Source organism: Megascapheus bottae, chromosome X, assembly GCF_031878675.1.
Source record: "Megascapheus bottae isolate mThoBot1 chromosome X, mThoBot2.hap1, whole genome shotgun sequence".
NCBI classification, from domain to species: Eukaryota; Metazoa; Chordata; class Mammalia; order Rodentia; family Geomyidae; genus Megascapheus; species Megascapheus bottae.
This window is the reverse complement of record NC_143547.1, coordinates 106,095,187-106,167,275: the sequence shown is the minus strand read 5'-3', so window position 1 is coordinate 106,167,275 and position 72,089 is coordinate 106,095,187. Positions and strand designations below refer to the sequence as shown.

General features: G+C 43.0%; 1 protein-coding gene and 1 pseudogene across 2 annotated transcripts; both read left to right on the top strand.

Annotated features, from left to right (window-relative positions):
• The first annotated feature begins 13,186 nt into the window (after nt 1-13,186).
• Nucleotides 13,187-45,056, top strand: LOC150041790 (protein inturned-like; annotated as a pseudogene). Its single transcript, XR_016533902.1, has 13 exons — nt 13,187-13,554; nt 15,504-16,042; nt 20,935-21,016; nt 24,116-24,319; nt 28,051-28,169; nt 31,026-31,115; nt 32,128-32,205; nt 33,316-33,505; nt 35,135-35,188; nt 39,523-39,584; nt 40,819-41,040; nt 42,355-42,837; nt 45,027-45,056. The product of XR_016533902.1 is annotated as a protein inturned-like (transcript).
• Nucleotides 45,057-45,350: 294 nt separating this feature from the next.
• On the top strand, nt 45,351-56,183 carry LOC150041789 (ADP/ATP translocase 4-like). The gene is made up of 6 exons (XM_090327198.1): nt 45,351-45,357; nt 46,990-47,114; nt 51,992-52,109; nt 52,694-52,848; nt 54,878-55,003; nt 55,983-56,183. Exons 1-6 carry the CDS (start codon nt 45,351-45,353, stop codon nt 56,181-56,183), a joined length of 732 nt encoding a protein of 243 aa, XP_090183324.1.
• Nucleotides 56,184-72,089: the final 15,906 nt, after the last annotated feature.

Below are 72,089 nucleotides of genomic sequence, written 5' to 3'. Positions count from 1 at the left end.
TTCACTGTCTTTGAGCCTTTGTTCTCAAGGCTAGCACTCTACACTGGAGCCACAGCACCACTTATAGCTTCTTCTGAGTAGTTTATTGGAGATAAAGTGTCTCACTGGGACTTTTCTGCCTGGGCTGGCTTTGATCCGTGATCCTCAGATCTCAGCCTCCTGAGTAGGTAAGATTGCAGGCATGAGCCACAGGCACACAGCTGAGCAAATCTTAACATAGGAACACAGCAGGTATGAAAAGACATGACACCTCAAAAAAGTCAACAGTCACACACAAAGGATCAGAATCACAGTGAAGTAGAGGAGGACCGAATCACTGAGCTGAAGTGATGATAGAATGAGCAATGAGAATTGATCATTCTCAATGGCATCAGAGAATACTGCCCATCTGAACCTTCTCTCCTCCTCCATCTCCCCTCCCCTCAGCTGCCCCTCCTCCCTCTTCTTCCTCACTCCCTCACTCTCTTCTTCTCCCCTTACCTTTCCTCTACCTCCTACAATTTCTCTCTGGCTTCCACCCTCTTTAGATAAGCAGACAGGAGCCACTGCTTAGAGAAGTATCTTACATGGCACATTGTATTTCTGGAGACAGTATGCAGGGACAGTGTGAAGGAGGGCAAGTCCAGGCACACTGGTTCCTGTGCATGTATGAAAAGAGAGTAAGGAAGCCTGCTATTGTTTAAAATGAGGGAGGGCATAAGAAAAGGAATAAAAGAGGTAAATCTGACCCAACTATATTAAGTATGGTAATGCCATAATGACACCTTTTTTTTTTGCCAATCCTGGATTTCTCAGGGCCTGAGCACTGTCCTTGGACTGTCTCAAGTCTCTACCACTTGAGCCTCAGCACTATTTCTGGCTTTATTCTAAGTATGTGGTACCAAGGAATCGAACCTGGGTCTTTGTGCATGCTAGTCAAGCACTCTACCACTAGGCCAAACTCCCGGCCCCAATGACACCTTTTTGTACAATGAAAATACACTAATAAAAAGGTAGACATGGCTGGGCATGTGGCTCACGCCTATAATACTAGCTATTCAGGAGGCTGAGATCTGAGGACCAAGGTTCAAAGCCAGCCCGGGCACAAAAGGACCTGACACTCAAGGGGGTGGTAGCCTTGAGCTGAAGAGCTTTGAGATAACACCCAGGCCAAGTTCAAGCCCTATGACCTAGGGGGAGAAAAAGGTTAAAATGAGAAGATAATAAATTAACTCATTATTTATTAATATTTGTCTTGAATATTCAGTTCTTTACAATGACTTCGAGGATTTTTTTTTTCTTTTTCCAGTACTGGATCTTGAACTCAGGGCCTGGGCACTGTCCTTGGGCTTTCTAAAGACTAGCTCTCTACCACTTGAGCCACAGTGCCACTTCCAGCTTTTTCTGTGTATGGAACCCAGGGCTTCATGGATGCTAGGCAAGCACTCTACCACTAGGCCATGTGCCCAGCGTGACTTGAACTTTTAAAGGCCTTTCAGAAATTTCCAGAAAAAGAATCTTTTTCAGAAGATTCTGGGCCTACAGATATAATAGGAAAGGAAGTCAGGATTCTTCTGAGGCCCCACTTCAGAAAGGAAGCTGATCCCTCAGGGGACCAGCCCCTCCAGCAAATATTTTTCACATACCACACCTTCTGCCGCTCTTGAGAGATGATCCACGTAGAACCAGATCACCAAGTGTCTGGGTCACCCTGGCAGGCGCCATGCTTCTGTAGGGAAGAGTACAGGCTTTTAAACAGGATGACACAGTCCAGGGGAACCACAATTCGATCCCCACAGCTTCATCCTCACCTATCTAGCTTCTTTGTAGGTATATTTGCAACCTTGAGAATACAGATGGACTTTAGCCAAAGCTAGGACCCTTGTTTTGAACTTTAAATTGTGTGCTTAGACAACGGTCTTCAAAACTAGGCTTTGCCGTCAGAGAACATGGACTTTTTGCATAATAAGCTGTATACATAGGATGAAGACAAAGGCAGCAGAGGGGAGGGGGAAGGACAAATCCTGGGGCACAAGACCGAAAGGAAGGCACGGGGAAGGGCCGAGCTAGTAATCCAAGGTTCCGGGAGGATCTTGAGAGCACTGCCAGACCCTCACTGCTATCCCACACCAAACCACAGGCACTCGCTGTGCCCTGGCTCTAACCTGGGTGCCCCCCCGACGTGCACCCTCATCCAACAGCTCACCGCCAGTCCTGTGGTGCAGGAATGTGCATACGGAGCACATTCCCCAACCAGCCACTCCAGAACACATCGCAGCACTCGAGCTCATCCCACCAGGGGAGTCCTCGCCCACTTCCTAACCCTTCACACCTCCTCAGTCCTTGTCCCCAACCTATCCTTTGTCCACCGTGTGCCCTGCGCCCTCCCCTGACCCGGGCCCCAGCCCCGACCTGGGCCTCAAGCACGGCTCACCGGCTCACCGTGACCCTAACCCGGACTCAGCCTCTAGCATCCACCTGCTCCGTGAGGCGAGGGACACACCCAACGCCCGCCCGCCTAGCCTGGTTCCACACCCTCACTGTTGGCACGCACGCACACCCAGCAGCCCCCCCCCCCCCCGCACCTAACCTGAACGGCCTGCCACGCCAGGCCGATTCCTCTCGGGTAGCCTGGACGTGGGCTGGGGGCGGTGAGGTAACTCCGCCCGAGGCCTGGCAGCCCGGCCTCGGCCCCGCCCCCCGGCCCACCCGGCCCCGCCTCCGGCCCCGCCCCGGCCCCGCCCCCTGCCTCGTCCATCCCCGGCCCCGCCCCCTGTCCTCGCCCACGCCCCATCTGCCCCCGGCCCCCCCCCCCCCCCCCCCCCCCCGGCCTCATCCAGCCCCTGCCCAGCCCCCCTGTCCTCGCCCACGCCCCATCCACCCCCGCCCCCGCCCGGCCCCGCCCTGGGCTAGTTCGTCCCTGGCCCCGCCCCAGGCCACGCCCCAGGCCCCGGCCAGCCCCCGGCCCCGGCCCATCCGGCCCCAGCCCCGCCCCGGCCCCGGCCGGCCCCGCCCCCGGCCCCGCCCCTCTCCCTCCCGGGGCAGCGAGTGTGACTGTCGCAGTCCGGCCGGTAGGCGTCCTGCCCCAGGCTCCCCGTCCACGGTCTCGGGTTTTAGCGGCGTTTCCATGCTCACCAGTGCCCGGCGTCTCGGCTTCCTCGCGGCCCGGGTCTGCAGCTCCGAGAGTCAGGCGGGCATGTTCCGGGCCGGCAGGGCCCGCACCCGCGAGGACGCGGGCGCGAGGACGCGGCCGAGGCTCAGGTCAGTGCCGGCCGGCGGGCGCCCGGCGACCGGAGGGGCAGGGCTGGGAGCCCGGCGGGGCCGGGGGCGGGGCCGGAGACGGGGACGGGGACGGGGACGGGGGACGGGGACGGGGACGGGGGCCGGGGCCGTGGGCGGGGCCGGGGACGGGGCCGGGGGCCTCCCCTCGGCCTCCCCCCCTCGTAGGCCTCAGGACACGGTGGTGAGAAGCTCCGTCTGTAAATGGTTTCAGGGGTTCCTTCAAAATCCTCTACCAAACCATCCGAGCCGTGGAAATCCTTTCTTGTTGGAAACAAGCGTAAAGAGAGAAAGACGCCGCGGCCAGCAGCGGGGGGAGTGCCCGCCTAGCGCGCGGGAGACCCGGGTTCGATTCCTGGGCTCCACACACACACAGAAAAGAGCCGGAAGTGGGGCTGAGGCTCGAGTGCTGGAGCTCGGCCTTGAGAAAGTCCAAGGACGGGGCTCGAGCCCAGGACGGGGGAAAAAGACCTTATGCAAAGTACAATTCGGTGGCTTCTGCTTGAGAACTGCCTTCTGAACCTTGCAGCTTCGACAGTTTTCCGTTTTGTTTTGTTGCTTTTTGGCAGCCGGGGGACTTGAACTCTGGGCCTGGTTGCTGTTCCCGAGCTCTTCAGCTCAATGGCACCGCCCTACCCCGTGAGCCCCAGCCCCAGTTGGGATTTTCTGGTGGTTGACTGAAGATACGAGTCTCACAGACTTTAGTCCCGGGCTGGCTTTGAGCTGTGATCTTCGGATTTCAGTCTTCTGAGTAGCTAGGATTACAGGCGTGAGCCTCCGCGCCCAGCTTCGTGATTTCTTTTTGTGTCAGCATTGCATCGTTTTGTGTTATTGACTTTGGTGTTTTCAAAAACACTTGTTTAAAACTTAAAACATCCATAGAAGTTTCTTGCATTTGATGAGGCTGTATATACATTCATATTCAAGAATATATCTTTTGCCTGCATACCTAAGGACTTAAATAGAAATTTGAGAACTTAACCTTAAATTTATACTCATCTATTTATACGTTTTCATAAACAATATCGGTTCATGGCATGTTGTTTAAAATGTTATCATTAAGTAGCTGTACAAACAACATATAATTCTGTAAGTCATATTATAAGTAAAATGCATCTTGGCAGGTGACAGCCTTTCCATTGTTCTCTGCCCTCAAGTTACATAGTTCACGTTATACATAAGGTTCATTGACTATGGCTCTACTTGTTCACCCTCCCTTCCTTGATTTGTGTGGCCCTCCTTTGCTGTCCTCTCCAACATGTTTCAGTTTCCTCATATTCATTCTGATAAATAGTTCATTAGATAGTTGCTCGGGAGAATTACATTTTTGGACTCTTCCACCTAGATATACCATCCTTTAGTCAGTTTGTGTGTATATACATAAAACATATGCCTATATGCATATGCTATCATGTATGTTTGTATTTTAGAACTACTTTTTATGTGAGCAAGCATATGTGATGTGCCAGGTGATGGTGGTTCATGCCTCTAATCCTAGCTACTCAGGAGACTGAGATCTGAGGATCATGGTTATTTGCATGACTCAATCATCCCTTGTAGGGCATCTGTGCTAGTTCTATACCTTGGCTATCTGTCATGAATAGTGACATAATGAACATGGATGTGCAAGTGCCTTTACTATATCCTGACTTGCAATGTTCAAGGTAGATGCCCAAAAGTGGTATTGTTAAGTCATAGAAAAGTTCTATATTTAGTTTGTTGAGGAATCTGCAAGCTGCCTTCCAGAGTGGATACACTAGTTTATATCCCCTACAAAAGTGCATCAGCATTCCTTTTTGCCACAGAATCACCATTAAGATTCTTACTATTTGTTTTCTCTATGCTGCCCAATCTGAGGTGAGATGAAATCTAAATATAGTTTTTTTATTAATTTTATTTTGTTGTAAAGGTGATGTACACATGGGTTACAGTTGTAATAACTATACAAGTAAAGTAATGAGTTCATTTCTTTTTTTCTTTTTCTTTTATTTCTTTTTTTTTTTTTTTGCCAGTCCTGGACCTTAAACCCAGGGCACTGTCTGTCCTTGGACACTTTTTGCTCAAGACTAGCACTCTGCCACTTGAGCTACAATGCCACTTCAGACTTTTTCTGTGCATATGGGACTAAGGAGTTGAACCTAGGGCTTTGTGCATGCTAGTTGAGCTCTCGGCTACTAGAGCACACTTCTAGCCATGAGTACATTTCTTATGGAAGAATGTTATTCCCTCCCTTGTTTCTCCCAATAAACATATTTTTGATGGATAGGAGTGGTGTGCATTTCCTCCTGTGTTAAGATGCCGGAATCAGCCGGCAGCAAACCGGGATTCTTGAAATAGGGGGCAGGGACTTGGAAAAGAAATAGACAAGAGACAAACAGATGGGGTTTGGGAGGACTACAGCCCAACTCAGCAGCCCAAGAAGGCTGTGAGCTTAAGACTGTAGCACCCTTTATTTCCAAATCAAGGCTTATATACTTTCTTGAAACCAGGGAACTGCCAGGGGTTACATTCTTACAAAGCAGTAAATCTCAGATCCGTTAAGCAGGACAAGGCCATAAAACAATAGAGTAATAAAGCAATAAATCAATAAGATCAGGGAGCTCACAATACAGACACTGTAGCTCAAAATTCCTAGGCATGGTGACATACATGACAGCTCATATCTTTGTGTGGTTATCTTACTGAGTTATGCAGATTCGGGGTCAGTCTGACTCCACACTCCGGCTCCCAACATTAAGAGGCCATTTTTTTTCCAGAAAAGTCTCTATTGATCCCCCTTTCCCATTTATTTTTGGGTTATTATGGGAGGGGGGTTAGTTTCTTTACCTAACTGCAAATTCTGGATATTAGGCCCTGTCAAAGGGTAAAGATCTCCTATGCTTTAGGCTGTCATTGTAGTTTAGTAACTACATTCTTTGCTGTGCAGAAACTTTTTTTTCATTGGTCATCAGTTGTGGGACTTGAACTCTGAGCCTGGGTGTTGTCCCTCAGCTCTTCAGCTCAAGGCTACCCCCCTACCCTTGAGCCACAGGGCTACTTCCAGCTTCTCTGGTGATTAATTGGAGATAAGAGTATCACAGACATGGTAGTGCCCAGGATAACTTTGAATCACAATCTTTGATCTCAGCCTCTTGAGTAGCTAGGATTACAGCTGTGAGCCACCACTCCCTGCTTGCAGAAACTTTTTTGATGCAATCCCATTTTTATATTTCATTGCCAAGTTGTTGGTCCCCTGGAAATCTGCTCAGAAAGTTCCTGTCACGGGTGTGTGTGTGTGTGTGTGTGTGTGTGTGTGTGTGTGTGTGTGTGTGTTGTGTACCAGTCCTAGGGCTTACATTTAAGTCCTAGGCACTGTCTCTGAGCTTTTCTGCCCAAGGCTAGCACTCTATCACTTGAACCACAGCTTCCCTTCCACCTTTTAGGTAGTTAATTGGACTTGAGTCTCATGGACTTTCCTGTTGGGACTGGCTTTGAACCCCAATCCTCAGACCCCAGTTTCCCAAGTAGCTAGGATTAAAGATGTGAGCCCCAGCATCCAGCTTTGTCATGACTTATTTTTTTAAAAATTAGCTTTCCAGGGCTAGAAATGTGGCTCAATCGTAGAGTGCTTGCCTAGCATTCATGAAGCCCTGGTTCAATTCCTCAATACTACATAAACAGAAAAGCCCAGAAGTGGCACTGTGGCTCAAGTAGTAGAGTGCTATCCTTGAGCAAAGGAAGCTCAGAGATGTACCAACGCCCTGAATTCAAGCCTCAGGACTGTCAAACAGATTAGTTTGCCAAAACTTTATGCTTTCCTTGTAAAACACACATTATAACTTGTCCACAAAATTTTTGCAAATGCATTAAAGAGACAAGTGGGCTAGAGAAAATAAATAGGAAAAAACATTAATGAGCATTCTATTTTGTTTTTACATTTTATTTATTTCTCTATTTATTTATTGCCAGTCCTGGCTTGAACTCAGGGTCTGAGCACTGTCCTTGGGATTTCTCAAGGCTAAATAGAGCTCTACCACTTGAGCCACAGCACCACTTCTGGCTTTTTCTATGTATGTGGTACTGAGTGTGGTACTCCTGGCCTCCGGTTCACATTTATAGTTTTAACTTTCTGAGTATTCATTTTTAAATACTTATATATTCTTCCTTGCAAATGTTTTTAAAATTATAAGGCATTAAATTACCATGCTTTTGAAAAAGATAAGCTGAATGAGGTTGATGCACAATTGCTAACTTTTCTGGACATACATTTTAACTTTAAAATTTCAGTCCTGTTGAGTGAGACAAGTCGAGACCTAAGGAACAAAAGGCGCATGGTATCCCTAATATGTGGCTATTAAATCCAAAGAGTACAAGAGCAAGGACTCAATAACTGCATACCCAAAGCTATGAACATGGTAATGGAAATATAAACATAACTATATAGACATAAAAACCTATGACTCTATAGACATAATGTTTTATTTCTTAAATTAATATGTTTCTATGACATACAAACCTTTAGCCTAATTGGGATTAAGTTCTAAAAACTAAGTCCCAGTGATTGTAAATAGAGATTCCCTCCTTGAACACTTGTTTGTTAAACTTGTCATTTAAAATATGATGTAAAAATCAACATTAATAAATTCTTGAAAAAAATTTCAATCCTGAAATGATTCTGTATCAGAAAAAAAAAGCCCTAAACAAATAAAAATTTGCTGAAGTTTGTTTCAGGCCAAAATTTCAGTATTGCATTTCTCAGTTACTTTTACTTATGTACATTAACCATTTGTGTCCTTTTAATTTCAAAAAGTTTTCAACTAATCATTGTAGCAAAAATATCTTTAAAGTTATACACAAAGTTAATGTAATCTTCCTTCTGAATCTTGTCTATGTAGCATATGACCCATATGACTTGGCACCATTTTTTTTCCAGTGCTAGGGCTTGAACTCAGGGCATGGGCACTGTACTTGAGCTTTCTCAAGGCTAGTGCTCTACCACTTGAGCCACAGCACCACCTCAGGCTTTTTTTTCTTTATATGTGGTACTAAGGAATGGAACCCAGGGCTTTGTGCATGCTAGGCAAGCACTCTACTACTTGGGCACATTCCCAGCCTCATTATTTTCAACTTCTGTACATTTACTTATTTTTTAAAAAAATATAATATATACCTCATATGGTAGGAATTCCAGTAATGGATGATATAGAAGTGTTTTCTATAAAACTATAGTTTAATTATAAGAGGTTTTTTTTTTTAACTATCCTGGATTGGAAGACTACAACAAAATACACTAGGATAGTGATATTAAGAAATGCTGATAAGACTCAATTGAGTGACTTTGTTGAAGGCCTAGTTGCTAATAAATAGCCCTAGTCCGGGACAAAGTGATAATTACAATTTTATTTTAGTTCTTTATTTTTGGTTGTGGGGCTTGAACTTGGGCCTGGGTGCTGTCCTTGAGCTTCAGCTCAAGACTAGCACCCTACCATTTGAGCCACAGTGCCACTACCAGTTTTCTGGTGGTTAATTGGACATAAGAATCTCACAGACTTTTCTTATTCGGGCTGGCATTGAACCATGGTCCTCGGATCTCAGCCACCTGAATAGCTAGGATTACAGTTGTGAACCACAGGCACCAGGCCATAATTATTTCTGACACCTAAATTTAATTCCTGTTTACTAGAAATAATTTGCTGAAAATGTATGATGATCTAAATTTCATTCTCTTGGGTCCAGGAGTGTGGCCTAGTGGTATAATGCTCCACCTAGCATGCACAAAGCCCTGAGATGGATTCCTCAGTCCCACAAACTCAGAAAAAGCCAGAAGTGGTGCTGTGGTTCAAGTGACAGTGTGCTAGCCTTGAGCAAAAAGTGTCCAAGGACAGTGCCCAAGGCCCTGAGTTCAAGCCCCAGGACTGGTAAAAAATTAAAAAATAATAATAAATTTAATTGTCTTGCCCACAGGACAATTAAACATCTTCTAATACCTTATCTAGAAATTTCAATAGCAAAAGTATTCCTGATTAGTAACATTATAGTTAATAGGAATAAACTCTAAAAGTAAAAGCAAAGATAAAAACAAAAACCTTTTGAAAATATAGCATCAAGTATGCATTGCCTTTATTTGGGGGGGTTATTTGTTGTTCTATTTTTAGTTGGAGCTGTAGGGCTCCAACTCAGGGCCTGGGGGCTTCTACTGCCTAAAGTGTAAGGTAGTAGATTCAAGAGTAATTGTATTTGCATTTTAGCAGCTCTATGTGGTGAGCAAAGAGGTTATTTCTTCTGCTTACAGCTGAGGAAAGTATGTGATTAGACATTGGTGCCCAAATTAGAGCACTCTGACCCTCTTGCTGGGGAATTTATTGTTCTTATGGATTATCAAGCATTATAACTATTATTATATGGTTTTACTGTGCTCAATTCTTGTGTTTGCATATTCTTCCTCACTTTCTTCTTTTTCCTGTTTTGGTGCCTTACCCTGGGGCTTACCTCTGGGATAGGGTGCTGTCTCTGACCTTCTTTTGATCAAGTGTGATGGGTTGCCAATTGAGCCACAGCTCCACTTCATGCTTAGGGCAGTTTATTGGAGAAAAGAGTGTCAGGGACTATCCTGCCCAAGATGGCTTCAAACCACAATCTTTAGATCTCAGCCACCTTAGTAACTAGGATTAAAGATATGAGCCACCAGCACGCCGCCTTGCCAGTCCTGGGCTTGGGCTCAGGGCCTGAGCACTGTCCTTGGACTTTCTCAAGGCTAGAGCTCTAGCTCTACCACTTGAACCTCAGCACCAATTCCAGCTTTTTTCTATTTATGTGGTACCGAGGAATCGAACCCGGGTCTTCATGCATGCTAGGCAAGCACTTTAACCACTAGGCCAAACTCCCGGCCCCCTTGCTTTCATCTTTATCAGCACGGTAAGAGTCACTGGCAACAGTCTTAGGCTGTTATCTCTTGCTTTGAGGGAACATCTTTCCTCAGAACAACTAGTGGCGGTAGAATAAGTCACCAAATTTGTTATAAATTGAAAATGAAGAAATAGTACTAAATGAATTGAATTTAAGACGGGCTTTGAGCAATCTACTTATGTACATACAGTTTACAGAAGTGTATGCCCACTTAAGTATCTTCATCCATATTCTATTACTATTCAAATGTAAACTTTGTGGTTTTATAATAGTTAAGTCTCTTACATTTTAACCAATGATTCAATATTTATACATAAAAATTGGAATTTTAGGGCACTAATTGTATAAATTTATGACTATCATAAATTAGAAAAAGTATAAAGTTGCAGGTTGTGTATGTGTGTATATGTGTGTATATGTGTGTGTGTGTGTGTGTGTGTGTGTGTGTGTGTTTCCTATTCTGGGACTTGATCCCAGGGTGTGATCACTGTCCCTGACCTTTTGTGCTCAAGGCTAGCACTTGAGCAACAGCTTTATATTCAGCTTTTTTGGTAGTGTATTGAAGATAAAGGCTGTCACACACTTTTCTGTTCTGGCTAATTTTGAACCAGGATGCTTTGATCTTAGCTTCCTGAGTATCTGGGATCACAGGCATGAGACACTGGCAGCTGGCTTAAAATGTACTTTTAAAATTGTTTACAAAGATTTATTCACAATTTTTAAAAATTGCGGTTGCCATTATACTACATAGTTTATAAGGTATTGGTTCTGTGCTAAAACATTATAAACTAGAGTCTAATGAACCTGCATTTTATGAAGTTCTTTCCCTTGTGGTTTAAAACTTTAAAGGAATGCAACCTCCTGTGGCCCAGTTTTCATTTATTGCTTACCCCTGGCTTCTGTTACTACTAGAGGAAAGAGCTCTTGAACTTGCTACAGATGGTAAATATTTTATTATGTCTTATCTCTGGTATATTTTATGTCAGAATTCTATTGTTTCACTGAGATTATAATCTATGGAAATAAGGACCTCACATCTCTTCTGAGCTAAAGGGAAAAAAAAATATGGGCTGCAGAGGAAGGTGGGTCATTTGTGTAGTGAAAAATAGAAAATAAGAATATATCCAAAGGCTGGGAGTGTAGCCTAGGGGTAGAGTGCTTGCCTCGAATGCACACACGAAGCCCTGGGTTTGATTCCTAGCTACTACATACACATAAAAAGCCTGAAGTGGCACTGTGGCTCAAGTGGCAGAGTGCTTGTCTTTAGCAAAAAGTATCCAAGGACAGTGCCCAAGCCCTGAGTTCAAGGCTCTAAAATAGAATCTTATTCTTTACTTTTCTTCATTTTCTCCAATATATAAAAGATGGTTAAAAGTTTGAACAAGGGCCGGGAGTCTGGCCTAGTGGTAGAGTGCTTGCCTAGCATGCACGAAGACCCGGGTTCCTCGGTACCACATACATAGCAAAAAGCCAGAAGTGGTGCTGTGGCTCAAGTGGTAGAGCTCTAGCCCTGAGAAAATCCAGGGACAGTGCTCAGGCCCTGAGCCCAAGCCCAGGACTGGCAAAAAAAAAAAAAAGTTTGAACAAGGTATATTTTCAATAATTTATTATCTATAAGTAGTTGAGCAAAGGAATTACCTTTCAACCAGTTTATAATTGAAGGCACTTTTATATGGCTTCTTTTTTTGCATGAGTTCAATCTTGAAAAGGAGAATATTTTGCCATCTAGATATATCTTCAATAGATTGTCATATAGTGGAAAAGAGAGATATATTATTTCTAAGACAATTCGATATTACTTAGAACTTTATGAGGTACATATGTGAAAATGGAGAGAATGCATAGTGAGGGGCTGGGATTATGGCTTAGTAGTAGAGTGCTTGCCTAGCATGTATGAATCCATGGGCTTGATTCCTCAGTACCACATACACCAGAAGAGCCGGAAGTGGTGCTGTGGCTCAAATGGTAGAGTGGCTAGCCTTGAGAAAATTAGCTCAGGGACAGAACCCAGGCCCTGAGTTCAAGCCCCCAAAGTGGCAAAATATTTGAAAACAAGAATAAGAATACATGTTGTACCAGAACATAGAATACGTATTATAATACCTCCATAAAGCTGTTTATCTGAATTTAGAAGAATTACATTTCTAACTAGGTGCAAAAGTACATGACTGTAGTCTCAGCTACTCAAGAGCCTGAGGCAAGATTGTTTGAGTCTAGGAACTCAACGCCAGCCTGGGCTACAGAAGGTTGCCTAATGTGTAAGATACAGAGTTTATGCTTGGGTACATGATTTTTAAAAACTTACTGTTGAATGATGACAGGTTCGCTTCGTGGCTGGCTTTGTTGCCTAATAGCCATATAACCACTAACGAAAAGCATTGCCCAAATCTGTTTATTTTAACCTAGCGAAAAGATTTACATCGTTGTATATGAATTCTTAGCATGGTCAATGAATACAGAAAGTACATAATTTGAACAATGGCTGACTCGTGATCAGTGGTATCTTTTACCTTGAACTTACAAAAGCACCTAATGTCAACATTTACAAGGGAAAAATAAAAACTGCCTGTCTGCCCTTCCAAGACAGCTGCAGCTCATTACGTGGTTAGTAAATAAACATCTGGGAAGGGGAGTGTACAGCTGCAGACAGAACAGGGACCCGGCCCTGGGAGTGGAGGGCTGGGGGAGGGAGTGTGGGGGAGCCGCGGAGGGCGGGGCTGGAGGCGGTGCGGGGGGCGTGGCCGGGACCGGGTGGGGCTGGGACGCAGCAGGGGGTGAGGCCGGGGCGCTGCGGGGGGCGGGGTCAGGGGTGGGGTGGGGTGGGGCTGGGACGCAGCAGGGGGGCAGGGCCCAGGCTGGATCGCCGCGGAGGGCGGGGCTGGAGGCGGTGCGGGGGGCGGGGGCGGGGGCGGGGCCGGGACCGGGTGGGGCTGGGACAGGGCAGGGGGCGGGGCCGGGGACGCTGCGAGGGGCGGGGCTGGGACGGGGCTGGGACGGGGCTGGAAAGGGGCTGGGGCGCCGGGGCGTTGGGGAGGATGAGAGGATGGGGGAGGATCGGGAGAGCTGGAGCCGCGGTGGTTGTGGAGGCTCCAGCAGAGAGTGCGCAACAGAGAAGCAGAGAAGCGCGGAAGCCCCAGGGCGGGGACCAGGGACCGGGGACCGGGGACCGGGGACCGGGGACCGGGGACTAGGCGTTCTTTCGAGTCTCCATTTCCCGGTAACCTGGACGGCGAGCCAGCCCGCGTGGACCCTGGGAACATGGCGTCCGCGGCGGCGTGCGGCTATGGTCGGAGCCCGGCCGAGCCCTCCGCCACTGGCCACTGGCCCGGGTTCGGGTCAGGACGAGAATCGTGATTCTGAGGGTCGGGACCTTGACCCGGGCTCGGACGACTCCGCCGGCAGCGACTCCGCGTAAGGTTCTGGGGCCGGAAGGCCGGGCCTGTCCCCGCTCCGTGAGGCGGGCGTGGGCCTCTCCTCCCCCCTCGTGAGCCTCACCTCCCCCCTCGTGGGCCTCACCTCCCCCCTCGTGGGCCTCTCCTCCCCCCTCGTGGGCCTCTCCTCCCCCCTCGTGGGCTTCTCCTCCCCCCTCGTGGGCTTCTCCTCTCCTCCCCCCTCGTGGGCTTCTCCTCTCCTCCCCCCTCGTGGGCTTCTCCTCTCCCCCCCCTCGTGGGCCTCCTCTCCCCCACTCGTGGGCCTCTCCCCTCTCCCTCTCCGGTGGTTCCCCCCCTCCCCGCCATTCCCACCCCCCCCCCCTCGCAGGCGGGCTGGTTCTGTAAGGAGGCCTTGTGTTTATTTTTCTGCCTCTCTGGGGCTTGAACTCAGGGACTGGCACTGTCACCTCACCTCTTGAACCACACAGCTCTACTTCTGGATTTTTTTTTTGATGGTTAATTGGAGGTAAGAATCAGGAAATTTCCTGCACGGGTGGCTTGGAACCGCGGTCCTCGGCTCTCTTCCTCTTGAGTAGCTAGGCTATAAGCTTCAGCCAGCCGTGACAGCCACGGGGATGATTGGGCCCCTGGTTCAGGAGGGTCACCCAGTGTTGACCCAGGCCTTGCGGGCTGCCTCTGCCTCAGGCCCCCTCCTCCTGACCGCAGTCCCCTCCTGACCTAGGTCCTCTCCTGACCGCGGTCCCCTCCTGACTGAGTCCCCTCCTGACCTCTGTCCCCTCCTGACCTAGGTCCCCTCCTGACCACTGTCCCCTCCCAGCCACAGTCCCCTCCCAACTGAGGTCCCCTCCTGATACAGCTTGCTATTTTGACATATCATCTGTCCGTGTAATGAAAAATATTTATGAACTTGTCCCTGAAGTGATCCACTGATGAGGTTATCCATAACCTTTCCATAACACCATTAGTTGACTGGGACAGTGAGCCTTTGGGTGGGGGGGACTTTGTATTCAAACCATAGCAATGTATAGCCATACAATTTACATTGTGACAGTTTAAAATGATTCCTTTGTGAACGACTACCATGGGTACATAATTATTTAGACTCTTTAGAGTGAAACTACAGAATTATCAAATAGTAGTATCTGTGACTATAGAAGTAGTTGAATTAATGTGTGGCTAACGGCATGTGATAAGTAGTGTTACTCACCTAAGATGATGCTATGCACTGGAGTTAAGTAATACAAAGACATGTTACTTTTCATATTAAGCTTGTTGTGTATTTGTCATGCTAGTATATAGTAATTGTACAAAGAGGTTTTATTATGGTACTACCATACCTGCATATAACAGACTGATGAAAGTCACTCCCTCCTTCTTACACCTCTGCCTTCCTTCTTGACCCCTAGACTTGGAGCCTTGATGTCCTCAGAGACATAAACTTCAAGGATTGTGGAAGAGGTGGAATCTGAAGGGTTCAACCTGTAAACCGCCCTGTAGTCACCATTGGTTCACAGTACACAAGAAAGGGAAAGCATTTGCACAATCAGCCCTTCTGGTAGAGACTGACTCTATTAGAGGCGGACTAGACCCAGTGCTCGGAACATGAAGGCATAAATCTTTTGACAGCTGAGCCTCACCCACACTCTGTTGAACAGTTCCTGGAGGTTGTAGGTGGAAGGAATCTGTAAAATCCTGATAATTGGGAGGATCTGGGCTTTAGGGCCCCATACCTGCCTGGCAGCAAACATATGCTCTTCCCAAAGGCATATCTCCATTCTTCAGGATTCTACAAAAACCATTTTACAGAAAATAAATTAGAAATGAGAAAACTTTAAAAGAATACTATAACTTCCTCTCCCTTCTGCCTAATCTGTAATCCTGATCATAACTCCCTAGTAGGAAAATAGAACACCCTTTCTTACATTGGACTGATATTAAGATTATCTTTCTTTTTTTAATCTTTCATAGTGATCTAGAGCCTGAATGGCTGGACAGTGTGCAAAAAAGTGGTGAGCTGTTTTATTTGGAAATGAGTGAAGATGAAGAAGAAAGCGTTTTTCCTGAGACACAGATTGTGAACCATGTTAGGTTCAGTGAAAATGAGATTATTATTGAGGAGGAGGATTACAAGGAAAGAAAAAAGTATCAACCCAAACTCAAACAGTTTACTAAAATTTTAAAAGGTAAAAGACTTTTACCCAAGTGCCACAATAAGAAAAATAGCAATGATAATGGGCCAGTATCTATTCTAAAACATCAGTCCAGTCAGAAAACAGGTATCACTGTCCAACAGCGGTATAAAGAAGTGAATATTTATGTAAATCCCAAAAAAGTAACTGTCAGCAAAGCCAAAGAGCAGTTTAAACTTCTGGAAATACTGTTTGGAATTATCCATCAGACCAGGTGGAGCTGGAGAAGAACTGGAAAGCAGGGCATTGGAGAGAGGCTTGTGGTACACGGCCTCTTACCTGGAGGATCTGCTATGAAGAGTGGACAGATAGTAATTGGTAAGTTACCTCATGAACGTCAGTCCTTATTTGCAGAAAGACATAGTTAATGATGATTCCCTGTGAAGAATGTGATAAAAAGCAGAATTGTATGTGTTCTTTACATGTAAAGGACTGATAAATACCTGGTAGAGTAGTGAAATTAGGAGTAGAGTAGAGTAGTGAATCACAAAGCACAGCCTTCTTAAAATAGAACTTTAGGGCTGGGAGTTTGACCTAGTGGTAGAATGCTTGCCTAACATGCACCAAGACCTAGGTTCGATTCCTCAGTACCACATACATAGGGGGGAAAAAGCTGTAAGCAATGCTGTGGCTCCAGTGGTAGAGCTCTCTAGCCTTGAGAAAGCCCAGGGACAGTGCTCAGGCCCTGTGCTCAAGCCCAGGACTGGCAAAAAAAACCAAAAAAATAGAACTTTATATTGTTAGATACATATATGAATTGTCAGATCAGAGACCAGCTTAACTAATTTTGAATTGTACAGTTTTATTTCATCTTGGTTATATATTGTGACCAAAAGAGAGACAGTAGAGAGAGAAAGAGAAGTTGATTACATGGTGGTGATAATTTAGACTTCAATGATTATATCTAAAAATGATGCAAAAGTACATGAATAAGTATGCTTCTAAAGTGTCTGTATTTGAGTACACAAATTTAATGGAGTGGTTTTAAACACACATACCCATACACATAAATAATTATCAATTGAAACATGGCTGGAGGTATGGCTTAGTGGTAGGCCTTGATTTCAAACCTCACTCCTTCTACCCCCAAGAAAAAGAGAGATTAAAAAGAGGCCTGTAGTTTCCTCTGAGTGTTACAGTTTGCAGTTATAAAGGTCAGTACATCGTCAAATAATGATCCAAGTGCCATTTATTTAAAGAAAAAAACAAAACTGAGAGTTGGAAATGGGGATCAGTGGTACAGCACATGTATAACAGGGGTGAGATCTTGGGTTCAATTCTCAGTACTGCAATAAAAACAAAAAAAAGTGTTCAATATATTTGAATATGCTAGCCATATCAGTATTTCCTTTAAGAAAAACGCATCCTTTTTTTTTTTTCTTTTCCCCCCAATCCTGGGGATTTAACTCAGGGCCTGGGCACTGTCCTTAGGCTTTCTCAAGACTAGTGCACTACTACTTCTGGCTTTTTCTGTGTATTTGGTACTGAGGAACTGAACCCAGGGCTTTGTGCAAGCTGGGTAGACACTCTACCAGGTAGGCCACACTCCCAGCCCAAATACATCCATTTATGTATGACTTTTTTTGGTGCTGGTCCTGTAGCTTAAACTCAGAGCCTGGGCACTGTCCTTGAGTTTATTTTGCTCAGAGGGTTTGTACTGGGGAATATTTTCCATCTTCACTTTCCTAGTAGGTATTTATTTCAAACTAAAAGGACACTGAGAATTTCAGGATGTGTGTATAGGTGTGTAGGTGTTGTAGGTCCTGGAGCTTATACTTAGGGTCTGGGTGCTGTTCCTGAGGTTTTTTTGTTTGTTTTGTTGGTCATGGGACTTGAACTCTGGGCCTGGACGATGACTCTGAGCTCTACAGCTCAAGAATACCACCCTACCCCTTGAGCCACAGCACCACTTCTGGTTTTCTGGCGGTAAATTGGAGATGAGTCTCATGGACATTAGTGCTCGGGCTGGCTTTGAACCACGATCCTCAGATCTCAGCCTCCTGAGTAGCTAGGATTACAGGCTAGAGCCACCCTGCCTGGCTCAAAGATAGTGTTCTACCAAAGCTCCCCTTCTCGTGTATTGGTAGTTATAAGTCTCATAGACCTTCCTACCCAGGCTAGCTTTCACTATCCTCAAATCCAAATCTTACTTGCCTATCACATCATAAACGTAGTTTAAGATTATCATGAAGAAAATACTGCTTACCAGCTACCTTGTTTATGCTAGTAAAAATTTAATAATAAAATGTTATTTGAAGATTTCTTAAAAAAAGATATTAATAACATTAAAGACTAAGGAAGACATTAGGAAGCTGGGTGCAGTGGCTCAAGGAGTAGGGCAGTAGCCTTGAGCTGAAGTGCTCAGGGACAGTGCCTAGGCCCAGAGTTCAAGCCCACTCCCCCCCACCCCCCACAAAAATAGGTATTTTGAAGAATATGGAAGAAATAAGTTGGTGTAATCATTTGAATACTTCTTTTGTCTCAACAGTTAATGAGCATTATCTATAATAGGCATGATGCTAGGATTTCTTTAGCTATATCTGTCCAACTTGGAGTTTTGTGCTATCCTTCAAAGTCTTCATGGCTGGTGTGTTATTTTGAAAAATATTCCTCATTTTAGTTTGTATTTTAGGTTTTTCTTGGTGCTGGAAATCAGATCCAAGCCCTTGTGCATCCAAGAAAAGCTCTCTTCCACTGAGCTACACATAACCCTAAGGAAAATAATTCTCTCTCCTTTATTTAATGTCTAATGGGTATTGCAAGGAATTACAATTGGAGAATCCTGCTAACCCTTGGACAGTTTACAGGTTCTTTTTCTTTTTTTTTTTTTTGCCAGTCCTGGGGTTTGAACTTAGGGCCTGGGCACTGTGTACTTGGGCACTTTTTGCTCAAGGCCAGCGCTCTGCCAATTCCAGTTTTTTCTGTGTATGTGGTTCCAAGGAATGAAACATCCTAGGCAAGCACTCTACCTCTACGCTACGTTCCCAGCCCTTACAGGTTCTTTTAAGAAAAGTTCCTAATATATCTGGTATGTGGCTCAAGTTTTAAACTCCAGTACTGCTCCCCAAGCCCAGAAAGTGAGGAGAGAGAAAAGAGAGAACAACCGAGTGAAAGGAGGGAAAGAGGGAAGATGGAAAGGAAAGAGAGGAGGAGAATGGGTTCACATCTTACCTCAAGTCCTATAATAGTTGACCATGACCCAGTGTTCACATTTGGAGCTCTCAAAGGTTGAGCATCTATCAGCCTTTATAATACTTCACTGAATGGTCTGAGGAACTCAGCCCTTTTTCCACATAGTATCAGGAAGAGGAAGGAACAGCACAAGTTATCAGCATTTCCATCTGTTCACTACTCCTAAAGAGAGCAACAGAGCTGGGTGTGTGGCTCAAGTGGTAGAGTGCCTTCCTGGCAAGCACTAGGTCCTGAGTTCAAGCCCCGGTACTGCCAAAAACAGAACAAAAGAAAGAAGGAAAGAAAAAGCGAGCAAGAGACACTTAGAAGTTGTTTTTATTAAAGCTGAGGAACTTTGCACTTAGGGAATACTATGCTTTTAAACAATTATGAATAGTAAGATATTGAGCAAGACTTTGACCTTGTTTCATCCAAGGCTATTCACTTTACCAGCATCCCTGAAAAGAGAGCAGGTTTTCTGTTGCTTCTATTTGTAAGCTGTGCAGAAACATGGAAGATCATGAAGAATTGTGTGCTATACTATTTTACCTGTATAGATACTTATTACCCATCTTCTAAGATCTTTAAGTTTTATGAAAATAGAGTGTTTTTGTTCAATTACCGTACCTGAAATTCCTAGAATAATACTTGTCCTTGGGTATGTGTTTGAATGAATAGCAGCCTGTGATTGTTTAATTGACTGCTTAAATGGTACATTTTGGAATGATGAGAAAAATAACTTAGGTATGTTTGTATATCTTACTGGTGTTTTAATACAATATTTAATTTATGTTCTGAAAGTAAACATGTTTTTTGTTTTTTGTTTTTTGTTTTTTTTTTGCCAGTCCTGGGCTTGAGCTCAGGGCCTGAGCACTGTCCTTGGACTTTCTCAAGGCTAGAGCTCTACCTCTTGAGCCTCAGCACCACTTCTGGCTTTTTATCTATGTATGTGGTACCAAGGAATCGAACCCGGGTCTTCATGCATGCTAGGCAAGCACTTTAACCACTAGGCCAAACTCCTGGCCCCTAAACTTATGTTTTAACATCGATTTTTATTATCAAATCTGATAAACATGTACATTTAAGGAATAGTCATGGAAAAAGGGAATTTTTTTACTGAAACATGATACATATTTTGATATGTTTGGAACCTTTGAAGCAAATAGCTATAAATATAGACACAAATCAGTAATAGCAATAAGACCACAGCATATTGAGTTGTGATGTACCACATGCACTTAATTGGAATTTAAGCTGATTTTTCTGGGTTCAGTTTCATTAAATACTTCTGTTTATGCTCAAAAACTTCCCATTTGTTACTTGAGCTTCCATAGTTCTCCTAAATAAATCTTTTTGTTTTGTATACTTTTTTTTGCCAGTTGTGGGGCTTGAACTCAGGGCCTGAGCACTGTCCTTGGACTTTCTCAAGGCTAGAGCTCTACCACTTGAGCCTCAGCACCACTTCCGGCTTTTTTCTATGTATGTGGTACCGAGGAATCAAACCCGGGTCTTCATGCATGCTAGGCAAGCACTTTAACCACTAGGCCAAACTCCCGGCCCATCCTAAATAAATCTTGAATGAGAATATTTTCTTTTTTTTGCCAGTCCTGGGGCTGGAACTCAGGGCCTGAGCACTGTCTTTAGGCTTTCTCAAGGCTAGCTCTCTACCACTTGAGCAACAGCACCACTTCTGGCTTTTTCTGCATATGTGGTACTAAAGAATTGGACCCAGGAGTTCGTGTATGCTAAGCAAGCACATTAAGTCATAATCCCGGCCCAAGAATATTCACTTCTTGATATGTTCATAGGTTGTAGTTAGTTACAGTTGTATTAGGAGGTATTACAGAGTGGAAAGAATAGAGTTTAGTAGTTACATCTGTGTCACTAATGTGACATACTGCCTTGGATAAGTCCCTATATATCTGTGTCACATTTTCCATTGTACTTTAAGTCAGAGTAGATTTTTTTTAATGTTTCAATTCCAGATTTCCTTGGGGTTTGTATATTCCCACAACTATCTTTTATTATTCTGATTTTAGGTGATGTCCTTGTTGCTGTAAATGATGTTGCTGTGACCTCTGAAAACATAGAGTTCTGTCTTGAATTCCTGGACCCATGCAGGTCTGGACATTCTTTTGCTCCATTTTACAATGAGTTACATAGAATGCATACATTTTGTATGTATCCTTTTTTCAGAATCTTTTTAAGATTCTGAAAATTATCATTATAATATGTAAGTTACATTTATTTTGGGGCATTCAAAATACCTTTGGAGTATTCTTCTAAAAAGAAAAATAAAAAGCATTCTAAATGAAGCAGAAATAGCAATGATTGAAACATACATAATTGGGGCTGGGAGCATGGTCTAGTGGTAGAATGCTTCCCTAGCACACACGGAGACCGGGTTCAATTCCTTGGTACCACATACACAGAAAAAACCAGAAGTGGTGCTGTGGCTCAAGTGGTAAAGCACTATCCTTGAGTAATGCCCAAGGGCAGTGCTCAGGCCCTGAGTTCAAGCTCCAGGACTGGCAAAAAAAAAGAAGGAAAGAAAGAAAGCATACATAATTACCACCTTGCCTTTTTAACACCATTTCTACTGACTGATACCAGTCTAGTTCCTAGAAGTAATCTGCTTTCTGAGTTTTTTAAATGAGTCATGGTGGAAAAATGTTATTATTATTATTATTATTATTATTATTATTATTATTATTGCCAGTTCTGGCACTTGAATTCAGGGCCTGAGCACTGTCCTTGGGCTTTCTCAAGGCTAGCACTCTACCACGCTAGCCACAGCGCCACTTCTGGCTTTTTCTGTGTATGTGGTACCGAGGAATCAGACCTTGGTCTTTGTGCAAGCTAGGCAAGCACTCTATCACTAGGACAAACTCCCAGACCTGATTTGTTTAAAATCAAATTATACTATTTTGTTGATATTTGTGTTACTTAGGTAAGCTTTTATCCTGAACTGTTGTTTATTTTTTTTCAGTCCTTAGATATAAAAATAAATTTTTCTATAAGTCAATAATATTCTAAATATTGACGTTTTGTATCATTGATGAGATTTTGAGATACTTATTCTGTTCAACTTTCCTCTCTTTCTTGGAAGGTAGATATTATATGCTTTAAATATGTTAGAGGATCCCTTGGTCAGTTAAAGGATGAAGTAGTTTTTAGGTTCATTAACATGAATAAAATTCTTGGTATATCACAATCATGTTTCTGATTTGATGTTTATAATAAGATCCATGATGAAATGCATTGTTTTATTTATTTTTATTTTTTGCCAGTCCTAGGGCTTGTACTCAGGAACTGAGCACTGTCCTTGAGCTTTCTCTACCACTTGAGCCACACCACCACTTCCAGGTTTTTTTGGTTTTTTTTTTTCTGTGTATGTGGTACTGAGGAATCAAAGCCAGGACTTCATGCATGCTAGACAAGTACTCTTACTACTAGGCCACGCTCCCATTCTGAAATACCTTGTTTTGTTTTCTTCTCTTTTTTCTTTTTTTTTTTTTGTCCTGGGCCTTGAACTCAGGACCTAGGCACAGTCTCTAAGCTCTTCAGTGCAAAGCTATCGCCCTGCCATTTGAGCCACAGTGCCACTTCCAGTTTTCTGGTGGTTAATTGGGAGATAAGAGTTTCATGGACTTTAATGCCCAGGCTGGCTTTGAACTGCGGTCTTCAGATCTTAGCCTCCTGAGTAGCTAGGATTACAGGCATGAGCCACTGGAGCCCAGCTGAAATGCCTTGTTTTCTATAAAAAATAAGATTTCTTATTTTCACTATCTTTTCTTAAATACACCCATGCATATTTGTGCGTACTTTGGAAGGAACATGCATGCTTGAGTGTGTGTGCACACACACATATACATACACTCTAGCTTTAGTAATTTAAAATAAAACAATGGAATGACTCATACCTAGGAACAAGCAATGACTACAAATGGCTAGGAGGATATACAGGTAGAAACAGGGTGGTGGTTGAAATATTAACCATCAGAAACCAGTTTGCAATTATCCTATTTATCAACACTACTATTTGTTAATCAATCATTTTGTTTACTTTTAATCTGTATAAAACAGATAGAGTGCTTGCCTAGCATGCACAAAGACCCAGGTTCGATTTGGTACCACATACATAGAAAAAAGCCAGAAATGGTACTGTGGCTCAAATGGTAGAGCTCTAGCCTTGAGAAAACCCAAGGACAGAGCTTGAGTCCTAAGCCCAAGCCCAGGACTGGCAGACAGAAAAAAAAGAAAAGAAATAGAAATTACTATTGTTACTATAATATTTTGACAATATTTTGACATCTTCCTCCCAAAAGTAACATGTTACATTCAAACAACCTTATCTACTTTTAAACTTGACTAGGTTTCTTCATTCTTAGTCAATTATCAATCATGAACTTTTTTTTTTGCCAGTCCTGGGGTTTGAACTCAGGACCTGGGCACTGTCCTTGGACACTTTTTGCTCAAGGCTTAGCACTCTGCCACTGAAGCCACAGCACCACTTCAGCTTTTTCTGTGTATGTGGTTCTAGGAAATCAAACCCAGGATTTCGTGCTAGGCCCAAATTTTACTCTTCTTTGAAGAAGTTCTTAGACTACAATGCTTAAGTAAAACATTGTAGAGCCAGGCTCCAGTAGCTCATACCTAGCTACTTTTACTACTCAGGAGACTGAGATTGAGGATCACAGTTCAAAGCCAGCCTGGGAGCTAAAGTCCAGAGAATCTTATCTCCAATTAACCACAAGAAAACTGGAAGTGGCCCTGTGGCTCAACATAGTAGAGCAGTAGCCTTGAGCAGAAGAGCTCAGGGACAAGGCCCAGGCCCAGAGTTCAAGCCCCATGACCAAAAACAAAAAAGTAAAAACAAAAACTGATCTTGATCCTTCATTTCTTCCTTTTATCTTTTTAAGTTGAGTCAGTGATATCAATATCATAATGTAGAACTTGTACACCTTCTCAGGTCATATTAAATTCTGAACTGCTTATGGCATTTCTTGTTTTTATAGTTAATTATATTCCTCCTCAGTAAAGTTTTACATGTGCCAGCCATGTGCATTCATTTATACAATGAATGAAACATACAACTTCTCCCATCAGGGTCCTTTGCTCTAGATTGATTTATCCATACATGTACACCTGAGAATATATGCAAGCAAAGATTCTTCTTTGTGAAAAATGCAGCTAATTTTGCCTCATTTTAATTTTAAGGTAAAACTGACACTTGAAAATGCATATGCTGCGAAAAAGGAAACTATCTAACCAAGAAAGAAAAAGACACAGTCGAACACAAGTGATTTAGTGAAGCTTTTCTGGGGAGAGGAGGTTGAAAGCATCCATCAGAATAATCTAAATTCTCCACATATCATCATGTATCTCACATTACAACTTGACTCAGAAACATCGAAGGAAGAGGTGAGGGTGTGCTTAAAAGTGAAAAGTAAATAGAACCTTTTTGTAGTCTTTCTATGTAAGTGTTTTCTTTTGATAAAGGAAGAATTAAAAGTGAGGTACCTAATCTTACACTTACTCAAAAATGTATATTTTATTTGTATTTCACAATACAAATGTTTTTTAAACAAAAGTGAATTATTTTGTTGTTTTAAGCAATAGGAAAAAAGAGAAAGAAGATACTGTTGTATCTTCTAGCTTACAAGCTAAGCTCCTATTACCCTGTGCTCCTGTTACTCTGCACTCCTTTTTAAGTTAGTCTTATTGAGGTATTACTTTATATATTAAACTGTGTTAAATGAACAGTTTGTTGAGTTTTGACAAATAAGTACAAATATAGTTGTGTAAACTATGTCATGAAAAGTTCCATCAACTCATTTTGTAATGAGTATTTTTAATCCATTCATATCTCAGTGTTTATTAATCAAGTATGTCTGATAAAGTATTAGATTTTATGTCTTTTTTTCTTGGGTGGTGGGGGGAAATCCTGGGACTTGAACTCAGGGCCTGAGTGCTGTCCCTGAGCCTCTTTGTGTTGAAGGCTGGTGCTCTATCACTTGAGCCACAGCACTACTTCTGGCTAGTTTATTGGACTTTTGTGCCTGAACCGGCTTCTAACTGCAATCCTCAAATCTCAGCCTTCTGAGTAGCTAGAATTACAGATGTGAGCCACTGGTGCCTGGCTACATTTTATGTCTTTTTTGTCACAAATAGGAAGACAATCGCTGGGCACTTGTGGATCACACCTATAATCCTAGTTATTGGATTATAACTATGAGGTGAAAATCTGAAGATTGTGATTCAAAGCCAGTCTTGAGACTCTTATCTCCAATTAACACCCAGGAAAGCCTAAATAGAATCCTAAAGTTAGAGTAGAAACCAAATTTACAGAGCAATTTTGAGCTTAAAGAACAAAGCTAAGGGCCGGGAGTTTGGCCTAGTGGTAGAGTGCTTGCCTAGTATGCACGAAGACCTGGGTTCAATTCCTCGGTACCACATGCATAGGAAAAGCCAGAAATGGTGTTGTGGCTCAAGTGGCAGAGTGCTAGCCTTGAGGAAAAAGCCCAAGGAGTGCTCAGGCGCTGAGTTCAAGCCCCAGGACTGGCAAAAAAAAAAGCTAGATGCTACCTGAGTGTAAAACATAGCACAAATCTAAATATAACTAAAAACAACATGAGGTTGTCATAGAAATAGATACTTAGACCAAGAGAACAAAATAGTCCAGATCTATCCTTATATATTTTGGACATAGGAGACCAAAAAAATGAGAAAAGCACAATTTCTTCAGGAAATAGTGTTGGAAAAACCACATGTCCACATGAACTAGACCTTTATCCCTTACAAGTTATAAGTATCAATTCTAAAAGTTTTAAGCACATTTCTCAAATTTTGAAATAGTATTCCTTTGTCTTCTGAATTCCATCATTGTAGTCAGTCATTTTTATGTTTTTTTTTTAATGTCAGTACTGGGGCTTGAACTCAGTGCCTGGGCCCTGTCCCTGAGCTGTTTTTGCCCGAGGCTGGAACTCTACTACTTAGGCTGCAGAACTACTTCCAGCTTTTTCTTTGTGTGTGGTACCGAAAAATAGAACCCAGGGCTTCGTTTATGTTACATAAGCATTCTACCACCAGTCCTTGGGCTTTCTCAAGGCTAGGTTTCTACCACTTCAGTCACAGCACCACTTTGCAGCTTTTTCTGTGTATGTGGTACCAAGGAACTGAACCCTGGTCTTTGTGCATGCTAGACAAGCATTCTACCACTAGGACAAACTCCTGGCCTCCCTTTATTATTTTTTTTTCTCCAGTCCTCGGGCTTGAACTCAAGGGTCTGAGCACCATCCTTGGGCTTTCCCAAAGCTAGACTTTGAGCCACAGCATCAGTTCTGGCTTTTTCTATGTATGTGGTACCAAGGAATCAAACCCAGGTCTTCATACATACTAGGCAAGTACTCTAGCAATAGGCCAAACTCCCAGCCCTCCTTGTTCACTTTCTTGTTTCTGCTATGTATAGAAGTATTTAAACTTTCCATTGTGTTTTTATTCCAGCAGAATTTTTTTGTTGGTTTTAGGGCTTCGACTCTGGGCCTGAGCTGTGTCCTCAGATCAAGGCTACTGCCATACCCCTTGAGCCACAGTGCCACTTCCAGTTTTCTAGTGGTTAATTGAAGAGTCTTACAGTGTTTAGTGTAGTAGCTGGACTAGCTTTGAAATGCCATCCTCAGATCTCAGCCTCCTGAGTAGCTATGATTATAGGTGTGAGCCACTACACCTGGCTTTTCTTCCCCCTCTTCCTCCTTCTTTTCCTCCTTTTTATTTGGTGGATCATGGACTTGAACTTGGCTTGGGTATTGTACCTGAGCTCTTCAGCTCAAGGCTACCACCCTATCCCTGGGCCTGGGCATTGTTCCTGAGCTCTTCAGCTCAAGGATACTGACCTACCCTTGAGCCAAGTCCCATTTCCCATTTTCTAGAGGTTAATTGGAGATTAGAGTCTCAGATCCTTTTGTGCGTGGGCTGGCTTTGAACCTTGATCTGCCACCACGCCCGGCTCATCTTTTTTTCTTTTATTTTGCCAGTCTTGGGGCTTGAACTCGGGGCCTAAGCACTGTCCTTGGGCTTTCTCAAAGGTGGATCTCTGCCACTAGAGCCACAGCACCACTTCTGGCTTTTTTTTTCTGTTTACATGGTACCGAGGAATCCAACCCAAGTCTTCGTGATTGTGAGGCAAGCACTCTACCACTAGGCCAAACTCCTGGCCCTCTTTGTGTGTGTGTATGTGTGTGTGTGTGTTTTGTAGTATGAAAACCATCTCAAATTTAAGATGGGTAAGATGATAAAATATCACCATACTCTGTTCTATTTTATTGTTGCATTCCAACTTTTCAAGTATAATTAGTTTTGTCTTATGTTTAGATACATATTTGTATGATTGTATCCCAAATGAAGAAGTGATCTTTTGTGAGTCAGTATGAATGAGCTTGAATTTAGACTACTAACAAGGGGGTGGGAGAAAAACATAGGAAGGGGTAACAATGTTCAAGAAGTAATGTAGCCACTGATGAATGTAACTGTCACCCCTCTGTACACCATACCAACAGTAAAATAAAATTAAGGCCAGGAGCAGGTGGCTCAGACCTGTAATCCTAGTGGCTTAGGAGGCTGATGTCTGAGGATCCAGGTTCAAAGCGAGCCTGGGCCCTAAATAACGTGAGACTCATATCTCCAATTAATCACTAGAAAATGGAAACTGGGGCTGTGGCTCAAGGGATAGAGCTGCAGTACAATACCTAAGCCCAAAGTTCAAGCCCCATGACCCACAATAAATTAATTAAATTTCAAATAATATCTTGATTACTATATATTTTAGTGTTATGACCAATTAGCACTTTCTGACTTATTTTCAAATATAGTTTATATTTATTATTTAGAGAAAAGAAGGATTTAAAAGCAGCACAGACTGGAATGGTAAATGTGACACCAAAGCCTAAGAAGGCACACTAGCAAATAGGGTATTTAAATGATAATTTAAAGATTCAAGACATGCTTCTCTCCATGGATATAAACAAAATTCACTGAAATGGAAATTTTACCCTTTTTGTTCTTAATTCGGAATCTAAATTTACCACAACAGAAATAATGGTTGGAAATTTGGGGATAGAGAGAGTTCATTATTTATATTTCTTTTCATTTAACAGCAGGAAATTCTATATCATTATCCAAAGTCTGAAGCATCTCAGAAACTTAAAAGTGTGAGAGGGATTTTTCTCACGCTCTGTGACATGCTGGTAAATGTAACTGGGACACAAGTTACCAGGTAATCACTAACTTATTTTATTTTTGTTAGTCCTGGGGCTTGAACTCAGGGCCTGGGCACTGTCCTTGGACACTTTTTGCTCAAGGCTAGCACTCTGGCACTTGAGCCACAGTGCCATTTCTGGCTTTTTTCTCTGTATGTGGTTCCAGGGAATCAAACCCAGGGCTTAATGCATACTAGGCGAGCGCACTACCAGTAGGTTACACTCCCGCCCCATAATCACTAATTTCTATTTAGGTTTAATGCTCTACTTATTTTTTTCAACATATCTGATTCTAATCAAGTGCTACATTCACTTATATCTATAATGTAGGTATTTGTACTGATTAATGAGACCTCTGCAGATATTCTGTTCATCGACATGTCCAGAGTAATATAACTTCATTTATATAGTAGATTTTCAGTACAGTTATAGATCAGAGTGTTTGGGTACACTGCAATTAACAGAATTGTATTCTTCATAAAAGCATAATCTTTTAACATGGAATTAGGATTCCTGGATTCTTTGTGTTTTTATTGTAATTGTTAACTTGCTAGACAATGCTTTTGTGGTTGGTACGAATGACTAAACAATTTTTTTCATAGAAAATACTATTTTCACAAAAGTGATGGAAACATATGGAATATATACTTTAGGAGATATATTCCGAATTCATTGTCCCCTGTAAGCACCTTTTTGTGTGTGTGTATATTGAAGAGTAATAGGATCTGAACTCAGGTACCTATTGCTTTCTTGGCTTTTTGCTTATAGCTTATACTCAACTTGAGCCATGTCTCCAGCTTTGCTTTTTGCTGGTTAACTGGAAACAGTCTCAGTAGACTTTTTCTGCCAGTCTGGCTTGGAAGTATAATTTTGGTCTCAGCTTCTGGGGTGCTAGAATTATAGGCTTACACCTCTAGTGCCTGGCTTTAAATCTTTTGTTTATTTTTATTTTTTTGGAGGTCAATGGGGCTTGAACTCTGGGCCTGGGCATAGTCCCTGGGCTCTTCAGCTCAAGGCTAACACTCTACCACTTGAACCACAGTGCTAATGCCAATTTCCTGGTAGTTAATTAGAGATAAGAGTCTCACTGAGCTGGTGCAGTAGCTCATGCCTATAATCCTAGCTACTCAAGAGGCTGAAATCTGAGGATCATGGTTCAAAACCAGGCTGGGCACTAAAGTCCTAGACACTCTTACCTTCAATTAACCACTAGAAAACTGGAAGTGGTCCTGTGGCTCAAGGGGTAGGAGAGTAGCCTTTAGCTGAAGAGCTCAGGGACAGTGCCTAAGCCCCATGGAGTTCAAGCCCCACAACCAACCAAAAAAAAAGTCTCATGGATGTCAGTGCCCTGGCTGGCTTTGAACCTCAGTCCTCAGATCTCAGCCTCCTGAGTAGCTTGGATTTGCAGAAGTTAGCCACTTAAGCCTAGCTCTTTTGTTTTCTTTTTTTCACTTTTTAAGTGGTTTATGGAGATACAGAGTTTGTGAACAAATACATCATCCATTTTAAAGGTGGACAAGTAAATAGTTCCAAGATATTTGCATCTACCCCAGAGTCAATTTCTGCAAAATTTAATTACCTCAGAAGTGCTATGCCCTTTAATTAACAATTACACACTGCCCAAGCCATTTTGTATGACTACAATCATGCTAGATATAGTTTTAGTAATAGCTACCCTCAAGTTTAATGGGCCTGGAGTAAGAAAAGGGACACTGGTGGGCGGGTTGCTGGTTTCATGGAGGTAGGTATATTAAGGGACCAAAAGTAGCAGAGGATAGACAAATAGACAAGGATGAGAGTAATAGGTTGTGATATGCACAAAACTCAGAGAGTTTTGTGGTTAAGCATTGAGTTATAATGGTTAATAATGGTTAATAATACTTGAGACTCTTCTGCCATTTGCCATAATATTTTTGAGGTACAGGTCTTCTTTTAAAAGGCAGTTTGTAACACTAGTAAGAAAGACTACACACTTATTTTCTCTGTATTTCTGTGGTTCATTGTATCTCTTTTGAGAACACATTAACCTTTTGCAGTTTCACGATGACAAAATAGTGCATATGCAAAATATACAGCTTGATCAGTTTTGATCTAAGTGTGTGTTCTTCAGAACTGTTCCACAATGAACACATCCATTATCCCCAAGAGTTTCCTTGAGAACATTCCTATGTCTGAGTAGGAGTTATGGTTTGGTTACTTGTTTATATAATAAAATACCAGCTTGGATTGTCACTTTCTGAGTTGGGATGACATTCTTCCTTTTTTTTTTGAGGGGGGAATCTCCTTAGCATGCCATGTTCAAAAGTAATCAAAGGTATAATAAACTAACCAGCTAGGATAGAAGCTTTCTTTTGAAGAAAACAATGGGTCTATTTTTGTTTGGACTACAGTAATGTGGTTGTTTCCATTTTTTAAAAAATTTAGAAAGTATAATTCCTTGCCTATGATTTCCTATAATTCCTTGCCTATTATGTTTGGCAGTTAGATATATACCAAGAGTTATGCATATTAAATATTAACTTTTAAAATCATACTTTTTAAATCATGCCAAAACTTACAAGTTTTATAACCTTATGACGCTCAAAGATATTCTAACTTCTAACTTTTTTTTGTTTTTGTGGGTTCTGGGGCTTGAACTCAGCCTGGGTGCTGTCCCTGCGCTCTTTAGCTCAAGGCTACCACCCTACCTTTGAGCCAGTCTCACTTTCCATTTCCTAGAGGTTAATTAGAGATAAGAGTCTCAGGTCCTTTTGTGCCTGGGCTGACTTTGAACCTTGATCCTCAGATCTCAGCCTCCTGAGTAGCTAGGATTACAGGCATGAGCCACCCTGCCCAGCAAGATATTCTAACTTCTTAAATTTATTTTTCCTTAGCTCATCCCTACTTTTACATGGGAAGAAAATTCATGTAGCTTACTTGAAAGAATTGGACAAGTTGTTATTAATTGGCCTACCTGCTGAAGAGTAAGTTGAGATTTTTTTTAATGTAAGAAATACCTTGGGACCAGGAGCGTGGCCTAGAGGTACAGTGCTTGCCTAGCATGCACAAAGACCTGGGTTAGATTCTTCAGTACCACATACATAAAGCCAGAAGTGGTGCTGTGGCTCAAGTGGCAGAATGCTAGCCTTGAAAAGGTCCAAGGACAGTGCTCAGGCCTTGAATTCAAGCTCCAGTGCTGGCAAATTTAAAAGGAAAAGAAAGAAAGAAAATGAAAATGATGGTAACAAATCCAGTTTCATAAAAATTGGGGCATTTGGTCAAAAGACAAACTACTAATGACAGTTTTATGGGATGTAATGATATGTTGTACAAGTATAATGGGATGATGGGTTATCTGTGTTCTTCTAGTATTAACAGGGCATAAATGTGCATTGAAGGGTCACTTGGACACACAGAGGCTATGGGCTGTCCATACGTTTTTCTCTTGTGGTATAGAGATAGCTGGAGATATGAACTTGTCTTCTATTCAAAAGTTTAACAGTGATATAACATGGACTTTACATATTTGAAATTAACTTACTTAAATTAAGGGCAAACAGAAGGATATTTTGCTCAGAATTGAATGTCTTTAACAAAATATTGAGTATTTGTAACTTCCTTAGTGATACATCACCAACTATTGTGATCTTCCTTGTAACATTTTTCAAATACTTTAAAATACATCTTCTTTCTTTTCTCTTGTTCCAGTCCTGGGTTTTGAATTCAGGGCCTGGGCGTTGTCCTTGAGTTTACTTAAAGCTAAAGCTCTACCACTTTTGCCACAGTACCACTTCCAGCTTTTTCTGTGTAGGTGGTTCTGAATCCAGGGCTTCGTGCATGCTATAAACCTAAATCTGCAGTTGAAGGTGATCAGTTATTAATGTAATAAACAATTTGAGTCATAATTGACATATAGACCATGTATATATACATATATGTACATATATCATTGTGATTATGCTATAAATAAAACTAGCAGATTTTTGCTCTTTCTAGAGTTCCTCTTCCCAAGCTAAGAAATATGATAGAAGATGTTGCCCAAACCTTAAAATTTATGTTTGCTTCTTTAGATGGGCAAGTATTTCTTTGAACTGATCTCAAGGGTTGTTTGTTTCTATTTTTGTGCCAATGCTGGGTCTTGAATTCATAGCCTCACCTCTGGTGCTGTCCCTCAGCTTATTTGCATAAGACTAATGCTCTACTGGTTAACTAGAAATAAGAGTCTATGTACTTTACTATCTGTGGCTTTACACTGCCATCCTCAGATCTCAGCCATTGGTAGGTACCTGGCTTCAAGTTTTAAATATATGATTCTATATTGCCTTTTGTACTTTATAGTATTTTTGGTTGTTTGGCTATTTTCTCCCCTCCTTCTTTCTCTATCTTTAATAATTATAACTGCAGTGGAGATAAAGAACAATTTAGCTCTGTATTTTGAAGTTACTTGTAATTACTTGTAAGTAATTTGTATGGTAAGAAAGGATATTTATTATATATTTGATAATTTTCTTATGTTTAATTGTCCTAACCCCATTTTTAGAGTTATAGAAATTCAGAGAAAGGTTAGGTTATCTATCCTATGATAATGATCTATAATAAGGACAATGTTAAGATTCAAAGTCAAATGTGTACTATTGCAAAGTTTTTGTATTATTCTGTTGCGTAGAAGTTTCAAATGCCGGGCGGGGAGTTGGCCTAGTGGTAGAGTGCCTGCCCAGCATCCATGAAGACCCAGATTCGATTCCTCCATACCACATACATAGAAAAAAGCTGGAAGTGGTGTTGAGGCTCAAGTGGTAGAGCTCTAGCCTTGAGAAATCCCAAGGATACGGCTCAGGCCCTGAGCTCAAGCCCAGGACTGGCAAAAAAAAAAAAAGAAGTTTCAAATGCCTATTAAAGAGAAAGAAAAAGAGAGAGAGACAGAGACACAGATAGAAAGAAAGAAGGTGAGAAATACCTATTAAAGAGAAAGAAAAAGAGAGAGAGACAGAGACACAAAGAAAGAAGGTGAGAAATAACAGGTAGGGTGAACTTCTAAACACTCTCTCCGCAGCCATAGTGTAACAGTGAGTATGAGACAAGAGGGTCCAACAGATCTGGAAATTTGGAAAGAGGTAGTCTCCTTAGGAGCCCACAAAAATGGCTGCCATAGGTTATTCTAACTCACAGCTTTTACTGTTTCAGCGCCTTCTGCTGAGTTGAGAACATTCCTTGCTTGGATCATTTTTTCTACTTGTTCTTTCAAAGAGCACTTCAGTGTGCTAAATTACATTCCAGTGTCTGTTCCAGTGCTCAACAATACGATGTTTCTAGTTCAGTTCTTCTAGACAACCTCCCTGGAGTTCGGTGGCTCATACTTCCACAGGAAATCAAGGTAATCTTACGTGATAGATATGAATCAGAATCATTGTTTTCTTTTATTTTCCTTAGACTTTTTGTAATTGTTGAGAGTATGGGTAAAAATTAAAAGGACAATTGAGCTGGGTACTGTAATCCTAGCTATTAATGAGTCTGAGATCTGCAGATCATGATTTGAAGCCAGCTGGCATAGTAAAGTTGGGGAGACTTATCTCTAGTAAACTACTCAGAAAAGGCCACAAGTGGCATTGTGGCTCAGGTAAAGCCTTGAGCAAAAAAGCTTAGGGATAAAACTCAGACCTTAAGTTCAACTCCCAGGACCAGCTCAAAAATATGTTTTTTTTTATTAAAGAATTTATTAACACTGATTTTTATATCATATTTCAAATGACATGTTTAACAAACAAGTGTTCAAGAAGGGAATCTCTATATACAATCACTGGCACTTAGTTTTTAGAACATAATCAAAATTAGGCTAAGGGTTTGTATATCATAGATACATATTAATTTATGAAATAAAACATTATGTCTATAGAGTCATAGGTTTTTATGTCTATGTAGTTATGTTTATATTTCCAATACCATGTTCAAAAATTTTTTTTAAAAAAGAAAGGATACTAAAACTGGTAGCCATGATGGAAGATTAATTCTGTAGGAATGTTGGTGTATGTTGTGTTTTAATATGACCTGAAGCTAAATTTGTATTTAAAAGAAGGAAAATAAAAGCCACTTGCACATCTTAAAAAAAATAAAAAAGAAAAAAAAGAAAGGAAAGGAAAAAAAGGCAATTGGTTAATGAGATAGAAGGTCCAATGGAGTAAACTTAGAAAAATGTGGTTTTTTGTTTGTTTGTTTGTTTATTTTCATTTTTTAGTTATGTGGCTTGAATTCTGGGCCTGGGTGCTGTCCCTAAGTTCTTTAAGCTCAAGGCTAGCACTCTGCCATTTGAGCCACAGTGCCACTTCTGGTTGTCTCGTGGTTAATTGGAGATAAGAGTCTGCTGGCCAGCACGGTGGCTCATGCCTGTAATCCTAGCTACTCAGGAAGCTGAGATCTGAGGATTGTGGTTCAAAGCCAGCTCAGGCATGAAAGTCTGTGAGACTTTTATCTCCAATTAAACCGCAAGAAAACCAGAAGTGGTGTTGTGGCTCAAGTGGTAGAGCAATAGCCTTGAGCTGAAGAGCTCAGGGACAGCACCCAGGCCCAGAGTTCAAGCCCCACAATAGACCGAGGGGAAAAAAAAGGGAGTCTCCCAGACTTGTGTGCCCAGGCTAGCTTTGAACCATGATCCTCAGATGTCAGCCTCCCAAGAAGTTAGGATTACAGGATTACAGACCTGACCCACCGGTGCCCAGCTCAGTGCATTTCTTTCTTTCTTTATTTTTTTTTTGCCAGTCCTGGCTTGAGCTCAGGGCATGAGCACTGTCCTTGGGCTTTCTTAAGGCTAGAGCTCTACCATTTGAGCCTCAGCACCAGTTCCAGTTTTTTCCTATGTATGTGATACCAAGGAATTGAACCCAGGTCTTTATGCATGCTAGGCAAGCACTCTACCACTAGGCCAAACTCCCGGCCCCTCAGTGCATTTCTTATATAACCATTTCTGAAAAATGAGTCCAAATGTTCATGTGATTTTTTTTCCCTATAGATGGAATTAGACACAGCATTAAGTGACCTGGAGGCTGCAGATTTTTCAGAACTGGTAAGAGGAGGAAGGTTTTTAAGAAATTTTCAGTATTGTGGGGTTTTTTTAATTGTACCTGGGAGGTTTTGTCATAATATTTACAACTTGTATACAATGTACCTGAGTCAAATTTTCCATATCTGTTAGTTTTTTTTCTTCTTAACTGCTTCTCCTTCACCTATCTCTTCTTTAACTTGTTGGGTAAGTTCATTGTATTCTTTCATGCATACATCTAATGTGACTATATAGTATCTAGTCGTCCCTCCCTTCATTCTCTACTTTCTCTGTGCTTCTTCCCATGAGTTTTCTCCCTACAGTTCCCCTTTCACAATCATACTTTTTTGGTAAGATTACATGCTGCTGGGGCCAGGAGTGTGGTCTATTGTTAGTGCTTGCTTAGCTCAGGAAGACCTGAGTTTGATTCCTCAGTACCACATATATACAAGAAATCAAAGTGGTACTGTGGCTCAAGTGGTAGAATGCTAGCCTTGAGGAAAAAGCCCAAGGACAGTGCTCAGGCCCTGAGTTCAAGGCCCTGGACTGGTAAACAAAAAAAAAAAAGAAAAGAAGAAAGCTCAAGGACAGTGCCCAGGTCTTGAGTTCAAGACCCAGAACTTGCGAAAAAGAAAAAAGATTGCTGTACACTAATGAAAATGTGATATTTGTCTTTCTAAGCTTAGCTTATATCATTTAATGTAATATTCTCCTGTATTCATTTCTTAATACATTTCTTACATATATTATACCACATTTTCTTTTCTCTCTCTCTCTCTCTTTCTTTTTTTTTTTGCCAGTCCTGGGGCTTGAACTCAGGGCCTGAGCACTGTCCTTGGACTTTCTCAAGACTGACGCTTTACCACTTGAGCGACAGGACCACTAACACCTTTTTCTATGTATGTGAAACCAGGGATTCAAACCCAGGGCTTCATGCATGCTAGGCAAGCGCTCTACTACTAAGCCACTAAGCCATGCTCTCTGCCCTATACCACATTTTACCAAGTCATCATTTTCAGAAACCTAGGCTGGTTCCATATCTTGGTTATTGTATGTAGTACTGCTATAGGCATGGATACACAAGAGTCTTCCTTACATATTGGTTTACATTGCTTTAGCAGGATCATATACTACTCTAACATATACTTCTGTTTTTAGTTTCTTAAGAAACCTTCATACCAGTTTTTGTACTAGCTGGACTCATTTATATTCCTTTAAACAGTATATTAAAGATCCCTTTTTTCCACACCCTCATTGGCATCTGTTGTTGCTTGTTTTCTAAATGATAACCATTATGAAAATTATGAGGTGGAATTTCAGTGCCACTTGGATTTGTATTTCATTTGTGACTAAGGATGCTGAACATTTCTGCTATTACTCACTTGTTCCTCTTGAGAACAATTTATTTAGTTTGTACATTTATTTTTAATTTAAATTTTATTGTAAAGGTGAAATACAGAATGGTTACTGTTAAGTCAGGTAATGAGTACATTTCTTTCTTTTTTTTTTCTTTTTTGGTCAGTGGTAGGGCTTGGACTCTGGGCCTGGGCACTGTCCCTGAGCTCTTCAGTTCAAGGCCACCACACAACCCCTGTAGCCACATCACCACTTCTGGTTTTCCAGTGGTTAACTGGGGAGATAAGAGTCTCCAGTCTTTAGTGCCCAGTGTGAGCCACTGCATCTGGATTTTCTTTTCTTTTCCTTTTTTTTTCTTCTTTCTTTCTAAACTCAGGCCTGGGCACAGTCCTTGGGCTTCTTTTGCCCCAGGCTAGCACTCTACCACTTGAGCCACCCATACCACTTCCTTCTTTATTGGAGATAAGAGTCTATAGGGGAACGGCATGGTGGCTCACACCTGTAATCCTAACTAGTCAGGAGGCTGAGATCTAAGGATCTAGGTTCAAAGCCAATCTGGGCACAAAAGGACTTGAGACTCTTATCTCCAGTTAACCTCTAAGAAATGGGAAGTGGGGTTTGGCTCAAGGGTAGGGTGTTAGCCTGGAGCTGAAGAGTTCAGGGATAACGCCCAGGCCCAGGGGTAGGGCAGTAACCTTGAGCTGCCGAGCTCAGAGACAAGCACCCAGGCCAAGATCAAGCCCCATGACCCACGAAAATAAAATAATCTATAGGAGACTTTTCTGCTCAGGCTACTTCGAACCATGATCCTCAGATCTCAGCCTCCTGAGTAGCTAAGATTACAGAAGCTAGCCCCTAGTACTTGATTCTAGGGTCTTTTGACAAAGCTCAGCTCACTGTAGCTTTTTTTCGGCATATTTCTTGATTTTCTTTACTACTGGCCTGCCCATTCATTTTTTGTGCTAATATTATGCTAGTTTTGTTCCTATGGCAGTGTGGTGTAATTTGAAGTTAGATATTATAATACCTCCAACATTGTTCATTTTGCTCAAGATTGCTTTGGTTATTTGGAGATTTTTAGGATTCTGTGTGACTGTCAGTGTTTTTTTCTGGTTCTATGAAGAATGACATTGGGATTTTTGATGGGAATTGCATTGCATCTGTAGATTGCTTTGGGTAACCATTTTCACAATTTTATCAATCCATGAATATGGGAAAACTTTCCATCTTCTGTGTCTTTACTTCCCTTCTTAGTATACTTTTAGTTTTCATTATAGAAGTCTTTTATATCCTTAGTTAATTCCCAAGGTTTTTTTGTTTTGTTTTGTTTTATTTTGTTTTTTGCTAGTGCTGGGGTTTAAACTCAGGGCCTGTTCCTTATTAGTGTATAGAAGAGCTACTAGTTTTTTTGTACATTGATTTTTATATCCTACTACTTTAATAAAAGCATTGATCAAATATAAGTATTTGTCGGTGGAGTCCTTCAAAGATAATATAATCTCATCTCTGAAAGGGAGAATTTAACTTTTTTCTCTATTATCTGTCTTTTCTTTTTTCTCTTCCTTTGTATTTGCCTGGCTAGGAATTGTACCACGGTATTAGATTTTAAATAGTGGACACTCTTTTCTCTTTTCTGATTTTAGAGGAAATGGTTTTAGTTTTTCCTCATATAGTACAATGTTGGCTATACATTTGACATCAATATTATATATTATTACATATATGTTACATATATTATTTTAAGGTACATATTGTCAAGAAGGTAAAGAAATCAATAAATTTATTCCATTTATAGTACTCTTAAATTACTTACGAATTAACTAAGGGTATAGAAGACTTCTATATTAAAAACTGAAAATATACTCAAGAAGGAAACTAGTCTTCTATTCCTAGTTTCTTCAAGGTTTTTTTTTTTTTTGCCAGTCCTGGGCTTGAGTTCAGGGCCTGAGCACTGTCCTTGGACTTTCTCAAGGCTAGCACTCTACCACTTGAGCCTCAGCACCACTTCTGGCTTTTTTCTATGTATGTGGTACCAAGGAATCGAACCCGGGTCTTTATGCATGCTAGGCAAGCACTTTAACCACTAGGCCAAACTCCCGGCCCTCTTCAAGGTTTTTGTTTTGATAAAATATTTAGTTTTGTCAGACTTTTTCTGCATCTACTCAGATGATCATATAATTTTTGTTCTCTATTTTGTGTTCTGTGTTACACCTATTGTGTCTGTTGAACCATCTTTGTATCCTTGGAATGACACCAAATTGATCATTCTGTTTTTTTTGTGTTGTTTTTTTTTTGATAGCCTGGAGGTATGAACTCTGGGCCTGGGTGCTGTCCCTTAGCCTATTCACTCAAAACTAGTATTCTAGTCAGGTACTAGTGGCTCACGGCTGTAATCAAAGCCAGCCTGGGCACCAAAGTCCATGAGACACTTATCTCCAATTAACCACTAGAGGAAACAGGAAGTGATGCTGTGGCTCAAGGAATAAGGTGGTAGCCTTGAGGTGATGAGCTCAGGGATGATTGCCCAGGCCTAGGGTTCAAGCCCCATGATTGATCAAAAAAACCCAAAGACAAAAAACTAGCATTCTACCACTTGATCCACAGTTTTACTTCTAGCATTTTGCTGGTTAACTGGAAATAAGAATCTCATGGACTTTTCTGTCCGGGTTAGCTTTGAACTGTGATCTTTCGATCTCAGCCTCTTGCATACCTAGGATTATACATGTGAACCACTACTACCTGGCATAATAGGAGATGTTTGTCTTATTACATTTATTTTAAAAATAGAATAGCAAATCCTTTATAGATGTCTCTAATCAACGGTAAGTTAAAAGTGTTTATAAAAGTGTTTATAAAAGTGTTTCTTTAAACTAAAAAATCAAAAATAGGTTTGTTCTCAAATAAATATACAGTTCTATTTCAGTTATAATTTCCATTTTAATTATTGTAGTTTGCACATACACATGCACCATAATAAATCCACTGTGAATTTCTTCCTCTAGTCTGAAGATTACTATGAAATGAGACGACTATATCAATTTTGGGATCTTCTCTATTTTATAAGGTAAGTTGAAGCTTGAAGTATGTTTAAATATCCAGTTACTGTATACACAGACCAAAAGTTAAATTTTTTCATGCACAGAAAAATACATGTACTATTTTTCTGTGGATATAGTCATGGTAAGCTTAAGGTCTTAAAATAAGATTCATACCTATACATTTATAAACAAAATAAATATGGTTTTATTATATTTTGAGGCTGTAATTGTGTAAATGAGAAATAATATTCCAACACACTAAGTAAGAGATGAGAGCAATACTATCTTAATTTCCTTTTTCAGTGTTTTTATTTCTTTATTATTTTTTTTATCCTATCCTACCATGAGTTTTTTAAGTAAATCTTGTAACATGAATTAGATGTATTTCAATGTACACCAACTTAGACATCGAGTAAATTTCATTTAAGAAGTATTTTTAAACATAAAATATGCCATTAAAAAGAATTAAACATGCCAAGCACTGGTTGCTCACAACTGCAATCCCAGCTACTCAGGAGGCTGAAATCTGAGAATCACGGTTCAAAATCAGCCTGTGTAGAAAAGATCACGAGACTTTTATCTCCAATTAGATAGAACTAGAGTTGCAGCTCAAGTGGTACAGGTAAAACTTGAGCAAAATGCCAACTGTAAACAAGAGGCCTTTGTACTGGCATGCATGCATGTTAATACACAAATAGAATCAAACAATACAGAAGGATAAAAAGTATCTTCCCACCTTAACCTCAACTTCTCATTTTCCTTTTCAGAATTCAGTAAACATTCAGGGTACTACTACACAGAAGTGATCTTATTTGTGCTTAAATTCTACCTGTTGGGTACCCTAAGTTATTATTTGATATCTAATTTGCCCTCAGAAAAAGAATTCACTTTTGTACATCATAGTTTTTTATATGTGAAACTAGATTATTTTGAGAAAACTGTGTGTTTATAAAACTTCAAAATAAGCCAGGCATGGTGGCTCACACCTATGATCCTAGCTACTCAGGAGGCTGAGATCTGAGGCTCAGGGTTCAAAGCCAGCCCAGGCACTAAGGTCTGTGAGACTCTTGTCTCTAATTAGCTACTAGAAAAAAACTGGAAGTGGCAGTACTGCTCAAGGGGTAGGGCAGTAGCCTTGAGCTGAAGAGCTCAGGAACAGTGCCCAGGCCCAGAGTTCAAGCCCACACAACCGACATTAAAAAAAAAAAAAGAATTGTTGCTTTGTATCATTTGTTGATGCTTGGTCTTTCCATGGCACAGGGTTATCTGATATGCAGTCATTTGCCTAAGGATGATCTTATTGATATTGCTATGTACTGTCGCCACTATTACTTGCTGCCTTTAGCAGCAAAACAAAGAATAGGTCAGTTGATAATATGGAAAGAAGTATTTCCTCGACATCACTTCCAGCATTCCACAGTCTCAAATTCTGAAGTCTTCCATGAACCTGAAGGGAGATATTTTTTGCTAATCGTTGGACTGGTAAGTTTATCTAATCTTCTTTCTTAAAGCTTTTTGTTTTTGTTTTTGCTGGTCCTGGGGCTTGAGCTCAGGGCACTGAGCACTGAGTACTATCCTTGGGCTTTCTCAAGGCTAGTGCTCTACCACTTGAGCCACAGCACCATTTCTGGCTTTTTCTGTGTATGTGGTAGCAAGGAATCAAACAAGCACTCTACCACTAGGCCAAACTCACAGCCTTAAAAGTTTTGTGTGTGTGTGTTTGTTTTTTAAGATCTATTTACTATCTAAAACAAAAAATACGAGTATGTCAGATGTTATTTTTATCTTTTACATTCATTTCAAACTCATGAAGAAATATTAATGAACTTGGGGATATGATTTTAGCAGATTCTGAAGAATTTGAGTCTATTCTGGGCTCCTAGTTAAGAAGACCTTTTCAGGGCCAGGAGTTTGGCCTAGTGGTAGAGTGCTTGCCTAGCATGCATTAAGACCCAGGTTTGATTCCTCGGTACCACATACATTTAAAAAAAAAGCCAGAAGTGGTGCTGAGGCTCAAGTGGTAGAGCTCTAGCCTTGAGAAAGCCCAAGGACAGTGCTCAGGCACTGAGGTCAAGCCCAGGACTGGCAAGCAAATAAACAAACATAAAAAAGACCTTTTCTCAGAAAAGACAAACTACAAGACTGTGAAGTCAGAAATAGAATTATTATGTAATTGTAAATAACAGGACTTGTGACTCTTTGAAAGCTGTCTTAGGAAATTTCATGTGTAAGAGAAGTAGTTGATAGTCTATAAGATCAGATGAAGCTGAATGCCAGTGGTTCAGGTCTGTAATCATAGCTATTCAGCAGGCTGAGATCTGAGGATCATGGTTCAAAGCCTCTTATCTCAATTGAATACCAGCCTTGAGAGAAAAAGAGCAAGTTACAAAGAAACAGAAGCAACAGTAGCAGCAGTAACTTTGAAAAAGAGACATTCATAATAATCATACAATTATGCTACTGTATGTCTATAGCATTTATAATTTTTCTCATGCCAGTCTTGGGGCTTGAACTTGGGGCCTGAATTTTTTTGATCAAGGCTACTGCTCTACCACTTAAGCCACAACTCTACTTGCAGCTTTTCAGTGGCTAATTGGAGATAAAAGTCTCTTGGACTTTCTTACCCAGGCTGGCTTTCTGTTACAATCCTCACATCTGATGCTTGGATTACAGGCTTGGGCCACTGGCCCTAGCTCATTATTTACAAATTTAATACACACACACACACACACACACACACACACACACACACACACACATTGTGGCAACTAAACCTATACTGATTTTCTTTTACAGAAACATTATATGTTATGTGTACTATTAGAAGCTGGAGGCTGCTCATCCAAAGCTATTGGAAATCCTGGCCCAGATTGCATATATGTAGATCAACTCAAAACAACTCTTCATCAGCTGGAAGGAGTAGATTCTTACATAAATGAACAGCTTACATTTTCTTCAAGCCCCTGTTTGTCTTGTGCTGACTGGTTCCTTACTGGACCACATGAAAAAACAGATAGTTTGACTACTTCTCCTATTCTCGGTAGGCTGCAAAGTACTTCTAAAGCATCAACTTCTCCAACATGCAGAAGAACACTTTTTAGTGACTCTTCCTTAAAGACACGGATGCCCAGTCCTTCCCGAAGCAGTAGAGGATCTGACAATGGTTGTGAAGGTGAAGAAGGTGTTAGTACTAATCTGCATACTACATACGATGTGGTTTGGAAGCAAAGAGAATCTCAGGGCTCTGGTGGTTCAGAAGAAAGTGGAGCCTTGCTTAAGGTTAGGTGTGTTTATTCAAGTATGTACATTTGAGAAACTAATATCAAAAGAACTTTTAAAATTGTTCGTCATTTGACATGGTGGTGGTTTTAGTTATCATTTGAAAAAACAGATTTAGAGGGAGAAAAAAAGGGAAGTAATATATATTAGTAAGATAGAGCCAGTTCCTTGCCATTTAATGTATAAATATAGTCTAAGAAGATTTTGTACTTTTAGCCAGGCGTGGTGACTTATGCCTGTAATCCTAGCTACTTGGGAGGCTGAGAGCTGAGGATTGAAGTTCAAAGCCAGCCCAGGCACAAAAGACTGAGAAACTCTTATCTCCAATTGGCCATCAGAAAACTCAGAAATGGGACTGTGGCTCAAGGGGTAGGGCAGTAACCTTGAGCTGAAGACCTCATGGACCCCAGGTCCAGAGTTCAAGTCCCACAACCAGGAAAAAAAAAGATTTTGTAGTTGTAAGAAAAACAAAACTTGAACTGGGCACTGGTGGCTCATGCCTATAATCCTAGCAACTCAGGAGGTTAAGATCTGAGGATTGGGGTTCAAAGCCAGCCAGTGCAGGAAAGTCATGAGACTTGTATCGCGAATAAAATACTCAGAAAAAAGCCAGAAGTAGTGTCCTGTGGCTGAAGTGGTAGAGCGCAAGCTTTGAGCACAGACAGGCTCAGGGACAGAGCCCAGGCCCTGAATCCAAGCCTCAAAACTAGCAAAAAATACAATAAAACTAATAGAGAAACTGAATTTACCTGTAAGTTCAGCAATTCAGCAATGTTGATTGTATCCCTACTAAGGTTGAAAGGCTGTGCTATACAAAAATAACAATGAGTAAGACATAGATCATGATTTTGAGGCATTTTAGACTATTGGAGGAAAAAATAAGCATAAGCATACATTCAAATTTCCTAATGACTAATAACTCTAATAGGAAGCTCTCAGGGACTACCCTCCTGTCATCCAAAATAGGGCCTTTTGATTCTTGTTAGCAAAGGGTAAGTCAAGAGGTAAAGCTAGGGCCTGGAGTCTGGCTTACTGGTATAGTGTGCTTGTCTAGTATGCACGAAGACCCAGGTTTGATTCCTCAGTGCCATATACATAGAAAAAAAGCTGAAAGTGGTGCTGTGGCTCAAGTGGTAGTCTTGAGAAAGCCCAAGGACAGTGCTCAGGCCCTGAGTTCAAGGCCCAGGACTGGCAAAAATAAATAAATAAAGAGGTAAAACTAGCATACAGAATGTTTAAAGGAGCTGCCTGTAATCCCAGCTACTCAGGAGGCTGAGACCTAAGGATCAAGGTTCAAAGCCAGCCCGGGCACAAAATAACCTGAGACTTATCTCTAATTAACCTTTAGAAAACAGGGAAGTGGGGCTTGGCTCAAAGGTAGGGTGGTAGCCATGAGCTGAATTGCTCTGGGACAATGCCTAGGCCCAGGGGTAGGGCAGTAGCCTTGAGCTAAAGAGCTCATGAACAGTGCCCACGCTGAGTTCAAGCCCCATGACCCACCTTAAAAAATGTTTAAAAGAAGCATCACAGGCAGGGAGTTTGGCCTAGTGGTAGAGTGCTTGCCTAGCATGCACAAAGGCCCGGGTTCAATTCCTCAGTACCATATACATAGAAAAAGCCAGAAATGATGCTGTGGCTCAAGTGGCAGAGTGCTAGCCTTGAGGGAAAAGCCCAAGGACAGTGTTCAGGCTCTGCGTGCAAACCCCAGGACTGGCAAAAAAAAAAAAAAAAGCAAAAAAAAAAGCATCACAAAATAGATATAAACTGAAATTCTTTTAAAACTATGATCACTAAAAAGAAGTCTTCTTTTCCAAATCCACTTCATTTGGGAAACTTGAAAAAGGACCTTTCAGGAAAAGAATTGGAAAAGTATAATACAATGAAGTAAGGAACCTTCTGATACTGAGAGTTTTTTTGGCTTGATTTTTTTTTCTTGGTGCCAGCCCTGGGGCTTGAACCAAGGCATGGGTCCTGAGATTATTTTTTTCCATGCTAGCATTCTACTGCTTCATCTCTGGCTTTTTGGGGAGCTAACTGGAGATACCAGTTTCATAGACTTTCCTGCCTAGCTTGGCTTTGAACATTGAGCTTCAGATCACAGCCACCTGACTAGCTAGGATTACAGGCATGAGTCACTGGCATCCGCTCTCTAATACTTTCACTTAAACTTACTGTCTTTACAATTTCAGAGCACATTGTGTTTACTCAAGTATAATTAAGATAGATACATGTCCTGGGGTTAAACTCAGGGCAACACTCCTCGCCCTTTTGTGTTTTTTTTTTTATTGAACAGTTAAGCCAAAGAGTATTCAGATATGATTCTTGTAACTTTAGTTGTGTTTTGTTGTTATTGTCTCTGAACTTTTTTGCTTAGAATTAGCAGTCTGCCACTTGAGCCACAGTTTCACTTCCAATGTTTTGGTAGTTAATTGGAGATAAGAGTTTCAAAGACTGTCCTGACTAAATTGGTTTTGAATAAAAATCCTCAGATCTAAACTTCCTGATTAGATAAGATGACTGGTATGAGCAACTGATACCCCGTTTGAATTAATTTTATATATTATTCTGATTGCTGCTTTCATTCTTGTACAAGATGCAATGGTTATAAGCAAAATTTTAAGATGTTTTCTATTATATATAAGTATTTTTAAAAATCAATGTAATATGGATTATGCTATGGAATCAGTAATTCACAACATGTTGTCACCTAGAAGCATTTTGGAAACTTGTAGGGACTTACTTAGTACAGAGGTATATAATACTAAACTACAGCCGGGAGTGGGGCCTAGTAGTAGAGTGCTTGCCTAGCATGCACAAGGACCCAAGTTCCATTCCTCAGTACCACATACATAGAAAAAAGCTGGAAGTGGTTCTGTGGCTCAGGTGGCAGAACTCTAGCCTTGAGAAAGTCCAAGGATAGTGCTCAGGCTCTGAGTTCAAGCCCCAGGACTGGCAAAAAAAAATCCTAAACTGCAGTGATACAAAGTGTAAGGATCAGGAATTCTACGCATCCTGTACAGGTTACACTTACACAGTATTATCTCCCACTGGAAAAGCTTGTTTATTATTATCTAAGCCTAGCAAGTAACTCAGATTTACTTCTGAACTATCTGGGCATACAAAGCTTTACAAATTGATTACTTTCTGTTGAACCTTTATTTCTAAAGGACTGACATGGATTGGTTTTTTTTCCAAGTTTTTACTAGAAGTATCCTATTTAGACTATCACAAACTATTTGATGATTTTCCATCTAATAAAAACAACCAGGATTCCTGAATATCTAACTTACGTAGTCTAGGGAAGCTCTAGATTATAATTATAAGTATGAATTTCATAGTTACATCGTTGTTCATCATGAATTATGAGAGTTGGTCAGTCATAGGAAAGTGAGATGAGAAAACCATTGATATCCAAGGTTTCTTTGGGGGACAGAAGTATGGCCTGTGGCAGAATACTTGACTTAGCATGCACAAAACCCTGGGTTTGATTCCTCAGTACCACATATACTGGAAAAGCTGGAAGTGGTGCTGTGGCTTAAGTGATAAAGTGCTAGTCTTCAGAAAGGAAATTTTAAAAAAAGGTTTCTTTCATGTTAATGTAGTAATTTCAGATCTCAGCCTCCTGGGTAGGAGGAGTTCAGGCATGAGCCACTGGTACCCAGATGAAGATGAAGTAAAGATTGCTAGCCTTTGAGAAATGCCTAGTGAGCTCTGCTTTTCTATTACTAAAAAATGCTGTTCGGGCTGTAAGTTTGGCCTTAGTGGTAGAGTGCTTGCCTAGCATGCATGAAGACCCAGGTTTGATTCCTCAGTACCACATACATAGAAAAAGTTAGAAATGGTGCTGTGGCTCAAGTGGCAGAGCGCTAGCCTTGAGGATAAAGCCCAAGGACAGTACTTGGGCCCTGAGTTCAAGCCCCAGGACTAGCAAAAAAAAAAAGAATGCTGTTCAACTGATAATGCTTTCCATAGATTTTTAGTTATCCAAAGCCCTTTATTTGAAATTAACAAAATTGAAAGAGGCTATATGGTTAGAAAATTTTTTTTATGGGAAGAATATGCTTCTAAAATTCAAAGTCAAAATTTTGAAACCAGATACTCTTTAATAATAATGTATTACAGGTTTATATACTTACATGTTTACCTGTGTAGGTTTCTTCAGTTACTGGCGTGGCAATTTGGCAAATGTTTTCAGGTATTTTCCAAAACAAGCTCTAAATATTGCTTTCAAGGACAAATACAAACAACTTTTCATGTCGGGAGTTAAAGAAAAACAGGTATCTATATTTCACTTTCTCTAATAATTTGTAAGAAAGTGTTGCATTTAGCTGGGCGCAGTGGCTCATACCTGTAATCCTACCTACTCTGGAGGCTGGAGATCTGAGGATCTTGGTTCAAAGCCAGCCCAAGCACTAAAGGTTGCAAGACTCTGATCTCCAATTAATCTCTAGAGAAGGGGAAGTGGGGCTGTGGCTCCAGGGGTAGGGCCATAGCCTTGAGCTGGAGAGCTCAGGGACAGTGCCCAGTCCCAGAATTCAAGCCCCATAGACCCTCCTCCATATCTCCCCCCAAGAAAACAAAAATCATTGCATTTGTCTTGTGTTATTTTATTTGTGGAGAAGTGTTTTAATGATGGAAATAATAAAATAAGGGGGGCTGAGAATGTGACTTAGTGATAGGGTGCTTGCCTAGCATGCATGAGCCCTGGGTTGGATTTCTCGGCACCACATAAACAGAAAAAAACTGGAAGTAGTGTGGTAGCTGAGGTGCTAGAGTGCTAGCCTTGAGCAAAAGAAACTCAGAAACAGTGCCCAGGCTCTGAGTTCAAGTCTCAGGAATGGCAAAAAAAAAAGTAGTGAGTGTTAGACTTGAGAGAAAAAGCTCAGAGTGCCCAGTTTCTCCCTGAGTTTAAAACCTACTACCAAAAAGATATAAACATATGATAGATAGATAGATAGATAGATAGATAGATAGATAGATAGATAGATAGATAGATAGATAGATAGATGGATGGAATTCTGTTAGCTTTAAAAGTTTCATTGAAGCCCGGATAGGTGGCTCATGCCTGTAATCCTATAATCCTAGCTCTCAGGAGGCTGAAATCTGAGGATCAAGGTTCAAAGTCAGCCCTGGCACAAAAGGACCAGTTAACCTCAAGAAAATAGGAAGTGGGGCTTGGCTCAAGTGTAGGGCAGGAGTCTTGAACTGAAGATCTCAGGGATAATACTCAAGCCCAGGGGTTGGGTGATGGCCTTGAGCTGAAGAGCTCAAACAGCTCCGAGGGTAAGTTTATGCCCATGACCCACCAAAAAAAATTTTCCTTAAATTTCTTATATCTTTAAAAATAGAGAAATCTTTTTGTTGGTAAGTGTAATTTTCAGCTTATAATTATTGATTTTTCTTAAGCATGAAACCTAATCAAGAAATACATATTTCCTATCACTAAGGTAATTTATTTCCTAAAAAATGAAATTATTTCTTCTTTGTGAATCAGTATGTGTTTAGCTGCTATTAAAATGTGTGGGAAGACCAAATCATCAGTAGGAAAATGATACATTTAAGGTGGAAGATTCTGTTTTTTTTTAATTGAAAACACTTTTTATTTTGCAAGCTGCATAAATTACATATTATTTGTCCTGATTTTCTGTTTGTATATGTCCAATACACTATAATTACCTACATTATTTCCAAGGTATTTCTCTCTCCCTGACAAAATCTCCTTTCCCTCCCTCTATTAATCCTTTCTGTCTTCTTGCTCCTCATTCCTACCTCAACTATGCTATTGGAGCAGGTACTTGAAAAGCAACTACTGAGTTGAGTGCTGGTGGCTCATGCTCTAATCCTAGCTACTTGGAAGACTGAGATCTGTGGATTGTGGTCAGCAAAGGCAGAAAATACTGAGATTCTTACTAACTAGATCTAGGACTGGGAGTTTGGCCTAGTGGTAGAGTGCTGCTTAGCATGGACCCAGGTTTGATTCCTTGGTACCACATACATAGAAAAAGCTGGACGTGCTGTTGTGGCTCAAGTGATAGAACTCTAGCCTTGAAAAATTCCAAGTATAGTGTTCAGGCCTTGAGTTCAAGCTCCAGGACTGGCAAAAAAAAGCTAAATCTAAAGGTGTGGCTCAAATTGTAGAGCACCAGTCTCAAGCAAAAAAAGCCAACCAAGAGTGTAAGGCCTTTTGTTCAAGCCCCAGTATTAGAACTCACACATAGGGGTATCAATGTATAAGAAGTAATGCTCCTACTATCTGGCAAATATAACTGTAACCCCTCTATACATTAATATAAAAAATAAAGAATTCACACATAAAAATAAATTAAAACTGTGCAACATTTGTTTCCTTTAATTTTATTTTCTTAAATTTATTTAATTTATTTTTTGGTCAGTCATTGGTACATGAACTCTGGGCCAGGCCCCCATCCCTGAGCTCAAGTCTAGCACTGTACCACTTGCACCACAGCACCACTTGTGATTTTCTGGTGGTTAATTGGAGATGAGAGTCTCATACACTTTTGTGCCAGGGTTGGCTTTGAACTGCAATCCTCAGCTCTCATCCTCTTGAGTAGCTAGGATTACAGGCATGAACCACTGGCGTCTGGCTTGCTTTAATTTCCTTTTGTACTCATTTCTTTTTTCATACATTTATTTCATTTAAAATATTTATCAAATGCTTTTCACTGCCTTTTATGTTGCAGGCCCCAAAGGCAACAAAGAAAATTCTCTGGAGTTAGAATTCGATTTGGATTAGGGTTCTGGCACTGTTTGTTTAGTTCTGTTTGTTTTTCAGAATCACTTCTCTAATTTCGCTAGTTTCCTCATCTGAAAATTAGATATAATGATATCAACTGCAAACTTTTTCTAGCCAGTCCTGGGGCTTGAACTCAGGGCCTAGGCAATGTTCCTGAGCTCTCTCTACTTGAAGCTGGCACTTTACCACTAAGACACACACCACGTCCGGTTTTTTCTGTGTATGTGGTACATACACAGGGCTTTGTGCATGCTAGGTAAGCACATTACCACTAGGCCATGCTTTGGGCCTCTACTACATACTTTTATTGTGAGGTTTATATGAGTTTATATTTGAGGTGCTAAGCATAATATTTTGAAAAAATTAATGAACAAGCCATTTGAGACTGGTCAATTAAAAATTTTTGTAAAGCATGAGAGCTTCTAAGATACCATCAGACATACACATATATCATATATGAATTGTTGTAGTAGAAAGAGGATAAACAGGAAGAGAGCCTTGTTTTTTTTTGCCAGTCACGGGGCTGTAACTCAGGGCCTGAAAACTATCCTTGGGCTTTCTCAAAGCTAGAGCTCTACCACTTAAGCCACAGCACCACTTGCAGCTTTTTCTATGTATGTGGTACCAAGGAATTGAACCCAGATCTTTGTGCATGCTAGGCAAGTACTCTACCACCAGGCCAAACTCCAGAACCTTGAAGAGGGCCTTTTTTTTTCTTTTTGCCAGTCCTGAGCTTGAGCTCAGGGCCTGAGCTCTGTCCTTGGACTTTATCAAGGCTAGAGCTCTTCCACTTGAGCCTCAGCACCACTTCCAGCTTTTTTCTATGTATATGGTACCGAGGAGTTGAACCCAGGTCTTTGTGCATGCTAGGCAAGCACTCTACCACTAGGCCAAACTCCCGGCCCCAAGAGAGCCTTTTTATTGAAGAAAATGATCTTAAAATTTGTCAAATCTTAGGAGTAACATGGACATCCACATTTAGAAAGCTTTAAAGACCCCAAGCAAGATCAATTTACAAAATAATACTCAGAGCCACATTATAATTACATTAAGTCAAACCCAAACACTCTTGAAAGCATCCAGAAAGAAGAAAGTCATGTATAAGAGCCCTTATAAACCTATGAATGGGATTGGGATAAGACCTAAGTTTGCCTCACAAACATGAGGCCCTGAGTTTAAACCCCAGAAATGCAAAGTGTTTTTTTTAAACTTATATGAATAGAATTCTCAGTAAAACTATCATTAATCTACTGTTATCTGTTCTATCACACACACACACACACACACACACACACACACACACACACACACACACACACACACACACACACACACACACACCAGGCACTGGTGGCTCATGCCTGTAATCTTAGCTACTGAAGAGGCTGAGATCTGAGATTTGCTATTTTAAACCTAGCCTGACAGGGCAGGGGGAAATTCCATACAATTCTTACTTCCAATTAAATGAAAAAGGGGATTAAATGAAATTAAAGGACTCTAGCATCATAAAAGCATGCAGGTGCAAATGTCATTGGAAAAGGAAAACACAAATTGAGAATATTCTAATAATGTAAAGATTATATATACATTATTTTTTTCAGTATTGGGGATTGAACACAGTAGCTAGACAAGCAAGGTCTACCACTTGAGTCATGCCCCTGGCCCTAGTTTGTTTTTCATTTATGGTCTCACACTTTTACCTGGACAGCCTCTGATTACAATCTTTTAATTCTAGTGTATCAGCATCTAAACTGCATCTTACCTGAGGAGATAGAGTTGGGCTAGGTAGAAAGAAGAGTAATATAATGGTGACACTGATCAAAAGGCATTGAATGCGTAAAGTGGCATGTTGGATTGTACAACTGTTGAGAGATGATGATTTAATAAAAAAAACTAAGCAAACTATCTTCCAGTGTTACAGGCATTACCTAACATGTGTGAGGCCTTGTATACCATTCCCAACATTACAAAAAAGATTACACAGGTCTGAGGATATGTAGGAAAATATTTTAGGTAATATGGTATGCAGAATTTCAGACTTTTGTTTTATAAAAGCAGCTTGTAGCCACACTATGGTGTCTCTTGCCTGTAATCCTAGCTTCTCAGAAGGCTGAAATCTGAAGATCAAAGTTCAAAGCAAGCTTGGGCAGGAAAGTCCATGAGATTCTTACCTCCAATTAAACACTAAAAAGCCAGAAGTGGATCTGTGGCTCAAGTAATAAAGTGCTAACCTTAAGTAAAAATGCTTAAGGATAACTCCCAAGCCTTGAGTTCAAGCACCAGGATTGGCATACACACATAAAACAAATGCCTTGTAAATCTAGTTTTATTTTGTGAAATAAGGAGTTTATAGATATTTTTAACTAATTCTGTAACTAAAGTCTATTTATTATGTTTCAGTTCTGGAGGTGGTTTTTGGCAAATCTGGCTTCTGGTGGAGCTGCTGGGGCAACATCCTTATATGTAGTATATTCACTGGATTTTGCTCGAACCCGGTTAGGTGTTGATTTTGGAAAAGGTATGAGATTTTTATAAGTATTCTTTCTGTTATGTATTATGGAAGTATGCTGTATCATTATTGTTGCTGGATATAGTCTAAAAGTTTTATTCCCAACAAGTTTAGAGTTACAGGGTCAAACTATGTGACTTTTCAAAAAATGTTTCCTTATAAAAGACAGGAATTAGATCATTACAATGAAAGGCTAGACACAAAGACTGCATATAACTTGGTTTCTTTTTTTTTCTCTGAGATCTCATCCTGTATCTTAATCTTGTCTCTAATATGGTTACACTTAATTGGTTTGTACAGGTGATTCCCTTTTCTTTTTCCCAGGTTTTTTTTTCCTAGTAACTTCTGCCAACTTTAGCGGAATGTCTCATTTCAGATTGCTTGAATTAGATTTTTATGATAAACTAATAACTTCAGTTCATTTTTGTAAACTTCTACAAGAAATCTGGATTATACTTTTAAAAAATCGGAGATTCTTGTTTGTATCTTCATGTTAAATTTTAAGTTGGCAGTTTCAGTATTTGGTTCACTTTGATTAAAATGTATATTTAATATATAGTATTACTAATAGTTTCAAATGCTTTTATTTTTAGGTCCTGAAGAGAGACAGTTCAAAGGCCTAGGTGACTGTATTATTGAAGTAGTAAAATCAGATGGAATTATTGGCTTATACCAAGGATTTGGTGTTTCAGTTCAGGGCATTATTGTGTATCGAGCCTCTTACTTTGGAGCTTATGACACAGTTAAGGTAAATTGAGGACTCTAACTTCTATATATTAGATGAGTGATTTATTTCTTTTTATTGTTCTAATTGTAATATATTCAGCATATATGATCCTTTTTATCTTTTTTTTTTGCTGGTACTGGGGCTTGAAGTAAAGGAGAGGGATCTCTCCCTCAACCTCTTTGTGCTCAAGGCTAGCGCTTTAATACTTGAGCCACCGTGTCATTTCTGGCTTTTTCTGAGTAGTTTATTGAAGAGAAGAATCTCATGGACTTTTTGGCAGGGCTGGCTTTAAACCTCAGTCCTCAGATATCAGCCTCCTGAGTATCTAGGATTCTAGGCATGAGCAACTGGCGCTTGGCCTTTATGATCCTTTCATATAAATTTTTCAATGATAAAATAAAAGAGAGGGTATTCTATTTACTCATGCCTAATTGCCATACCTGATTGAATTTTAAATATAGTGTGGATCTTTATATATAAAATATATATCAAAGTATCAGGCCTCTGTGATATTTTCACTGTTTGTACATCATGTTGCTAGTGGAAATTATAACTAATTAAGCCTATATACTACTTAAAATCTTTCCATAAAGACATCTAACATTTCATATTTTACTTTAACATTATGACATAGATGTTTATTACTTTTTTTGTGCCAGTCCTGGGGCTTGAACTTAGGGCCTAAATACTGTCCTTGGACTTTCTCAAAGCTAGACCTTTACCTCTTTAGCCACAGCACCATTTCTGGCTTTTTCTATATATGTGGTACCAAGGAATTGAACCCCGGGTCTTCATGCATGCTAGGCAAGCACTCTACCACTAGGCCAAACTCCCAGCCCAGTTTATTACTTTTTTACATGGAAATTATCAATTTACTATTATAGTCATGGGAAATGTGGAAGGTTTAGTTAATTAATTAAATGCTACTGTAACTTGGTTATCTACTGGATAGCGTTAGATTCTGTGTTTTGTTCTCTAGATTGTCTTGTTTTTTGCCTATTTATTTCAGATTTTAATAACACTTCCTTTAAGGAAAAGAAAGATCATGTTAATGGCTACTGTTTTGAACTACTAGTTTTAGAAATCTTATACTGTTTAAGTTCTGGAATAGCTTAAAAGTTCTATTTGGAGGACAGGTAGCCTGGGAATGGTTAAGTAATTTACTTAAAAAATAACAAGCAAGCCAGGTGCCAGTGGCACACACTTGTAATCCTAGCTAACTCAGGACACTGAGATCTGAGGATCACAGTTCATAGCCAGCTTGGGCACAAAAGTCTGTGAGACTCTTACCTCGAGTTAATCACCAGAAAACTGGAAGTGGCACTGTGGCTCAAGTGGTAGAATGCTAGCCTTGAGGTGAGGAGCTCAGGGACAACACCCAGGCCCATAGTTCATGCCCCAAGACCAACAAAAACAAGCAACAAGCAATAACCCTTTGTCTAAAGCACTGCAGCAAAATCCTTCCAAAGGGAAATAATGAAATTAATATTAGCATTACTTAGTATAATGTCGTTGAGTGCCATTTTTATTGTTGTCTAGAGAGATTAGTTTTAGCTTTTAGAGAAATAAATTGATAGAAGAATGTCTCTAGTACATGTACCTAATCACAGAAAATTTTATGTATACTCTTCCTCTGCTTTTCTCTGTTATCTCTGATAGTAGTTGTAAAATGTACAAATGTTTTTCATTAGATTAGAGATTTAAAGCTAATCATCAAATACCATCCGTTGATGAAAATAGCACTCATTCTTTAAATTTTTTTTTCTACTCCATAAAACTGAGTCATGGGAGATTTGCTTTGGTTACTGGCTGTTACATTCCCAGTTTTAGGTGCCATTAGTAACAAATCCCTTGTAAGATCAACTATGCTCATTTTTATAAATATACCTTGAAATTTAGTCATTCTTTTTGCATCTGCTGCTATTAAATCCAACTCAATGTATTGTATTTTACATATAATTATACCTCATACATTTATAAAAGTTCTTTTGACTTAAGAAGTTCAGATATTGGAGAAACTTAGTTACTTGATACATTTTTTCTTTTCTAGGGTTTGTTACCAAAACCAAAGGAAACCCTATTTCTTGTCCCCTTTATCATTGCTCAAATTGTGATTACATGTTCTGGAATACTGTCTTATCCCTTTGACACAGTTAGAAGACGTATGATAATGCAGGTATTTTATATTTAACTTGCAAACTTAGTTGAATAGTCTAGTACTAATGTACATTTGTAGTTTACTGAAATTTCAGAGATCTCTTCACTGAAAGATAAATAAAAATAAATAAATAATGTACAATTAAATTTTTATATAAGTGTTATATTCTTTTGCATCCTAAAATGGTATCAGCCAGCTGAGCTACTTATCTGGCATCAGAATAGAAATGTTTTCTGTTTCAGAAGCATACATTGCTTGGAGGGTAGAGGTGGATGGTAGAGATTGTGTAAATTATGTCTATCTTAAACTGGAATATTAAATTGAGTAGAATAAGTCCATTATCAAGCCATTGACAAAATTATTACTTATAGTTTATTTTGATAAAAGCAAACATATCTGAATACTTACTATAGGATACATTTTGGTAACATTTTGCCAGTCCTGGGGCTTGAACTCAGGGCCTGAGCACTGTCCTTGGGCTTTCTCAAGGCTAGTGCTATACTATTTGAGCCACAGCACCACTTCTGGCTTTTCTATGCATGTGGTACTAAGGAATCTAACCCAGGTCTTTGTGCATGCTAGGCAACCACTCTACCACTAGTCAAAACCCCTGGCCCTATTTTTTTTTGTCAGTCGTGGGGCTTGAACTCTGGGCCTGGTCACTGTCGCTGAGCTCTTCAGCTCAAGGCTAGTACTCTACCACTTGAGCCACAGTACCACTTTTGGTTTTCTAGTGATTACTTGGAGATAAGAATCTTACAGACCTTCGTGTCTGGGCTGGCTTTGAACCTCGATCCTCAGATCTCAGCCTCCTGAGTAGCAAGATTACAGGAGTGAGCTATTAGCACCCAGCAAAAGCTATGAATGTTTCTAATCACTAGGTAAGATATGTCTACTAACTCAGCATAGTGTTACTTTTATCTATCCTTAGTGCTGATAGAAAGCAGTCTTAAAAGATATCAGGATAATACAGAAGTTTTTTTCTTTCTTTATACAGAGTGGTGAGTCTGAACAGCAATATAAAGGAATCTTAGACTGCTTTATGAAAATATACCAGCATGAGGGAATTGGTGCATTTTTCCGTGGTGCCTTCTCCAACATCCTTCGTGGTACAGGGGGTGCTTTAGTGTTGGTGTTATATGATAAATTTAAAGAATTCCTTAATATTGATATTGGAAGTAGTTCATCAGGAATCTGAAAAATGCATTAGTTATTAAGCATACAAAGTACAGCTATGTGATAGTGTATTTTGATAGTGTATTATTACTATCAATATTTCTTACAGTATATTAATTCTGTAATAAAGCATAAGTCTTTCAAGGATTTAAATATTAATAATTAGAAAAATGTGAATTTCCCTTCCATTGCACTCATTTTCAGTGAGAAATTTTACTTTTATGTAGAATATGTTGTTTCTGTTAATTTAAAATTCTTACATGTATGATCAAAAGTAAATTACATAATGCTGAAAGAAGCAACAGTCTCCTTTATTTATTTATTTATTTATTTATTTATTTATTTAGACAGTCCTGGGCTTAAGCTCAGAGCCTGAGCACTGTCCTTGGATTTTCTCAAGGCTAGAATTCTACCACTTGAGCCTCAGCACCACTTCAGGCTTTTTTCTATGTATGTGGTACTGAGAAATTGAACCTGGGTCTTTGTGCATGCTAGGCAAGCACCCTACCACTAGTCCAAATTCTTGGCCCCAACAGTCTCCTTTTTAAGGCTATTTATTTAATGTATGTTCTCATCTTTTAAAAATCACATGGTAGAACCAAGTGGGATGGCTCACATATGTAATCCTAGAGCTTAGGTAACTGAGATCAGAGGATGGAGGTTCAAAGCCATCCTGAGTATAAAAGTCCCTGAGACTTAACTTCAATTAGCCACCAGAAAACCAGAGGTGGTGCTGTGGCTCAAGTGGTAGAGCGCTAGCCTTAAGCTGAAGAGCTCAGGGATCTCACCCAGGCCCATAGTTCAAGCCTCTCGACAGAGAGAGGAGGCGGGGAGGGGGCAAGATATATATATATATATATATATATATATATATATATATATATATACACATACATACATATACATATACATATACATATACATATACATATACATATACATATATATATTTGGAAGGTGATATTTGGACACATCATTTCAAGAAGTTCCTTCTCCATACTTATTTTGCCAGTTTAGATATCTATTGACTTGTTCCTCAATGTGTATTTTAGGCAAGATGAATGAAGAGTAGATGTTTCTTTAAAATGCTGAGAATACTATTTAGTTACAATGCCACAACTGCCTACTTTTTGCCTCTTGAACCACAGCTCCATTGTTGTGTGTTGGTGGTTACTTAGAGAAAAGAGTGTTACTTTCCTTCTGGGGCTGGCTTCAAACTGCAATCCTCAAATCCCAGCCTCCTGAATAGCTAGAATTTATAGTTACTGGTACACAGCTGTGAGTACAGTTTTTATCAGAGTTGCTTTTGTTCAATTTTTAATTTTTTTATTGCAAAAAATTTTAATTTTAATTTTTTTTTGTATAGAGGGGTTACAGTTATATTCACCAGATAGTAGGTGCATTATTTCTCACACATTGATACCCCTTCTCATGTTTTTTCCCCATTTCCTTTCCTCCACTCCCTCCCAATCATCTTGTTTCCCCCTTCCCTTTCCTACTTCAAATAATCAAATAAATATATATACAATATACAAGGTAACAAGCTCAGATCAATAAAAGAGAAAAGAAATAACATAGTACATTAAGAACAACAATCACACAAGATAAACCTCTTGTTTCCATATTCTTTTTATTTGCCAGTCCTAGGGCTTGAACTCAGAGCCTGGGCACTGTCCTTGGTCACTTTTGCTCAAGGCTAGTGCTCTTCCACTTGAGCCACAGCACCACTTCTGGCCTTTTCTGTGTATGTGAAACTGAGGAATCAAGCCCACGGCTTCATGCATGCTAGGGCTAGGCAAGCACTCTACCTCTAGGCCATACTCCAGGCCTCTTTTTTTTCTTTTGGCCCGACCTGAAGCTGAAACTCAGGGCCTGAGCACTGTCCTTGGGCTTTCTCAAGGCTAGAGCTCTACCACTTAAGCCACAGCTTCACGTCCGGCTTTTTCTGTGTATGTGGTACCAAGGGAACAAACCTGGGTCTTTGTGCATGCTAGCCAAACATTCTACCTCTAAGCCAAACTCCCAGCCCCCAGACCCCCCCCCTATTTTTTTGTTTTAATATACACATGGATAAATACTTGTAGGAATAAGTTGGTGTGTTTAGGTGTGTAATGCTACCCAATTTACAGTGCCAAAATCCACATGTCCTTATGCTTGTAGCAGATGCAAACACATTAAAGGTACTTTACAGAAGATTCTTGCAACGTGTGATTAATACTCAAAAGCTGTTTCTTGGCTCACTTATTACTTAAAATTTAAGGATTTTTTTTCTGTAATGATGACTTTAAAGTATTTCTAGGAAGTACTTGCCCATATCTTACAGCTGAAATAAGGGATGGTGTAGTTTTTTTCCTCCAGTTAAAAATGAACCTATGAGACAGGTAGGACGAAATAAATACCAGATTGCTAATGTCTTAGGAAAAAAATATTTCTTCAGATGTTCAACCAGTCCTTTTCCACATTACACATCTGTTTGAAAAAGAACCAACACACAATTTATGGCACCAAAATGTATGAATTAGGAAATGAAAGACTGAACATCAATGAGCTAGGTCTTTAATGCTGAACAATAGAAAAAAAGCAGTAAAAATATAGAAGAACAAATGAATCAACAAAAGATATAAAATTAAAACCTCAAAAGCTCTTTCAGCAAACTGGTAGTGATAAGAACCAAAAGAAGAAGGGCTGGGAGTTTGGCCTAGTGGTAGATAGAGTGCTTGCCTGGCATGCATGAAGACCTGGGTTCAATTCCTGGTACTATATACATAGAAAAAGCCAGAAGTGGTACTGTGGCTGAAGTGGCAGAGCACTAGCCTTAAGCAAAATAAAGTCCAAGGACAGTGCTCAAGCCCTGAGTTCAAGCCACAGGACTGGCAAATAAAAGGAAAAAGAACCAAAAGAAGAAACACAATACATAATATTAAGAATGAAAAATATATGTCGGCACAGTGGCTCATGCCTGTAATCCTAACTACTCAGGAGGCTGAGATCTGAGGATAAGGTTCAAAGCCAGCCCACGCACAAAAGGACCTGAGACTCTTATCTCCAATTAACCTGAAGAAAAACAGGAAAAGGGGGCTTGGTCAAGGGTAGGGCAGTAGCCTTGAGCTGAAGAGGTCAGGGACAACACCCAGGACCCAGGGGTAGGATGCCCAGGCCAGTTCAAGCCCCATGAACCACAAAAATAAAAAACAAAGCAACAACAACAAAAAGTACGTGTAAGTACGTAAGTGTAACTCATAATCAATTTCATACCAACTAATTTGAAGATTTAGATTTACATAAAGCTTTAAACTTTTAAAATATAACCACTATCCGGAGCAGGGAGTTTGGCCTAGTGGTAGAATGCTTACCTAGCATGCACAAAGACCCAGGTTCGATTCCTTGGTACCACATACATAGAAAAAAGCCAGAAGTGGTGCTGAGGCTCAAGTGGTAGAGCTCTAGCCTTGAGAAAGTCCAAGGACAGTGATCAGGCCCTGAGCTCAAGCCCAGGACTGGCAAAAAAATCTATCTATCTATCTATCTATCTATCTATCAATCATCTATGACCACTATCCAACAATCATGAAATAACTACAACACTAAATTTGACCAGTAATCATAAATCTACTCATAAGTTCCAGTCCAAGATGGTTTATATGCATACTTATAAAAACTTTATCAAAGAACATATTATAAAACGAAAGTCTAAAGAGTAATATATGAAAAAAAAACTTTATCAAAGTGGCAGGGAGTTTGGCCTAGTGTTAGAGTATTTCCCTAGTGTGCATGAAGCCCTGGATTCTATTCCTCAGTACCTCACACACAGAAAAAGTCAGAAGTGGTTCTGTGTATCAAGTGATAGAGGTGTAGCTTTGAGAAAGCCCAAGGACAGTTCAAGCCCCCCCCCCCAAAAAAAAAACTTCGTCTTCCATGCTACTAGTGGAATTTGGTGTCAAAAGGAAGAGTTAAAGTAGGAAAATGAAAGACTTACCCCCATTGGTGAATATCCTGTGTGTAATCACAAACCAAATCTACATCTCAACACTACTTCTGGCTTTCTTTTTTTTTTTTTTGGTTGGTCACGGGGCCTTGAACTCTGGACCTGGGTGTTGTCCCTGAGCTCTTCAGCTCAAGGCTACCACCCTACCCCTTGAGCCCATAGCACCACTTCCAGTTTTCTAGTGCTTGATTGGAGATAAGAGTCTCATGGTCTTTATTCCTTGGGTTGGGGAATGAACGATCCTCAGATTTCAGCTTCCTGAGTAGCTAGGATTATAGGCATGAGCCACCATGCCCAGCTCACTTTTTTTTTTCTGTGTATGTGATCTTGAGGAATGGAATGGAACCTTGGTCTAGATGCATGCTAATCCAGCCCTTTACCACTAGGCTGAACTCCCAACCCCAATTCATTATTTTTAGTAGAAATGATTTAATTATATACAGAATACAAAATAGTATCAATACTAAAGTCAAATTTTAACATAAAATATGGAAAACTGGTACTGCACTTTTAAAAACTAGACTGCCCTATTTTACTTCTAAAATCATTCTTAAACTAGTTTTAGGAATTTATACTTACTTTAACTTTATTTTGTAGTCAACTTCCTCAGACAAGAAAGACTGAATAAATCAAACCATTAAAAAAGGAAAAGTGAAGAATATTGATTTACCGATCCAGAGTAGCCTGTACAGACAACTGGCCCAAGATCTTCTCAATAGCTATATTGAAAATGAGGTATCAAAAATTCTGAGTTGATACTGAAAAGTGGTAATGCATGTTTTTTTTAAGTCATTGATTAAAATATGAGAACCGATTACCTCAAAATTACTAAGCAGATCCTCAGACAACTTTACTATTTTACAAAATACTAAGCTATAATAATGCCAGTAGCTTTCATATTAGTTATATGAAAAACATAGATTGGGGGCTGGGAGTTTGGCCTAGCGATAGAGTGCTTGCCTAGCATGCATGAAGACCCAGGTTAAATTCCTTAATACCACATACATAGAAAAGCCGGGAGTGGTGCTGTGGCTCAAGTTGTAGAGCACTAGCCTTGGGGAAAGGTCAAGAACAGTGCTCAAGCCCTGAGTTCAAGGCCCAGGACTGGCAAAGAAAAAATTAGTAACAACCAGTACAAGTCACAACAGCTCCCTTTTTATTTTTATTTTTTGTCAGTCCTGAGGCTTGAACTCTGGGCCTGGGTGCTCTCCATAAGGTATTCTGCTCAAACATTCTACCACTTTGAGCCACTTCTCCATTTCTGGTTTTCTGGTGGTTAATTTAATCAGAGATCAGCCCTGGCCGTTGCTGCCTGGAGCTGGCTTTTAAACCATGATCCTCAGATCTTAGCTTCTTTAGTAGCTCGCAGCTCCTGTTTAAAATGCACCACAGAGGGGAGGAAGGCGGTGAGCATTCATCCCGAGCGCCATCTGGTGGTAAGCAGAGGTTACTGAACCACGAATTGGTCTATGGCTGTGAGCATTTACCCAGAGCACCCTCTAGTGGGAAGCAGAGCTCACTGTGTCAAGGAGGGGTGGAGGGAGATGAGCACAGGCCCAGGGGGCCCTCTGGTGGGAAGCAGAGCACACTGCGTCACGTAAGGGAAAATGGTGGCTAAAATTTGCTCAGAATGCCATCTGGTGGGAAGCTGAGCTCACTATAACACAGAGGGGTGGAAGGCAGTGAGCACTCACCCAGAACTCCCTCTGGTGGGAAGGGGAGCTCACTGCTCCAAGGAGGGGTGAAAGTCTGTGAGCATTCACCCAGAGCGCCCTCTGGTGGAAATAGAGCTTACTGCACCACAGAGGAGTGTAGGGCGGTGATCATTCAGCCAGAGCGCCCTCTGGTGGCAAGCGGACCTCACTGCTCAACGGGGAGGGGGAAAGGCAGTGAGCATTCACCCAGAGTGCACGCTGCTAGCAAGCTGAGCTCACTGCACCACGGAGGGGAAGAGCAGGGTGAGTATTCACCCAGAGCACCCTCTGGTGTCAAGAGGAGCTCACTGCACCATGGGAGGTGGAAGGCACTGAGCATTCACCCACAGCGCCCTATGGTGTGAAGTGGAGATGCCTACAAAATGGATGGGTGTAGGGTGGTGAGCATTCACTCAGAGTGCCCTCTGGTGGCAAGTAGAGCTAATTGCATCATGGAGGGGAGTAGGGTGGTGAGCATTCACACAGGGCACCCTCTGGTGGCAAGCGATTTCACTGCATCATGGAGGGGAAGAGCATGGTGAGCATTCACCCAGAGCGCCCTCTGGTGGCAAGCAAAGCTCCCTGCTCCAGGGAGGGGTGAAAGGCGGTGAGCATTCACCCAGAGTGCCCTCTGGTGGCAAGCAGAGATCACTGCACAATGGGGAGGGGGGAAAAATGGTGAGCATTCACCCAGAGCATCCTCTGGTGGCAAGACGAGCTCACTGCACCATGAGGGGAGGTAGGTGGTGAGCATTTTCCTGAGCGCCCTCTGGTGGGAAGAGGACTTCACTGCAACTGCAACACGGCATGGGGGGGGCGGTGAGCATTCACCCAGAGTGCCCTCTGGTGGGAAGCAGAGCACACTGCACCACGTAAGGGAAAAGGGTGGTGAGCATTTGCCCGGAGCGCCCTCTGGTGGGAAGAGGAGCTCACTGCATTACAGAGGGGTGGAGGGAGATGAGAACGGGCTCAGGGTGCCCCCTGGTGGGAAGGGGAGCTCACTGTTCGAAGGAGGGGTGAAAGGCGGGGAGCATTCACCCAGAGCACCCTCGGGTAGCAAGCAGAGCTCACTGCTGCACGGAATTGCGGAGGGTGGTGAGCATTCACTCAGAGTGCCCTCTGGACACAAGCGGAGCTCACTGCACCACATAGAAGGGTGAAAGGCGGTGAGCAATCATTCAGGGTGCCCACTGGTGGCAAGTGGATTTCACTGCATCACGGAGGGGAAGAGGGCAGTGAGCATTCACCCAGAGCACCCTCTGACGGGAAGGGGAGCTCCCTGCTCCACGGAGGGGTGAAAGGTGGTGAGCATTCACCCAGAGCGCCCTCTGGTGGCCAATGGAGCTCAGTGTACCATGGAGGGGAGGAAGGCAGTGAACATTTTCCCAGAGCACCCTCTGGTGGGAAGAGGAGTTCACTGCAACAACGCGGGGGAGGTGGGGGCAGGCTGTGAGCATGCACCCAGAGCACCCTCTGTGGGAAGCAGAGCACACTGCAGCATGTAAGGGAAAAGGGTTGTGAGCATTCACCCAGATGCAGCTCACTGCACCACAGAGGAGTATAGTGCGGTGATCATTCAGCCAGCGTGCACTCTGCTGGCTAGACGATATCATTGCACCTTGGAGGGGAATAGCATGGTGAGCATAAACCCAGAGCGCACGCTGGTGGCAAGACGAGCTCACTGCACCACAGAGGGGAAGAGGGGGTTAAGCATTCAACCAGAGTGCCCTCTGGTGGCAAGAGGAGCTCACTGCACAACGGAGGGGAAGAGCATGGTGAGCATTCACTCAGAGCGCCCTCTGGTGGAAAGAGGAGCTCAATGCACCACGGAGGGGAAAAGCATGGTGAGCATTCACCCAGAGCGCCCTCTGGTGGCCAGAGGAGCTCACTGCACCCGGAGGGGAAGAGCATAGTGAGCATTCACTCAGAGCGCCCTCTGGTGGCCAGAGGAGCTCACTGCACCCGGAGGGGAAGAGCATGGTGAGCATTCACTCAGAGCGCCCTCTGGTGGGAAATGGAGCTCACTGTACCACAGAGGAGTGTAGGGCGGTGATCATTCAAACAGTGCGCCCTCTGCTGGCTAGAAGATCTCACTGCACCTCGGAGGGGAAGTGCATGGTGAGCATACTCCCAGAGCGCGCTCTGGTGTCAAGAGCAGCTCATTGCACCACGGAGGGGAAGAGCATGGTGAGCATTCACCCAGAGCGCCCTCTGGTGGCAAGACAAGTTCACTGCACCAAGGAGGGGGAGTGGAGGCTCAGCATTCACTCAGAGAGCCCTCTGGTGACAAAACAATCTCACTTCACCAAGGAGAGGAAGAGCATGATGAACATTCGACTAGTGCGCCCTCTCGTGGCAAGATGAGCTCACTGAACCACGGAGGGGAAGATCATGGTGAGCATTCACTCAGAGCGCCCTCTGGTGGCAAGACGAGCTCACTGCACCGCAGAGGGGAAGGACATGGTGAGCATTCACCCAGAGTGCCCTCTGGCGGGAAATGCAGCTCACTGCACCACAGAGGACTATAGGGTGGTGATCATTCAGAAAGATCGCCCTCTGGTGGGAAGACCAGCTGACTGCACAACGCAGAGCGCCCTCTGGTGGAAAGAGGTGCTCAATGCACCACGGAGGGGAAAAGCATGGTGAGCATTCACTCAGAGCGCCCTCTGGTGGAAAGAGGTGCTCAATGCACCACGGAGGGGAAGAGCATGGTGAGCATTCACTCAGAGCGCCCTCTGGTGGAAAGAGGTGCTCAATGCACCATGGAGGGGAAAAGCATGGTGAGCATTCACCCAGAGCGCCCTCTGGTGGCCAGAGGAGCTCACTGCACCTGGAGGGGAAGAGCATAGTGAGCATTCACTCAGAACGCCCTCTGGTGGGAAATGGAGCTCACTGTACCACAGAGGAGTGTAGGGCGGTGATCATTCCAACAGTGCGCCCTCTGCTGGCTAGAAGATCTCACTGCACCTTGGAGGGGAAGAGCATGGTGAGCATACTCCCAGAGCGCGCTCTGGTGTCAAGAGCAGCTCATTGCACCACGGAGGGGAAGAGCATGGTGAGCATTCAACCAGAGAGCCCTCTGGTGGGAAGACCAGCTCACTGCACCAAGGAGGGGAACCGCAAGGTGAGCATAAATCCAGAGCGCCCTCTGGTGAGAAAATTACCTCACTGTATCACAGAGGGGTATAGGGCGGGGATCATTCAGCCAGGGCGACCTCTGGTGGCAAGCGGAGCTCACTGCACCAAGGAGGGGAACACCATGGTGAGCATGCTCCCAGCGCGCCCTCTGGTGGCGAAATGAGCTCACTGCACCACCGAGGGGAGGAGGGGCATGAGCATAAACCCAGAGCGCCCTCTGGTGGGAAATGGAGCTCACTGCACCACAGAGAAGTGTAGGGCGGTGATCATTCAGCCAGCCTGACCTCTGCTGGCTCGACGATCTCACTGCCCCTTCGAAGGGAAGAGCATGGTGATCATTCACCCAGAGCGCCATCTGGTGGCAAGAGGAGCTCACTGCACCACGGAGGGGAAAAGCATGATGACCACTCACACAGAGCGCCCACTGGTGGGAAATGGAGCTCACTGTACCACAAGGAGTGTAGGGCGGTGATCATTCACCAGGGCAACTCTGGTGGCAAGCGGAGCACACTGCACCAAGGAGGAGAACACCCTGGTGAGGATAATCCCAGAGTGCCCTCTCGTGGCAAGTGTAGCTCACTGCACCACGGAGGGGAAGAGCATGGTGAGCATTCACCCAGAGCGCCCTCTAGTGAGACGATCATTTCACTGCACCCCGGAGGTGAAGGGCATGGTGAGCATTCACCCAGAGCTCCCTTTGGTGGGAAATTTAGCTCACTGCACCACAGAGGACTGTAGGGTGGTGATCATTCAGCCAGATGGCCCTCTGGTGGGAAGACCAGCTGACTGCACAACGCAGGGGAAGCGCATGGTGAGCATTCACCCAGAGAACCCTCCGATGGCAAGATGAGCTCACTGGTCCTTGGAGGGGAAGACCATGGTGAGCATTCACCCAGATCTCCCTCTGCTGGCAAGATGAGCTCACTGCACCATGGAGGGGAGGAGGGGGGTGAGTAGTCACCCAGAGCGCCCTCTGATGGCAACATAGGCTCACTTCATCACGGAGGGGAAGAGCATGGTGAGCATTGACCCAGAGCGCCCTCTGGTGGGAAATGGAACTGACTGCACCATGGAGGGGAAGAGCATGGTGAGCATTCCCCAGAGCGCCATCTGGTGGCAAGACGAGCTCACTGCACCACGGAGGGGGAAAGCATGATGACCATTCACCCAGAGCGCTCTCTTCTGGGAAATGGAGCTCACTGCACCACAGAGGAGTGTAGGGCGGTGATCATTCAGCCAGGGCATCCTCTGCTGGCTAGAAGATCTCACTACACCTTGGAGGGGAAAAGCATGGTGAGCATACTTCCAGAGCACCCTCTGGTGTCAAGAGGAGCTCAATGCACCACGGAGGGGAAGAGCATGGTGAGCATTCACCCAGAGCGCCCTCTGGTGGGAAGACAAGCTCACTGCACCATGGAGGGGAAGAGGGACCTGAGTATACAAGCAGCCCGCCCTCCGGTGGCAAGTGTAGCTCATTGCACCTCAGAGGGGAAGAGCATGGTGAGCATTAACCCAGATCGCCCTCTGGTGGCAAGACATGCTCACTGCACCAAGGTGGGGAAGAGGGAGTTGAGCAAACACCAAAAGCACCCTCTGGTGGCCAGATGAGCTCACTGCACCACAGAGGGGAAGAGCATGGTGAGTATTAACCCAGAGTGCCCTCTGGTGGGTAGCGGAGTTCACTGCATCATGAAGGGGAAGAGCATGGTGAGCATTCACCCAGAGGGCCCTCTGGTGGGTAGCGGAGTTCACTGCATCATGAAGGGGAAGAGCATGGTGAGCATTCACCCAGAGGGCCCTCTGGTGGGTAGCGGAGTTCACTGCATCATGAAGGGGAAGAGCATGGTGAGCATTCACCCAGAGGGCCCTCTGGTGGGAAATGCAGCTCACTGCACCACAGAGGAGTATAGTGCGGTGATCATTCAGCCAGCTCGCCCTCTGCTGGCTAAACGATATCATTGCACCTTGGAGGGGAATAGCATGGTGAGAATAAACCCAGAGCGCACTCTGGTGGCAAGACGAGCTCACTGCACCAGAGGGGAAGAGGGGGTTAAGCATTCAACCAGAGCGCCCTCTGGTGGCAAGAGGAGCTCACTGTACAATGGAGGGGAAGAGCATGGTAAGCATTCACTCAGAGCGCCCTCTGGTGGAAAGAGGAGCTCAATGCACCACGGAGGGGAAAAGCATGGTGAGCATTCACCCACAGCGCCCTCTGGTGGCCAGAGGAGCTCACTGCACCCGGAGGGGAAGAGCATGGTGAGCATTCACTCAGAGCGCCCTCTGGTGGCCAGAGGAGCTCACTGCACCCGGAGGGGAAGAGCATGGTGAGCATTCACTCAGAGCGCCCTCTGGTGGGAAATGGAGCTCACTGTACCACAGAGGAGTGTAGGGCGGTGATCATTCAGAAAGATCGCCCTCTGCTGGCTAGAAGATCTCACTGCACCTTGGAGGGGAAGAGCATGGTGAGCATACTCCCAGAGCGCGCTCTGGTGTCAAGAGCAGCTCACTGCACCACGGAGGGGAAGAGCATGGTGAGCATTCACCCAGAGCGCCCTCTGGTGGCAAGAGAAGTTCACTGCAACATGGAGGGAACAGGGACCTGAGTATACAAGCAGCGCGCCCTCCGGTGGCAAGTGTAGCCCATTGCACCTCAGAGGGGAAGAGCATGGTGAGCATTAACCCAGAGTGCCCTCTGGTGGGTAGCGGAGTTCACTGCATCATGAAGGGGAAGAGCATGGTGAGCATTCACCCAGAGGGCCCTCTGGTGGGTAGCGGAGTTCACTGCATCATGAAGGGGAAGAGCATGGTGAGCATTCACCCAGAGGGCCCTCTGGTGGGAAATGCAGCTCACTGCACCACAGAGGAGTATAGTGCGGTGATCATTCAGCCAGCTCGCCCTCTGCTGGCTAAACGATATCATTGCACCTTGGAGGGGAATAGCATGGTGAGAATAAACCCAGAGCGCACTCTGGTGGCAAGACGAGCTCACTGCACCAGAGGGGAAGAGGGGGTTAAGCATTCAACCAGAGCGCCCTCTGGTGGCAAGAGGAGCTCACTGTACAATGGAGGGGAAGAGCATGGTAAGCATTCACTCAGAGCGCCCTCTGGTGGAAAGAGGAGCTCAATGCACCACGGAGGGGAAAAGCATGGTGAGCATTCACCCACAGCGCCCTCTGGTGGCCAGAGGAGCTCACTGCACCCGGAGGGGAAGAGCATGGTGAGCATTCACTCAGAGCGCCCTCTGGTGGCCAGAGGAGCTCACTGCACCCGGAGGGGAAGAGCATGGTGAGCATTCACTCAGAGCGCCCTCTGGTGGGAAATGGAGCTCACTGTACCACAGAGGAGTGTAGGGCGGTGATCATTCAGAAAGATCGCCCTCTGCTGGCTAGAAGATCTCACTGCACCTTGGAGGGGAAGAGCATGGTGAGCATACTCCCAGAGCGCGCTCTGGTGTCAAGAGCAGCTCACTGCACCACGGAGGGGAAGAGCATGGTGAGCATTCACCCAGAGCGCCCTCTGGTGGCAAGAGAAGTTCACTGCAACATGGAGGGAACAGGGACCTGAGTATACAAGCAGCGCGCCCTCCGGTGGCAAGTGTAGCCCATTGCACCTCAGAGGGGAAGAGCATGGTGAGCATTAACCCAGAGTGCCCTCTGGTGGGTAGCGGAGTTCACTGCATCATGAAGGGGAAGAGCATGGTGAGCATTCACCCAGAGGGCCCTCTGGTGGGTAGCGGAGTTCACTGCATCATGAAGGGGAAGAGCATGGTGAGCATTCACTCAGAGCGCCCTCTGGTGGGAAATGGAGCTCACTGTACCACAGAGGAGTGTAGGGCGGTGATCATTCAGAAAGATCGCCCTCTGCTGGCTAGAAGATCTCACTGCACCTTGGAGGGGAAGAGCATGGTGAGCATACTCCCAGAGCGTGCTCTGGTGTCAAGAGCAGCTCACTGCACCACGGAGGGGAAGAGCATGGTGAGCATTCACCCAGAGCGCCCTCTGGTGGCAAGACAAGTTCACTGCAACATGGAGGGAACAGGGACCTGAGTATACAAGCAGCGCGCCCTCTGGTGGCAAGTGTAGCCCATTGCACCTCAGAGGGGAAGAGCATGGTGAGCATTAACCCAGATCGCCCTCTGGTGGCAAGACATGCTCACTACCCCAAGGTGGGGAAGAGGGAGTTGAGCAAACACCCAAAGCACCCTCTGGTGGCCAGTTGAGCTCACTGCACCACGGGGGGGAAGAGCATGGTGAGTATTAACCCAGAGTGCCCTCTGGTGGGTAGCGGAGTTCACTGCATCGTGAAGGGGAAGAGCATGGTGAGCATTCACCCAGAGGGCCCTCTGGTGGCAAGAGGAAGTTACTGCACCACGGTGGGAAAGAGCATGGTGAGCATTCACCCAGAGCGCCCTCTGGTGGGAAATGCAGCTCACTGCACCACAGAGGAGTATAGGGCGGTGATCATTCAGCCAGCGCGCCCTCTGCTGGCTAGACGATATCATTGCACCTTGGAGGGGAAGAGCATGGTGAGCATAAACCCAGAGCGCGCGCTGGTGGCAAGACGAGCTCACTGCACCACAGAGGGGAAGAGGGGGTTAAGCATTCAACCAGAGCGCCCTCTGGTGGCAAGAGGAGCTCACTACACAACGGAGGGGAAGAGCATGGTGAGCATTCACTCAGAGCGCCCTCTGGTGGAAAGAGGAGCTCAATGCACCACGGAGGGGAAGAGCATGGTGAGCATTCACCCAGAGCGCCCTCTGGTGGAAAGAGGTGCTCAATGCACCACGGAGGGGAAGAGCATGGTGAGCATTCACTCAGAGCGCCCTCTGGTGGAAAGAGGAGCTCAATGCACCACGGAGGGTAAAAGCATGGTGAGCATTCACCCAGAGCGCCCTCTGGTGGCCAGAGGAGCTCACTGCACCCAGAGGGGAAGAGCATGGTGAACATTCACTCAGAGCGCCCTCTGGTGGCCGGAGAAGCTCACTGCACCCGGAGGGGAAGAGCATGGTGAGTATTCACCCAGAGCGCCCTCTGGTGGCCAGAGGAGCTCACTGCACCCAGAGGGGAAGAGCATGGTGAGCATTCACCCAGAGCGCCCTCTGGTGGAAAGAGGTGCTCAATGCACCACGGAGGGGAAAAGCATGGTGAGCATTCACTCAGAGCGCCCTCTGGTGGGAAATGGAGCTCACTGTACCACAGAGGAGTGTAGAGCAGTGATCATTCAAACAGTGCGCTCTCTGCTGGCTAGAAGATCTCACTGCACCTTGGAGGGGAAGAGCATGGTGAGCATACTTCCAGAGCACCCTCTGGTGTCAAGAGGAGCTCAATGCACCACGGAGGGGAAGAGCATGGTGAGCATTCACCCAGAGAGCCCTCTGGTGGGAAGACAAGCTCACTGCACCATGGAGGGACGAGGGACCTGAGTATACAAGCAGCCCGCCCTCCGGTGGCAAGTGTAGCCCATTGCACCTCAGAAGGTAAGAGCATGGTGAGCATTAACCCAGATCGCCCTCTGGTGGCAAGACATGCTCACTGCACCAAGGTGGGGAAGAGGGAGTTGAGCAAACACCCAAAGCACCCTCTGGTGGTCAGATGAGCTCACTGCACCGCGGAGGGGAAGAGCATGGTGAGTATTAACCCAGAGCGCCCTCTGGTGGGTAGCGGAGTTCACTGCATCATGAAGGGGAAGAGCATGGTGAGCATTCACCCAGAGGGCCCTCTGCTGGCTAGACTATATCATTGCACCTTGGAGGGGAAGAGCATGGTGAGCATAAACGCAGAGCGCACTCTGGTGGCAAGACGAGCTCACTGCACCACAGAGGGGAAGAGGGGGTTAAGCATTCAACCAGAGTGCCCTCTGGTGGCCAGAGGAGCTCACTGCACCCGGAGGGGAAGAGCATGGTGAGCATTCACTCAGAGCGCCCTCTGGTGGAAAGAGGTGCTCAATGCACCACGGAGGGGAAAAGCATGGTGAGCATTCACCCAGAGCGCCCTCTGGTGGCCAGAGGAGCTCACTGCACCCGGAGGGGAAGAGCATGGTGAGCATTCACCCAGAGCGCCCTCTGGTGGAAAGAGGTGCTCAATGCACCACGGAGGGGAAGAGCATGGTGAGCATTCACTCAGAGCGCCCTCTGGTGGAAAGAGGTGCTCAATGCACCACGGAGGGGAAAAGCATGGTGAGCATTCACCCAGAGCGCCCTCTGGTGGCCAGAGGAGCTCACTGCACCCGGAGGGGAAGAGCATGGTGAGCATTCACTCAGAGCGCCCTCTGGTGGAAAGAGGTGCTCAATGCACCACGGAGGGGAAAAGCATGGTGAGCATTCACTCAGAGCGCCCTCTGGTGGGAAATGGAGCTCACTGTACCACAGAGGAGTGTAGAGCAGTGATCATTCAAACAGTGCGCTCTCTGCTGGCTAGAAGATCTCACTGCACCTTGGAGGGGAAGAGCATGGTGAGCATACTTCCAGAGCACCCTCTGGTGTCAAGAGGAGCTCAATGCACCACGGAGGGGAAGAGCATGGTGAGCATTCACCCAGAGAGCCCTCTGGTGGGAAGACAAGCTCACTGCACCATGGAGGGACGAGGGACCTTAGTATACAAGCAGCCCGCCCTCCGGTGGCAAGTGTAGCCCATTGCACCTCAGAAGGTAAGAGCATGGTGAGCATTAACCCAGATCGCCCTCTGGTGGCAAGACATGCTCACTGCACCAAGGTGGGGAAGAGGGAGTTGAGCAAACACCCAAAGCACCCTCTGGTGGTCAGATGAGCTCACTGCACCGCGGAGGGGAAGAGCATGGTGAGTATTAACCCAGAGCGCCCTCTGGTGGGTAGCGGAGTTCACTGCATCATGAAGGGGAAGAGCATGGTGAGCATTCACCCAGAGGGCCCTCTGCTGGCTAGACTATATCATTGCACCTTGGAGGGGAAGAGCATGGTGAGCATAAACGCAGAGCGCACTCTGGTGGCAAGACGAGCTCACTGCACCACAGAGGGGAAGAGGGGGGTTAAGCATTCAACCAGAGTGCCCTCTGGTGGCCAGAGGAGCTCACTGCACCCGGAGGGGAAGAGCATGGTGAGCATTCACTCAGAGCGCCCTCTGGTGGAAAGAGGTGC

What these genes read in the sequence shown, in the direction of transcription:
- LOC150041789 (XM_090327198.1), top strand. An exon ending in CGGGAGTTAAAGAAAAACAG is followed by an intron (nt 47,115 to 51,991) that starts GTATCTATATTT and finishes ATTATGTTTCAG; the next exon opens with TTCTGGAGGTGGTTTTTGGC. An exon ending in AGGTGTTGATTTTGGAAAAG is followed by an intron (nt 52,110 to 52,693) that starts GTATGAGATTTT and finishes TTTTATTTTTAG; the next exon opens with GTCCTGAAGAGAGACAGTTC.